The sequence below is a fragment of the Triticum urartu genome, chromosome 6A (genome assembly GCF_056163025.1).
Source record: "Triticum urartu cultivar PI428250 chromosome 6A, HENAU_Tu73, whole genome shotgun sequence".
Classification (NCBI taxonomy): domain Eukaryota; kingdom Viridiplantae; phylum Streptophyta; class Magnoliopsida; order Poales; family Poaceae; genus Triticum; species Triticum urartu.
The window spans coordinates 536369529-536440789 of record NC_141878.1 but is presented as its reverse complement, the minus strand read 5'-3'; the positions used below and the strand labels follow the sequence as shown (position 1 = coordinate 536440789).

At 47.1% G+C, this 71261-nt stretch overlaps 3 protein-coding genes across 5 annotated transcripts; 1 reads left to right on the top strand and 2 right to left on the bottom strand.

The window, feature by feature from the left end:
* Nucleotides 1-16241: 16241 nt before the first annotated feature.
* LOC125514748 (cyclin-dependent kinase inhibitor 1) lies at nt 16242-17885 on the top strand. The gene is made up of 4 exons (XM_048680101.2): nt 16242-16779; nt 16868-16926; nt 17027-17236; nt 17324-17885. Exons 1-4 carry the CDS (start codon nt 16384-16386, stop codon nt 17400-17402), a joined length of 744 nt encoding a protein of 247 aa, XP_048536058.1. The 5' UTR covers nt 16242-16383; the 3' UTR covers nt 17403-17885.
* Nucleotides 17886-31817: 13932 nt separating this feature from the next.
* On the bottom strand, nt 31818-33069 carry LOC125514747 (uncharacterized). The gene is made up of 2 exons (XM_048680100.2): nt 32424-33069; nt 31818-32282 (listed from the first exon to the last, which is right to left on the bottom strand). Exons 1-2 carry the CDS (start codon nt 32904-32906, stop codon nt 32274-32276), a joined length of 492 nt encoding a protein of 163 aa, XP_048536057.1. The 5' UTR covers nt 32907-33069; the 3' UTR covers nt 31818-32273.
* Nucleotides 33070-34323: 1254 nt separating this feature from the next.
* Nucleotides 34324-47116, bottom strand: RAD54 (DNA repair/recombination protein). 3 transcript variants are annotated; one of them, XM_087528665.1, is made up of 23 exons: nt 46619-47116; nt 45124-45501; nt 44750-44836; nt 44360-44600; nt 44110-44235; nt 43942-43998; nt 43772-43858; nt 43390-43485; nt 43154-43204; nt 42914-42988; nt 42732-42818; nt 41628-41719; nt 41426-41558; nt 40214-40333; nt 40022-40135; nt 39845-39928; nt 39645-39725; nt 39510-39568; nt 38803-38998; nt 38604-38702; nt 37892-38349; nt 37608-37668; nt 34324-34742 (listed from the first exon to the last, which is right to left on the bottom strand). In XM_087528665.1, the coding sequence occupies exons 1-21, from the start codon at nt 46930-46932 to the stop codon at nt 38005-38007; spliced, it is 2922 nt and encodes a 973-aa protein (XP_087384791.1). In that variant the 5' UTR covers nt 46933-47116; the 3' UTR covers nt 34324-34742; nt 37608-37668; nt 37892-38004. The 3 variants fall into 3 exon arrangements, with proteins under 3 accessions (XP_087384791.1, XP_048536055.2, XP_048536056.2); XM_048680098.2 differs by lacking the exon at nt 34324-34742 and having other exon boundaries at nt 37468-37668; XM_048680099.2 differs by lacking the exon at nt 34324-34742 and having other exon boundaries at nt 37468-37668; nt 43832-43858.
* Between the last annotated feature and the right edge of the window lie 24145 nt (nt 47117-71261).

Sequence of the window (71261 nt, the reverse complement as noted above, 5' to 3'; positions counted from 1 at the left end):
GCTCGCTCAATCGCTGCTCACTCCTTTGATAGCCTTTTTTTCTTGCGAGCACTCATCAAAAAAGTCTTGTTGTTTAAAAAATGGAAAAAGGAAAAACATTCGCAAAAAATAAAAAACATGAATTACAATATGGACATGAATTTTCATAAAAGTTCACAAAATTTGAAAAAAAAAGTTCATCGAATTTAAAAACAAGTTCATCGGTTTTGAGAAAAGTTCATCGACTTTGAAAAAAGTTCATCGAACTTATAAAAAAGTTCATCGAAGTTGTTAAAAAGTTCATTAAATTTGGAAAAAGTTCATCGAACTTGTAAAAAAGTTGATTGAATTCAAAAAAGTTCATTGGATTTAAAAAAAAGTTCATCAAATCTGAAAAAAAGGTTCAATGGTTTTGCAAAAAGTTCATCGATTCAAAAAAGTCCATTGAGTTTTAAAAAAAGAGTTCATCGAATTTGAAAAAAGGTCATCAGATTAAAAAAAGTCCATCAAATTTTAAAAACTTCATTGAATTTGAAAAAAAAATCATCAAATTAGAATAAAGATCAGGAATTTCAAACGAAAATTCTTTTATTATAGAAAAAGGTAAAATGGAAATGAATGAAAATAGAAAGAAAAAAGGAAAGAAGAAAAGAAGTAATCCCTGTAACTAAACGGGGCAACCGCATGTGGGCGATTGGTTAAGGCAGCGAAGGTTGCTCCATGCCATCGCAAGTTCAACTCGTGATACGTACACGCTTTCTTTTTTGCGTCTGCGTTAAAGGCGCCTTATTTTATTCCAATCAAATCAAGCCACATATACGGAAACATGGATGGACGCACAAACAAACAGGAAGCAGGCAAGTCTCGTCCTTGCTGGACGACCACGATGACAAGGTTGGCCCAGATTATGCGGGCCCAATCTCGACAAGAAAATAGGCAGGCCCTCGGAAGAGGCAACCGCATGTGGGCGATTGGTTAAGGCAGCGAAGGTTGCTCCACGCCATCGCAAGTTCAACTCGTGATACGTACACGCTTTCTTTTTTGCGTCTGCGTTAAAGGCGCCTTATTTTATTCCAATCAAATCAAGCCACATATGCGGAAGCATGGATGGACGCACAAACAAACAGGAAGCAGGCAAGTCTCGTCCTTGCTGGACGACCACGATGACAAGGTTGGCCCAGATTATGCGGGCCCAATCTCGACAAGAAAATAGGCAGGCCCTGGGAAGAGGCGCGGCTGTACGGGTTGCCAAGCTTCAAAATTTTACCCCCAAGAGCTATTTTTAATTAGTGCTGCAAATAAGGATGAACGTTGGGATTAGCACATGGCAAGATGCTAATGGTGCTAAAGCGCAAGGTCATGTAATTATTAACGGCTTGCACTGCTCTGGATAAGAAAGGATGCAACTTTTTTCACTCTTCGTACTACACGCAACTTTTTCCTGTCATGAGGTGAAAGAGGAAAGGAAATATTTTGTTGCTCATCGTCGCTCTATCATGCATGAAATCATGAGATGCGCTTTTGCCATCGTTTCATAACTAATCGTCCACTTTGAAGAATCTTTTTCTGCTTTCCCTCACTTTTCCTCATCATTATAGGCCAAGTTCTAGCTACCGACCTACTAGCAGACACCACTGGACATTGGTCATGCTCGCTCCCTTTTTTCAAACTGTGTGCCAGCGAGTGTACAGTAGTGCTCCCCGTTTAATATAGAACTTTAGTCTTAATTCTTTTAACTATATCTGATACGTAGAAAAAAATCTCAATAATCTTGGAAGAGTTTTCTCTATATATGATGTTTTCGCCTCTTGGATTTTCGCATTTCATGAAGAAAATAAAGTGTGCATCGAATTGTTAGTTTGCATCATAGCAATTTGTCCCGTACCACACCCTTGCAACGCATAGTCAAGACATTTTTTTTATCAAAATGTGAATGCTAGAAAAGTATACGTGCTCTGCATTAACCAACCTATGGAGTACATTAGCTTGTAAGTAGCACGTCCAATAAGCCAACTATGGATTTGAGGCCTCATTCGGTTTGAAGGATTTTTACAGGAAAGCATAGGAATAAAGCTTTCAGAGAAAAATTTTCTATAGATGCATTCGGTTTGTAGGAAATGCGTATGAGAATTTCATAGGAATACTATTCATTTTCTATGTTTTTGAGGAATCTACACATTCACTCAAAGCTCTTTTTTGCATTGGAATGAGGCAAGACAATTCCTTTGGATGGCAAGTGTCATCCCATCAACTTCCTGTACTATCTTAAATCTGACGTTTTGGTTTCCTTCAAACCGAATGAGGCCTGAGTGAGCAAACTCGGTTGGTGACCTATGGAGTACATTAGCTTGTTTCATCTGTAGGATTTTAGAATTGTTAGCGGGATGCTGGCGGGATGACATTTGGTCTTTGGGCCTCGGTGAATAACTTGTAGATTGTATTATCAGTTTTCCAATATGAGAATTGGGGGAGGAGGGGAAGCATCTTAATTCAATAAATTAGCAATGTGCAACTCTTGCAATAATTATTTAATTTACCGAGTTTCATGTCATTTATGGTGGTTTAATTATGTACAACTCTTCCGTGAGCCGAATCTCCCAAGTACCCCACCTCAAAGAGAGGGAGAGGGTGAGAGATGTGAGACGAGGGAAGTTCATAGTTAATGATTCTAGTTGTATAGAGAGTTGTGCACATAGATGTTGATCAGACGGCTTGAAAACATCCATAGGCCAGATAGAACGGTCTATAAAGCCTAAGAGGGCTTCAATCATGTAAAATTATATTTTATAAAAGAAGGTAAACCGGGGACACTGATCGACAAAAATCACGTGTGCCCGCTCTTATTTCTTATCTTCGACATGTCGTAATGCGACCGATCACTGCTATGTTGCAATGATGAGCTCTCACATCCACTTTGGTCTGAATCTTCGTAATCCACATTGCTAAGATGAGCACGTAAGCACATGGTCTTGTTATGCCTCCTGTCGGGGATATACTCCATGGTATGACCCGGCCGGAAGTATGACCTGGCCGGACTTGGAGAGTCACTAGTAACCCGCCCGAACTTGGTGACTCACGAAGTGACCCGCCCGGGTCTCTCCACTCACTGATGACCCACCCAGGGCTGTACCTGAAAAATTGGAGGCTCGGTGCAAAATCAAAAAATAGGCCCTTGGCGTAAAAAAATGGCAAGTGTAGAAAACAAGGCTTTGTTATATATATCATCCTTCTTTCTGTGTTTTCGAATTGATAATCTCATCGCCATGAACCTCAACAGCACAAGTATATGCACTACAATTTTCAGAATGAATATTCAATTCTTTTGCTAATAAGTTGTCAAAAGTGTCTTTTCAAGGTCGAGTGAGTTTTTCAATCTCTTTCATTTTCTTACATTTTTCATACCCGGCTCAAAATTCCTAATTCTAGAACTACAAGACATCTCAGAAAATAAAACTAAGAGGCAAATTTCATGCACTAAAAACTGAACATAGAAACAACAAGGATTGAAACAAGACATCTCAGAAAATAAAACTAAGAGGCAAATTTCATGCACTAAAAACTGAACATAGAAACAACAAGGATTGAAACAACCTCTGATTCCATAAAAAAAATCCTTTGATAGATATGGGAAGAAGACCATGTGGTGGTACTGTATGTGGCATTGGTACTGATAGTCCAGTTAATCCTCTTGATGAACCAATGACCTAGCGCTGGTGGCCTCCCTCTGACTTTGATCGGTGCACCCAGGACACGGGCCACCAACAAGAAAAAAGGGGATTGAAATAATCAGATGAGAGAACAGAGAAAAAGGCACCGAATAAACATATGGATTGAGGGTGGAGCAGTTCATACTGATTGCGTCAGGGATTTGTTTTGGGGAAAATGTGAGAAAGAGGATTACTCCATTGGAGAAGATCGGGAGCTGAGATAAAATACTTGGACTATGGGAAGAGAAAGGGATTTTTGTGCTGCAAGAGAAAGAGGATTGAGAGGAGGAAGACGTGAATGAGATGGGGTCTTGGGAGTAAATTTCTTGCAGATTCCGAAGCAGCAGTATTTGCTAGATGCATTGATTAACCATAGCTAAAGTATTCATTAGTACTAGTAGAAATTTGGGGGCCCTGCCAAGTTGGGGGCCCTGTGCAGTTGAACACCCTGCACAGGTGTCCGGTACGGGCCTGGACCCGCCTGGTGACTCATTGGAAAACCGGCAGGTGGGTCAGAGGAGCGACAAAACCCGGTGGCCCAATGTGCGGTTCATGGAAGGCCGACTGGTATTATGGTGGGCCGGTTTAAGAGGAAAGCATAAGGAATATTCCCTTACAAAGGAAGCAAGACTAGGTCTCCACTTGTAATAGAGTAATCCTAACCCTAATAGGACTAGTCATGTAAGCCGCCCCTTCAACATATATAAGGAGGGGCAGGGCTCCCCAAGGAGGACAAGTTCCACAAGTTAGACAAGTTAGGTTTAGACAGACAAGTTTATAACTCTCGAGATAGAGCACCCCTGTAATCGTGATCATCATCATCATCAATATCAATGAAGCAGGATGTAGTCTTTTACCTCCACCGAGAGGGGCCGAACCTGGGTAAAATCTCGCGTCTCTCGTCCCGCTCAACCCCTCTCAAGCTATCACATGGATGCGTTGGCCTCACGACTAAGTCCTGACACTAAGGACATCTGCCGTGACAATTCCACGAAAGTTGGCGCCCACCATGGGGCTTGCGCACGGTGGTGTTGAGTTCTTGGAGGGATTTTTCCTAGGGATCGAGAAGCTCACAATTTTCCGGATGAAGAAGAACCGCTACAAGACGATCACGCGGGATTTACTTTTGATCTGGGAGTATAAGATTTGAGTTAAAGGAAAATTAGGGTTGCATGGTGCGCACCGCTGCGGCCGGATGATCCGGCGAGACCGGATTGAAAACACCCTAAAGGAGATTTAGCCCTGTCAGAGGGTCGCGCATGTGGACAACAGCAGTTGCTATCAAAGTTAAAAACGAGATCGAAGTCCAATCAGCAGCAAAGCAGTCCGTGACTCGAAACCGGATTTACTTAGGCCACCAGTTCAGATTCGAGTCGAGCCCATATCAATCAGCCGAGTATTATTGGTACTCCGTCCCGTGAAGGAGTCCACAAGATAAGATTTTTTAAGCTCCAATTGCTACAGACACACGAGAAAGTTACAGAGGCCAAGTCAGGATTCAAGGGATGGAAAAGTTACTACTAACACGTGGATCCCAAGAAGAAAAAAATCGGTCCAGAAACCCCCGCGGCCTGGAGGCGATTTAAGTCGCGGGTTCAGTTTCTACGGACGTGTTGCTCCTGTCTCCTGTCTCTCCACCTCTCACAAACCGACAAAACATCACTATAATATAGTTTTATACTCAACTCTTATACCTCTTTGAAATATTACTTAACTTTGGAATATGTAGTTATGTTGCTAAGTATTAGTTATAACATTATTTGTTATATAATTATATATACTTCACTATTTTTTTGCTTTTGCCAAATATTAATTGTATAATAAAAAAGTTCCTTTCTCATCGAATTAATTTTTTGTAATAACATAAATTATCTTGTGCATGCTTACGTAGTTTGTGTGCGTGCGTGTGTGTAAAATAACTAAATATGATGGTAGAGAGGTCTAAAGCGTACAATCAAAAAATAAATTAATGGTGATTTCCAGAGTATTATCCGGTCAGTATATATGCAGAAACTTCCAGAGTATAAATTGAACCGAGGATGAATATGTCGTGCAAGTTGGGCTTTGTAATAAGTTGAAAATGCATCTTCTCTACTTGGTATAATATAGTAATCACAAACGAACGTAAACTATCACGATTTTACTTTTGCATACATATGATTTGATTATATATATACATATGATTTGATTATGTGATATGCAGCATAATAATCTAGAATGCACTTGATTTTATCTTGTAGTACATGAGCTTCTTCTAGTTTATGAAATAAGAAGTTTTGCATGAAACTAAGCATAGAAATCTATGCTAGCTTCGATTATTGTGCAACTAGTAGCCTAACTAAACTCTTTTGCCACCAATATGTTTTAGTTTACAAGATGACACCCCGCACGTTGTTGCGGGAATATTTGCAATATATTTCAAAGATATTGATTTTATGGACATAAAAATATTCAGATAAATAACATGAGAACTAAAACTAAAAATACATATGGTTTATTGTGTTTGATTATTGTATTTTGCAAAATATTTATTAAATATATCATGTGTGTTTGCATGTTGAGATGAACCTTTTTCTATGACTCATTGAATGTTGAGGTGGGCCTTTTCTAATGCATGTTGCTTGATGAGGTGTCACGCTTGCATGTGGAGAGAAATAGGTTAGTGGGGGTTACCTATTTAGATATAGAAGATTTGTGTGTGTTATACGCTATTGGTCCAAGGCCTACGAGGCAGAGTTGATGCCATCATAGAGTAACAATCTAAATCTTGTCTCACCGGTATGTCTACTATCTTGTCTAAACAAGGCGCTAGCAACGTAACCGGGCTCAAGTTTTACACAAACGGGTAATCATATACCTTTGTGCCTAGAGTAAATTATATAAAGCTACCGTAATCAAGGTTAGAGTTCCATATTGGCACATGTTTTTGACTTTTTTCCATGTCAAAGGCAGTACATTGCAAATTACACTAATGACCCTATAAAGTATAAAGCATTGGCGAGCTATGTGTATGCCTGCAGGGGCCCAACCCCAGCCTTTGGTCTTTTGTGAGGTTTTTTTTGCTTGGGGAGGGGGGACGTTGAGGTGGATGGTGAAATCCATGGTGGATAGCAGGGTCCCATGTTGAAAGCGGGGAGGCTAGGATTCCGGATCGGGGATGAGGAGAGGGAACAGGTTGTGGGGAGAAGATATAATTGAAAGGTGAGACTCATGTCCACCTCAATGCATTTATCCACTTGTATTACGAAGTTAGAAGCCAGTACCGACCGATGACTTTCGCCAATCGGAAAAATTTGTGAAAACACTCGTAAGATGGTCATCGGTACGGTTTGCAATGTATGTCACGTGGCTTTTTTAAAAGAAAGAAAGAAGAAAGATACAAAGCCAATGGAAATGTAAAACCCTACCCTAAAAAATGTAAAACCCTTACAACAATTATGGTGGCTTCATGTAATTTATTATCCCCTACCCCAAATACAATACCTTGATCCTCTATGTCGACGGCCGATCGGGAGGTGAAATCTCATCCGGCCGTCACGCATTCAGCAGGAAACTCGCGGAACGGAACCGAACCCACCGCGTCTATCTCGGCGGCAGAGCGAAAATCACGTACGGGACGTACGCACGGTTCCGTTGGATCGACCCCAACGGCTCGTGAGCCACTTATTACGGCCGATTCGGAACCCCCGGCCACCACGCGCATGCACCGGCCACGCCTCGTGCGCATGAAGGCCATGAATGCTGGACCGATCCAGCCGCCGCCCGTCGGTGCGAGCAGGAGGAGGAGCCCATCGCACGCCCGCCAGCGTAAATAGCCGCCGTGGCCTGTCACGGGGACGTACGCGGGGCCGGCCGCGCAGGCGCGCACACACACACGCGTGCGCGCCCAACGGCCAACGGGATCGCCCGCGTGACCGCTTCATCCCGTACCCGTACCCCCCCTCCATCCTCGCGATTCATGGGCGGCAGAGCAGTGGCGTGCTGTAAACTGACAGCACGCACGCGTGGCCGCAGCTTCTGATTCTTTCCCTGCCCCTGCACAGCAGCAGCGGCCGACGGAATCAGGAGCGACTGGCATCTCACGTCTTAACAGCATCGAGCAGTTCCAGTTTAACAGTCGATCGGTCAAGGTTCCTGTAAAAAGAAGGCGCGGGCCGATCGGTCGGCAGCAGAAAGCAACACAGCGCCTGCCTGTTGGTAGAATGGTAGTGGGTGCTTGGAGAAACTTGGTTCTGTTCGACTGTTCCTGCGGCTGGCAGTGCCCGCCTCTACTGCTACTGGAGTGAGAAGTGGACAAGTCGCTCGAGCCATCAATCAGTTCCAAGATAAGATAAGATAAACATGACTAAGTGGAAACCTAGTGCCCAAGCTAGTTGCATTGACCTCAATCAGTGAGTCAGTACAAGCATCCTGCAGCCAACCAAAGCGAACATGTATCCTATCTATCCACATTGCACGCATCAGGATCAGGGTACCATCTCCTAGTACTCCCACTCCCAGTCGAAGCATCGGATTCCCCCGAAAAAGGAGAGAAAAGACGAGCGCATTTCCCAGTCCAAGGATATGCGTACCTACAGGCTATGGCTAGAAAAGAATAAGAAAAGAACAAGATAAAATAACGGCCTAGAATTAATACCAGCAGCAGGGTACGTCCGGCGTCCGGTTGGAGCAGAGCAGAGGCAGGTAGCCCATGCCGATGCGGTGCGTCAATTAACTGTGCGCCGCCACCGTTCCTTCCGCCATGCCCCCGGCCGGCCGATCACATCACACCGTTGGCCGGTCGGCCTCCGTCGCGTCGCACGGCGGCGGGGGACCATGCGAATGCGATGCACGCGTGGGTTAATAATGTGGAGGAGGAGTACACTACACGGCATGCGGGCACGGGAAGTGCCAAAAGAGAAGGATCTTGCTGCCCACTGCCCAGAGGAATACAGTAAGTTTTCCTTCCTTTCTTTCTTGCAGGTGTTCGTTCTGCTCTTGCAGTACCAGTACTGTCTCCTGCCTGGTCATCTTGTTTTGGCCGCTGTCCATCCTCTGCTCCATTGCTGCTGCCCACCACTGTAATTTTTGGCAGCAGCTTGGGGGAAGAAGGACAGTCAGTGTCTTTAATCAACTGTCAAATCAGGCATGGGTGGGCTATTTATGTCGCCGCTGCCAGTTAATCAGCTCCAGTTCTTGCGGCACCAGCTTCCGTCCCAACTTTCCAAGTGCACAGCCCATTTGACAGAGGGCACATACAGACTTGCATTAGTCAATGGCATAACAGTGTCACAGTGTGATTTCTACACGGAGAATTTCATTAATTGCCTGGCATATTTTCTCGGGTGCAGTGTGCCCCTCCCATCAATCAACTGGATCAACATGGATAGACTATCAAATTCTGCAGTAGGCCAAGTAGCCGCTGTCAAATGGAGCAGTCTTAGGCTGTCTCCATGTTCTACAGCGTCAGTGTCGTCGATGTTTAATCAGCTCTACTCCCCTCTACCCATCATTGGCCCTCATCTTTGTTCAACCTGCTACGCCGAGGAAAGCATATACTTGCCCGGAATCTCCCAACTACCGGAGAGCGGCTCGCAGAAGAATATTCGGCGCTACGGCAGGAGGAGTTCAGCAACCAGAGGAGACAGCGCTACTCGACTAGTTTAACCAACTCGATCTGCAGTGGATCGAAACCTTTGTCCGGCCCGGCGGGACGCATGTGACATCACGAGATCGCACGAAAACTTCCATTGGTCAGAGAGAAGCCCCCTGTGGATCTCATCTGGTTTTCGCTTCACTTTCACCGGTTGGTTTTGGTTGCAGGTAACAAGTTGATCAATGTTCGGTGCATGAGAGGCTATATAAACATGGCCGATCTGTACCTGTCGGCCAGCGTTATCGTTGCTATATATTATCTCCTGTCTGTTTCTAACATGGCAAAGGGCGTTTGATTTCGATCCCTACGGCTACAAGCAGAGAGGACAAAGTGACGTCCGATTAGAGAAACGATAAAAATGGGAGAGGATCCAATGTTGCGTGCGTCACCGCTCACCACAGAGGGCTAAAGCAAAGCATTATATATGTAATCCACCTCGACCTTGGAGGACTTATATATATATATATCGTCGCGGGAGGTAGAGTTGGTCGTTGTTGGCCATGCCGTCAAAAGAGAAGAAATCCTAAGGGAGTTTTTTCCCCTATAGTTGACAAATGTATTAGTGTGAACTGTCGTCAGATACTCCTTCCGTCCGAAAAAACTTGTCACTTAAATGGATGTATCTAGCATCAATGGACAAGCTTCGGACAAGCTTTTTCGGACGGAAGGAGTATATCTAGACTCTGCAGCAATGTAATATCACGAACCGATCAAAGATCAAGGGTTATATATACTTCCAAATTTACAAGAAATAAGAATAAAAGACATCCATGCCATGGCACATAACATTGTCACGCTGAAGCGATCCAGGACCCGCAATAGCAATTTGTCTGGTTCCTAAATTTTCACCTCTCAAAGATATTTCGAGCAACCTCGAGGCCTTTCAACAAGAAAGTGGTGTACATGCATCACTACTGTCAAGCACAACTAATGCAAGTCGGGCCTAAAGATTTCACCTTGGAACCGAAGGTGCGGTGCTTGAAGAGTGACGCCAATGAAATTACATTGTTTGTTGGTCCTCACACTTGCCCAAGGTTGCCATTCCTCCGAACAATGAAAACTACAGGGAGGAAAGAACAAAGCGACCCATATGCCTGCAAAAATAAATATGCCTTACCATGGGATTCTCGACGGTTGTAGAATTTTTACATTACTTAAGGAATGATAATTACAACTTCGACCAGTGACCCCCAATAACAAAGTAGTTGAAAGCTTTCCTCCCGGCCCTCGCGTCGTCCCCTTGGGCGACTCGGGGGCGACTAGGGTTCCGTCGCCGCCGCCACTCCACCCCCTCCCCCCCCCCCCCCTCGCCGCTACCAGAGACGGCCGCCGGGAAGCCCGCGCGGACGCCGGTGAAGGTGGCGACGGGGATCTTGGCGCTCCTCCCCCTCTTGGAGGCCCGTGGTTTCTGGGGCGGCGGCCCTTGCCGGAGAGGCGACGTCGTCGAGCGGTGGGCGGCGTTCGCAGGGGGTGCTGGCCAGCGTGCCCGGCCGCGCGGGCGGTGGGTGGCTGGTAGAATCCGGCCGCAGCAAGAAGCTTTCTTCGTCAGATCTGGAGGTGTGAAATCCCTATTCCCTGCTGCCTCTCTCTCGCCTCTGGTGTGGGCTAGCTTTCTGGCTCCGGCGTTGGTGCGTGTTGGTGGTTAGCTAGGGAACCGGGGAAACCTTGGCCGGTCCGGCCGGCCCGGCGGCGGCAACGCCCAAAGGCGCTGCTTTCCTCCATGGGGGCGCAGCCGAGGTCCCCTGCTCTCCACCCCGATCCCCCTGCCCGGGTGAAAACCTTTATCCTCAGCGGATTTGGCGGCGGCAGCGCCTTGCGTGTCGTGACCTTGCTGGAGGCGTCGTCAAGGGTGCGGGGCTCGGGCGGGAGGTTATGTAGGTGACGGATGGAGCTACCTCCTCTGCGTCGTACGAGTCCTTGAAGCTTGTCTCCAACTAGTTGGGCATGGACTGTGGCGGAGCAGCCGGCGAGATATATCCCAAATCGATGTGGTCATCCTATGTCCACCTTGCGATGCGAGGGCGACATTCTTCCAGCTCTAGGGTGAGCTTCTCGAAATCCCGATGGTGCGGCGCCTACGAGCCATGGCGAGGGGGAAGGGTCCCTCTTCGGTGATTGAGAGGGAAGATGTTGGTTCCTTTTTTCTCTAGGTGTTCCTGGAGCACGGTCCATCCTCGAAGGTCGGCTATGTCCTGTTGTGCTGCTCCGTTTCTGCTACATATGATCCTAGTGTGGAGTGCTCGGCCTTTGCTAGCTGCAATTCATTTGCGGCTTGTGGAGGTTGTAGTGAGTAGGCTTTCCAGTGTTCCTCGTTGTATCGTTCTGACCGTTGTAAGTTGGGTTGTCTGTTGTAACTCCTGGCCGGTTGATGGCTTTGTTAATTCAAAGCCGGGCTCTTTCGCGAACCGTCATTCTAAAAAAATTACAACTTCTCTCAAATGCAACTTACCAACATATATGAAAAGTAATGTCGTCAAGCAAGGTTAATTGAGATAAATAAGCTAGAACTACCCTAAGCACTAATAATCAAGAAGATAGAACTAGTTGAAATGTGAACACATGACGACGATGTGGGTTTTGCCCAAAGTTCGAATCCTTGGCAGGGCAGGGGGCGTCGAATCTCTGTTGGGGAATCTTGGGACACCAAGTTAAAAAGATCAAAGATGTCAAGTAGAGGGGGGTGGTGAATTGGTGACTACAAATTTAATCTCTTTCTTGGCAAATTTCAGGGATATGTGGACAAGTAAGTTCTGTAAATGCACAACTACGTGAACCAGCATGTTGTTGTTATCAAAAGAACTCTCAACTAGCAGATTGTATGTAGTGAAAGTGCATCGTCTCCTAATTAATGGTTTTTATGACAATAGAGTTATTGAGATCTAATGTTATTTATCAAGTTTATCTCATGACATTGGACTCTCCGTGATTGTCTACGGACACGGGTGACCCTTAATTTAAAAGGAGAAAAGGCGTTGGCTTTTTTGAAGACTCATAAGTTTTTCTGTTTATTTTAGTCGTAGGAAAACCGCACTATAAAGAGGGGCCGCAGTGTTGAGAGTGTTGGGGTTCTCAATCCAAACATGTCAAAAGCCTCACAACTATGCCATCATAAAATAAGGGTAAAACCACATATCATACTAATGTTGCTAGGTCCACCAGGTGCCCGAGGTCCTGGATCTCTGGGTGCCAGGAGTCGCCAGAGAGGTTATGGTGTTCCTTTAGAGTGACCGGGTATATGGGTCCTGGACCCTGAGTGCCCTAAGTGGTGTTTTGCCCCTGGACACCCTAGGTGCCCGGAATCTCTACTTTGGGTTCTTGGACCACTTTGCGTGCGGATCCCATGTGTAGTCCGGGTGCGTAGGCTATTAACCTCGGGTGCCTAGAGTCCCAGCGGGGCGATGACTCTTTTGATCACTTGGGCGGGGGTATAAATAACTCCCCTTCTTCTATCTATCAAGCTAACCAAATTGAGCTACTCTGCCATTTTTCGAACTCTAAAAGCTTAGTTACTTCCTATTCCTCCAACCACACACTCCAATTCTTTGAGAATTGGAAGAGCTTTATCCGATTTGCATTTTCACCAAATCGATTTGTGATTCCCGAACTCATTCTTCACCAACAGTTGCTATTCTTGGAGCTTGGGCTTGTAAGTGGTAGAGATTCCCTGGAACCTTTCTTGCCAACTGCCAGTACTAAAATTCATGTGTAGCCTCTGTAGGGTGGATAGCACGACTAGATGTTTCGGATGGGATCGCACATGGGGCTTTTACCCATGTTTGGGCCCTCGTGGTCGTGGTAAAACCCTAGTCCTGCTTTTGCTTTGACGGATTGTGGAAAACACCTCATGTGAGTGGGTTACGATATGTGGTGATTGTTGCTCTTGAGATGATGAGTAAGACTCAGATGGCCTCAAACTACCCCCTAGCCTCACCTTATAAAGAGGGACAAGGTCTAGGGTTACATATTCTCAACTGACCTAGCACCCCGATCGGTTGAGGGCTTCTTGACTTGCACGCCAAGACGAGGAACCTTCTAGAAGGGAGACTCCTTGCAAGGCCAAGGGCCCTCATCACATCTCGTCTTGTTGGGCCCTACTGCCAGCCCATTGACGGGCTTCCTGGCCGATGGGCCACCCCTGGTATTGTACACCATCACATGACCCTTCCCTTCTTGGCCTTGTGTGCCGAAACAAGGGGCTAGATTTGCTTTGTGATGTTGAAAATAGGGTGTAGAGGAGTAATCCTATTGGGAAAAGGTGAAAAAAATAGGACAAAGAGTCTAAGAGGGTCTCCATTTTTTTGAATTAACTCTACTTTTTCGCATTTTCTAGTTTTTGTTAAGCTCGTGTGATCCCTTCCCGAGGAATTCGTCATCCTTGCCCTAACTCGATGTAGGATGGATCCTACGGTGATTCTCGATGGGTAGATGCCCAAGAAACAAATTAGGATCCTGGGAAGAAATGGGATTACCCGAGGAGTTCATCATCCTTCCACTCGCTCAACGAAGGATGGCTTATATGGCGATTCTTAGGGGTAGATACCCAGGAACCAACGAAATAAGTGCGGTAAAGAAGAACCATATGAGTGGACTACCTGATATCAAAACCCCAAGGGCTAAAGGGCTCCAGGAGTGCTTTTGGATGGAGAGGTGTCAATTTGGAGGAGAATAAGTCGCAGGGGGAGCATGAAAGATACTATAGGAGTTTCCTCCCATGACGCGACCAAAACGAACTGGTTCTGCCAAAAAGTGGAGCCTATGGGCAAAATCCGGAGCTTCAACAAACCCAAAGTTTCATGCCACCTCTGAGATCAAACCTAGGGCATTCATAAGGCTTTTTGGACATGCCTGATGCCAAGAGAGGGGCCGGAGCTCCTGGTTCTCTTCAACCCAAAGCCCATCAACGTACCCGGCCGAGGAGACTTGGCCAACTGGTATCCATCAGTAACGACGAGAGTGTGGGGTCTGACGCGGAGGGAAATTGGGTGGCGACTCAGCCGACTACCCAGCGGGGCGACGCGAGAAAGTACCTGATAGAAACTAAGTTACTTTGGCAACTCCGTGAAAACCATGTTTCAACGTTTCAGAAAATTCTACAACCAAACATGCTTGTTGCAAAAGTTCATTTTCTATAAACATGTAAAACTGTAAGTTCTAAACTCATATTCACATGGGAGATAAAAATATATATTCATGATCAGTTATCTCTACTATTAGAGGGGAATTGGCCGTTGTATGTTCCCCTCCCCCGCCCCTCGCTTGTTTGGATTTTTTCTCATGTGGCTACCCCTCCCTATGTCCTGCGTTAAACTCAATCAAATCAAATCTTGCCAAATATCAACTAAATCAAAATTTTTATTGTGTTCCATCTCCAATACCCAAATAAAAAAAGTCTCTACTATTAGAGGGTAATCTGGCATGTTTGAAGAACATCCTCTCCCCAACATACTATACCTTTTTTTTCGCAACAACATACTATACCACTTGGGGAATTTCAAGTAGTTTAGAAACTTATTTTTCACATGATCTTTACCGGTTCCCATGTTATTTGGTATTCGCCGGACATTTTTCTCTGCCCGCGCATGGGTGTCAAAAAAGCACCTGAGTAGAGTACTGGTTAGCAGTTGCTATGTTCAGTCAGGGACAAGCTTGTCTTGTTACCGATGGGCAGCTAGTTTACCTAAGGAAACGCACGGCATGAGCTAGCATCTCATTAATTCACGTTGGATCTTTGCGCGGTAACACAAAGCATCCAAAACCAGAGGGGACAGCCGCAGCGCTGTCGTCGTCGCTCATGGATCACGCATACGACCAGGCACTGCGCGCAACCAGGCATCCATCCGCCAGTCGTCAGTATGCCAAAAATATCACCGTGGCCGACCCCCCGCGACGATCAACCACCGGCGGCACCGCGGCCCGTGCGCGCCTGGCCCGCGCGCGGTGGGCGACTCCACCCACCGAACTCACGCCACGCGCCTGCCAAGGGGCGGTAGATCCGGGGGCTCCCTGCCAAAGCCGCCGGTGCGGCGACCGACCTGCGATGTCGTCCCGCGTACGGTACTCCGCGAACCTGCCGCGCTGGTCGATGCAGTTTTTTCGTTACACGGCTGGCCACATTTGAACACATTTGCCATTTCACTTAACTGAATTAACCACTTCGCAGAAAGCAAGCCTGACAATACCTGCCGCTACCGGCGATCCTCGTACGCAGCCTTCGGCTTCAACCGCCGCTCGCATCATCACGTGTGGAGTGGAGTGGAGTGGATTGCAGGCAGACCCAGCCGACGGGCGTCCCGAGGCCGAGGGACGAAAGCAGATCAGGGGGTGCGCAACACACGTCACCGCGCGGCCGACGACGACGGCAGACGGAATCTGAACCTGCCGCCGACCCCCACGCTTTTCCGGGGAAGCCTTTCGACAGTTACCATCCGATCCGCCCGCAGTTGCAGGGCAGAACCCACAACCCACCCAGCACCCAGGGAGGGGAGGCCCACCAGCCAGCCCATCTGTAAAAATCTGTTTCTTTCTCTCTTCCGGCAAGCCCGCCCGCGGGCCCGGCCCTCGTCCGTCCAAGCGCAAGTCACGCATGCAACGGCCCTCTCCAAATCCGAACGTCGAGTTAACCCCCTGCCATCAGTTTCAAATCCATCTTAACCCCCGCCCAGGCGCGACGGGAGCCGTCGGATCCGGCCCGGCCCACGTGTCGCGCCCGGGGAGGACCGGGGGCAATCTCGTCCGTCCGTGGCCGCCCGCCGGAAAGGCCATTCCCGTGATGATCACGTTCCGTTGGGGGTCTGCAGAACGGCGTTACGGCTCGAGGGGCGAGGGCCAGATCCGGCTGACGGCGCCGTCGGGCGGTCCTAGCCGTCGGATCGGGACCCGATCCCCCGGCTTCCCCTTGGCGTGTTATATGCGTACGCACCCACGCGCACGGGGCGCACTCCGGACGGGGGAGAGAATCCAAAGAGCAGCCCAGCGGCATCATACCCCTCCCTCCCACCCACCGGCGCCGCGCTGCAGACGCAAACGGCCAAAGGCGAGCGGCGTGGGGCGGAGCGCGGGGCGATGGGGAAGTACATGCGCAAGTGCAGGGCGGAGGACGGCGCGGTGGGCGGCGTGGAGGTCACGCAGGCCGTCGGCGTCCGCACCCGGTCCCGCGCGGCCGCGGCCAACGTCGTCGTCTCCAAGAGGAGGCGCCCGCTGCCGCCCGGCTCGCCGTCGGCCTCGTCGTCCCTCGCTCGCGCCCAGGGCGGGAGCTGCTACCTGAAGCTGCGGAGCCGCATGCTGTTCATGGCCCCGCCGGCGCCCGCATCGGGGGCTGCCGCCGGGCACGGGCCGGCGCCGCCGCTCCCGGCCGGCCTGTCGCGCTGCTCCAGCACGGCGTCGTCCGTGGACGCGTCGGCCGCGGCGCAGGACAGGAGCCTGCTCTCGTGCGGCTCCGACGCCGCTGCCAACAACAAGGTGAGGGAATTGGGTCCAAACCCTAGAATTCGGATACGATTCGAGATCTCCTTTTTGACCGAAACCCGTGTCTTTCTCCGCTCTGCAGGCAGGCGCCCCGGAGGGCTCGGCGAGCAACAACGCGGAGAGCGGCGGCAACCGCGAGAGGTGCGAGATCGAATTCCGTCTTCTTTCCAGCGAATTCTTGTGAATTATGCCTCCTGCCGTGCTCCTGACCCCGTCCCGCTCGCCGTTTTTGAAAATTCAGGCGAGAGACGACGCCGTCCAGCCATTTCCCCGGCGACCTGAGCGACCTGGAGTCGGATCTGGCGGGGCAGAACAGCGGCCGGTCGTCGCTGCCGCAAACGCCGACCGCCCAGGCCCAGCCCGCCGCGAGGTCGAGGGTCCCGCCGGCGGCCGAGATCGAGGAGTTCTTCGCGGCCGCCGAGGAGGCCGAGGCCAGGCGGTTCGCTTGCAAGTAAGTGCTTTTAGCAGCAGCGGAAACTCTAATTCTCCACTTCGTCGCCGGAGTTCTAACGTGAGAGCTTTCTCTCGCCGTGGCCAGGTACAACTTCGACGTGGCCCGCGGCGTGCCGCTCGACTCCGGCCGGTACGAGTGGACCCCGGCGGTGAGCAGCAGCTAGGCAGGCGACGAAAGCGGGCGTGCAAAGGGGGGAGAGAAGCCGTAGCTAGAAAGTTACTCACTGTAGAGCTGGGGCGCCGGCCGGCCGGCCGGCCGTGTAGAAAGGCCAAGGGAAAAAGATGCTCCGGAAAGAAGAAAAGAAGCATTATAGCCTAACCAACCAACCAACCACCGATTCATCAACAACAACTTTTTCTTTCACTCACTCGCTCGCTCACATATTCCCACCATTATCACCTCACCTCCTTAATCCTGATTTTTCCCAGCAGCAGTAGCAGTTTTACTTCCCCTACTGGTACTTATCTTCTTGGTTGACAGGACGGATCCCTCGATCGATCAGTCCCTTACTGTAATTGCCACCTAGTAGTAGTTGTAGTTGATTACCTTACCTGTATTTGCCTGGATTTTTTACTGTACATCGTCGTCAGCAGCATGTAGCAGCTTCTTGCTGCTGCGCCGCAGATCTATAATTTGATTTGAGTGAGTGAACCGTCTCCCTTTGCCGTTTCCGTCCATGCATGCATGATTCCATCTTATCCATTGCACTGGTCCTGCGAGAAGAAATGCACACGTTATGCGGTTATGCAGATTGTTGCGTAGCTACTAGGTAGTTCTGCAAGTGAGCAGACATGCAGGCTATGGAAAAATCTCCAGTGCTCAGCGCCCATGCATGGCATGGCATGGATGGATGCTTCGGTGCAGAGTGCAGTGCAGACAGACGGTACAGGCAGGCAGTCTGCAGTGGAGGCTTCCATGGCAGGCGGCAGGCGGCATGGCGTGCCGTGGAAAGAAGGCTTGGCTGGGAGATGGGGGACCCCGGTGCCGGGGCCGAGGCACAGCGCGCGGATCGCCCACGCCCAGGGAAGAAGGGGAGGGAAGTTACCGCTGTCTCCCCACCTCTGCCGTCGTCGCGGTTAAAAAGGGGGTTAGATGGAGCAAGTGGCGATTAACCTGCGCGTGAATGATTAGTGATCAGAGCGGTTAAACTAAACAAAGCGCCGCTGGGTCTGGATCCATGGCACATGGGTGCATCATGCCGTGCACGGTGGGAGGGGGGTAGGGGGAGGGGGCATTAAGGAATGTTAGTTGCATCGGGATCTGGGTCAGTCAGTAGGTTGGTAAAAACTAGGAGTAGGATGGGAGCAGGGAGGGATTCGGTGCCAGGCGCTCGGCTCGCCGGGAACTGGGACGAACTTTTTTTTTTTTTTGAAACAGAACTGAGACGAACTACACCACACGCACGCACGCACACTGCTGTTTGCTGGCTTTAATTTTGCACTGAAACTCGTGGTGTGTGGGGGCGGGCCCCGGCTCTCGTGTGACCTCGTCTCATTGGTAACTTCTGCACCCTGCGTGTGGGGGCTCGTACGTGTAGCCCGATATGGAAAATATCAGCTCGTTGTAGGCTCTAGCTCGGGTTCAGTTTTGGGAACTTTTCTTGCGGTGCTAGAACTGTATTTTGCTAGCCTGACGCTTTGCCGGTGCTAACGGCAATCTGAACTGTATTTTCTTACGTTCGTCCGCACTGTGAGCGTGTGTGTGTGTGTGAAGGATTATGTATACTAATCCAGAAGAACAGTGGTGTGCTAACGAAGAAAGAGCAGGTCACTTTCCGTGCTGTTGGAGCTGAAATAACACTGGCAGTGCGCCCGTGATTGGACGAATAAAAAGTCGACACAACGTGCAGGAGAGAGAGGGAGGGTGGTATGATGGGGAGCATGCATGATCGGGCACGTTGCGAGCATCATAAAATAAGCTGGATCCATCGCTTTACAGTTCTACAATACGAAGCCCAGATCCGTGGAAGGTGGTGGGGGTGGGATCATGAAGGTGGTGGAGATGAGATCGATCGGCCGATCCACCGGGGTTGGCAGCGCGTTTGTTTGTTTGTCGTCGATCGCCGGTAATTTGTGTCAGCGACGGTACGGTGAAAAGGGGTCCGTTCCGTTCGACAAGAGGCGCATAGAAAACGCGGTGATTTGCCTGGGGACTCTGGAGGAGGAGGAGGAGAAGGTGGGGATCCCCAAGCAGTAAACATTCCGCGCACGCTGGGTTAATAATGGCCATAAGTGTATTTTATACTACTCACTTTGAGCTAGGGGTGGCACTGAAACTGTGGGTGGCTCTGCTTTGGATGGAGTCCACAAGTGGCAGAATCCCTCCATTTCCTGCGGATAAACGCACACAAGACACAACTGTCTACTCCTGCCTGCCATGGCAGGCAGAGCATGCAAAGTGACAGCAGCAGCATACCTGAATGAATCTGCTACTCCACTAGCAGCAACCTAGGATCAATCCAGAGTGACAGTGAACCTGCTGCAGATCCTTCAGATTCAGAAAAGGCAGGGCGGACGTCGTGTGTTGGCGCTGATTCAGACCGTTCGCATTCATATGTACAGCAGTACGTACGATTTTGCACTAAACTCGTGAAGTACTTTGCTCCGTATTAACTGCGTTGCAAGTCCCAATTGTCCGTCGCGGTCCTAGAACAGCGCAAATATGGACGCAGCGATCTGTAGTGGTACGGCGGACGCAAACGGGCCAGCCGAGTACACACCGACCGATCCATCGGCCAGGGAAATTAAAGGGGCGGCGGACGGACGGGCGATTCACCAACCGTGCGCCCACTGTAGCCAGTACCGCCGCCGAGGACGCGCTCGTTCGTGCTCGCCGCCATGGGCCATGGCATGGCCAGGCGGCCAACGGGCGCGCTGCGGAGGACGGAATTTAGCGGTACTTGCCGCCGGCCGTATCGTCTCCCTTGTCGCGCCTCCTGCCGTGCTGCACGGCGCGGGGGCATGTGGAGGATTGGACGTGTAACGGGGGGTTCAGGGAGGAAGGTGGGGGTGGTAGTAGTAGTCGTTGTGGGAAATCCGTATGTGAATTGATTTGGACCCGATACGCGCATTCATGCCTATTGATTACGGATCGAAATCTGGGGGATTCACGATCTGTCTAGCGTGTAATGAACCTACGTAGTACGTCCCGTCGGAAACAAGGACCTGTCTTTTTTTTCTTTTCCTGTGAAAAATGGAAGTTTGTTAATGGCCCTGCTAGAGCATCTACAGCCGACCGGCCCAAATTTGTCTTAAACGTCTGGACGAGCTGACCAGTCACAAAAAATCGACCCAGCCGGATCCGAGCGCATCGAACCATCCTCAAACGCCCAGGCTGACCGGCGCCACTCATATCCAGCCCAAATATGGGGCGGACATAGGGCGGTCCGGGCACATCCGGGCGCGTCCTCCTAACAAGTTCGGCCCACCAACAATCCACACGGTTGTCCTATAAAAAACCCATCGGGCTCTGAATCCCTAGCTCACTCACACTTTCCTCTCTCACTCCGTCCTCTCCTCTCCCCGCACCGATTCCGATCGAATCCGGTGCAATATCGAGCTCCGGCAGCCGCTCCGATTCTGAGCTGGATCCCGACTTTGAGCTGGCCCTCTACATCGCCTTGGACCTGTCCAAGGTGGAGACCGGGGACAGCTCCGGATCTGTAGCATCGCCGCAGATGCAGCTCCCCCGCCGGCGCTGGCCCCTCCCGACCCGTGCGTAGCTCCGACATGCCTGCGTAATTCGTGCCTACCCTACGTCGTCCGCTGCCCACTAACACTGCTGCTCCCCCACATGAGCAGTGGTAGGTGCTTGTGCCCGCCCCGCCGGCCCGGACGCGTACGCCGGAATCAGAGGCGCGCGCCACCTGCCACGAGAGGCAATGGGAAAGGGAAAGGAAGGAGGCGGAGCAGTCTGTGCGCCGCCGCCACAAGATGCAAGCGGAGCCCGACGAGGACGCGCAGCTCCTCGATTGGGTCTACCGCCGGTCGCTTACGATCATGGAGACGGACGCGTGGCGGCTCCGCCAGAAGAACGCCAAGGTGCTCCAGATTTCCATTGAGTAGTCCTAGAGCGAGGCGGGGGAGGCTCGACTCGCAAAATTCAAGCAAAAATAGGACAGTGCCGTCCGTGTTGGGGTACGTAGTATTTCAAAAAAAATCCTACGATCACGCAAGATTTACTAGGAGATGCATAGCAACGAGAGGGGAGAGTGTGTCCACGTACCCTCATAGACCGAAAGCGGAAGGTTAAGTAACGCGGTTGATGTAGTCGAACGTCTTCGCGATCCAACCAATCAAGTACCGAACGCATGGTACCTCCGCGATCTGCACACGTTCAGCTCGGTGACGTCCCTTGTACTCTTGATCCAGTTAAGGCCGAGGGAGAGTTTCGTTAGCACGACAGCGTGATGACGGTGATGATGAAGTTACCGACGCGGGGCTTCGCCTAAGCACTACAACGATATGACCGAGGTGGAAATCTGTGAAGGGGGCACCACACAAGGCTAAGACAACTGTCAACTTGTGTGTTCTAGGGTGCCCCTGCCCGCGTATATAAATGAGCAAGGGGGAGGCCGGCCGGCCCTCATGGGGCGCGCCCCAAGTAGGGTTCCTACTAGGAATAGGAATCTTATTCCTAGTAGGTTTCCAACAAGGGAAGAGAGGGGAAGGAAGGAGAGGGAGAGAGGGAGAAGGAAAGAGAGGGGGGCGCCGCCCCTCCTACTCCAATTCGGACTCCTCAAGGGAGGGGGGTGGCCAGCCCTAGGGCCCTCTCCTCTCTCTCACACACACAAGGCCCATGTTGACCCATTAGTTCCCCCGGGGGTTCCGATAACCCCCCGTCACTCCGATATTTATCCGATGACCCCCGGAACTCATCCGGTGTTCGAATAACATCGTCCAATATATCAATCTTCATGTCTCAACCATTTCGAGACTCCTCGTCATGTCCGTGATCACATCCGGGACTCCAGACTATCTTCGGTACATCAAAACACATAAACTCATAATACCGGTAGTCATCGAACGTTAAGCGTGCGGACCCTACGGGTTCGGGAACTATGTAGACATGACCGAGACTCATCTCCGGTCAATAACCAATAGCGGAACCTGGATGCTCATATTGGCTCCCACATATTCTACGAAGATCTTTATAGGTCAAACAGCATAACAACATACGTTGTTCCCTTTGTCATCGGTATGTTACTTGCCCGAGATTCGATTGTCGGTATCATCATACCTAGTTCAATCTCGTTACCGGCAAGTCTTTTTACTCGTTCCGTAATGCAACATCCCGCAACTAACTCATCAGTCACATTGCTTGCAAGGCTTATAGTGATGTGCATTACCGAGAGGACCCAGAGATACCTCTCCGATATACGAAGTGACAAATCATAATCTTGATCTATGCCAACTCAACAAACACCATCGAAGACACCTGTAGAGCATCTTTATAATCACCCAGTTACGTTGTGACATTTGATAGCACACTAAGTGTTCCTCCGATATTCGGGAGTTGCATAATCTCATAGTCAGAGGAACATGTATAAGTCATGAAGAAAGCAATAGCAATAAAACTAAACGATCATAGTGTTAAGCTAACGGATGGGTCTTGTCCATCACATCATTCTCTAATGACGTGATCCCGTTCATCAAATGACAACACATGTCTATGGCTAGAAAACTTAACCATCTTTGATTAACGAGCTAGTCTAGTAGAGGCATACTAGGGACACTCTGTTTGTCTATGTATTCACACATGTACCAAGTTTTCGGTTAATACAATTCTAGTATGAATAATAAACATTTATCATGATATAAGGAAATATAAATAACAACTTTATTATTGCATTTAGGGCATGTTTCCTTCAGTCCGGTGGTTGAAAGGACTCATCATCCTCTCCGACACCTTCGACGATGACAACGACCACGGCTCCTCGTCCGACAACTCGGACGATCCCCCACCAGCCGCCAACTCCTACAGCTGTGCCGGCGACCAGAAGGGCAAAGGGCTGGCGAGGAAGTGGTGAAGCTCCGCCCTCTCCGTCTTTAATTTCAAGTTTTTAGTAATCTAGTTTAGACTTGTCCGGCGTTTATGTGAATAATGTGAACTTTGGCGATCTTTTGGACATCCGTTGGTAATCTTTTGGTGGTCGGAATATGCATTTAAGTGACCGATTCTATGTCTGTTTGATGATCTATGTTGTTTACTTCTATGTTGCATGCTTTAGTATGAATATAGGATACGAATATGAGATACACAAATGTTAGTCAAGCATTTAAAAAATGTTAAATCTGTATAAAAATGTTGACCACGTATTAAATGATGACAAAATTTGATCATGTATATAAAAATGTTAATAAAGCATTTGAAAAAATATTGAACAAGTATGTGAAAAATGTTAATCAAGCTAATACAATCAAGCATTTTTTTGAAACTGAAAAATGTGTAGCAAAATGTAGACTGTATAGTAAAAAAAATGTTGGTTTGGAAATATACTAAACAAGCATTTAAAAATTTGTATAGAAATATTATTTACTATATATATATATATATATTAAAAAAGGTTAAACTTGTATGTAAAATGCTAAACATCTATTAGAAAATTGTATTAGCTATATACCCAAAATGTTTATAGAAGAAATATTGACCATGTCTTCAAAACATATGAAACTTATATTTAAAAAATGTTAAACATGTATTAGTAATTTTTTTGAGAAACTTAAACAAGTATTGGTAAAATGTTTTAGATATATACAAAAATGTGTAGAAAAACTATGAAAACCCAAGGAAAACAAAAAAAGAAAGTACATGGAAAATGAGAAAAACAACAAACTAAAGAAGGAAACGAAGAAAAACCAAAGAAAAACTAGGGAAAACTGGTAAGCCATTGAAAACCCGAGAGAAACAAAGAAAACCAATAAAACCCATGAAAGAAAAAACAAAATTGAAGTAAAATGAAAAGAAAAGAAAAACAAAATGAAACCCGAGGAAGAAATAAGTAAAACTGAAGAAAAAGAAACTAAATTAAAAAAGTGGAGAAAGAAACGAAGAAAAACAAATGTAAAAGGAAAGAAAAAACAAAAACAAAAAAACCTGATGAAACTAATAGAAAACCGGCTCTTCTCCCCCGTCAAATAGGTCGTGCCCTAGTATTTCCCACGAAGGTGCTAGCAAGCTTGGCCCTTCATCCAATAGGCCAATTCGGTCGCGGATAATTTAGCAAAACATTATATTACTTCTGGCATGTCTTAAGCATGGGAAACTGTCATCCCTGACTTTATTCTTCACCATTATGTAAACGATCTAGCTATCATATGATGAATAAAGTTTGTGATATTTTTTTTAAAAAAAAAAGCTTGGCCCTTCATCCAATAGACCCGGGCTCGAATCCTGGTGCGCTCCACTTTTTCTTCTGTATCTTTTAAAGGTGCGCTAAAGGGTTGGCCCAGTTGCTTACGCAAAGAGCTATTTCCCTTCAGCAAGAGGAGCTTCCATCTCGCCTATGGCGAGACATAGCTGCCGTGGGTCTACTGCTCGCTTCAGGCATTGTTAGGCCCAAACTGCCCCGGGCACATAGGACGACCCTTCTCGCCACCAGAATAATAAGAAACAAAGCGGCCTTCGGCTTGAAACGCCAACACTTATTGCAACAGTGGCAAGCGCCTCAAAAACGGGATTTCCTATCTGGCGCTTATTGCCGAAGCAGCTATGTGTCGCTTATTGGGAGGCAAACAACTGTTTCACCAACATGGCGAGCTCGTAAGGCTGACGTCACTCGAAATTCTTTATTTAATTTATATTTTTGACGCATATATTACAATACTTACATTCACTTAAGGAATTTTAAAACCAAAATTTTGTAAAAAAAAATGTTAACATAGTTAAAAAACAGTCTGTGTAGATTCTTTTAAAAATGATAACTTTGAAACATGTTGACAAGGAAAAATTGTTCCGGTGTTTCAAAAAAAACAATTTAAAAATGTGTATTCAATGTAAACGTGAATTGTGTAATGTAAACAAAATATGCTCTGTACCATTGAAAGAATGTTCACTAAATTTACAGGAAATGTCCCCGCATTTCAATAAAATGTTTGAGACATTTAAGAAAATGTTGTAGTCAATTTAAAAATATATTCAATAGATTAAAAAATATTTTATTTCCATTTAAAAATGTTCTTACCATTCTGTGCAATTTTCAAAAAGGATTTTTATTTAAAAAAATTGTCATGATTAAACAATGTACAAAGTGTATTCTAAAAAGTGTTCAAAACATGTATTTTAAAAAATATCATCATGTATTTCAAAGTGTACCAGAAAAATGTTTCACGTCTGCCAGAGAAATGTACATTGTGTACTGAGAAAAAAATAGACGTGTGTTACAAAAAGAGAACCGACAAAGAAAGAAAAAAAGGAAAAAAACAAAGGAAACCAGGATAGAAACAACAGAAAACCAAATTATCACAAATAAAGAATGAAAAACAGAAGAAATAAATGAAGAAAAAATACCCAAAGAAAAAGGCGGAGAAAACAAATGAAACCAAAGATAAAATAAAAAAGAAAGAAAATGAAGAAAACCATAGTAGAGCGAACCTACAACGTGCAACGGACAAACCACTCTAATGGACTACCCCTCTAGTCGTTGCCTATAGGCAACTCATATTAGAAATAGGTACGTGCGACATATAGCCCTTGCGTTTATTATGTCAGGTTGTCAATCTTTTGCACACGGGCCGGATCACCTCGATTGCGAGCAACCGGTTTTGGTAAGTTTCTAGAACCTTCCCTGAACCGTTTTTTTTGTGTGTTTTCTTTCCTTTTTATTTTTTGTCTTGTTTCTTTTCTATTATTTATAAATTCAAAATTGATCAGTTTTTTAAGTAAATGTTTCGAAATTAAATTTTTTGTTTCTGTTCTAATTTTTTTGGAATAAAAAATGTGTTCATTTTCCCCAAAAATGTTCCACATCCCAAAAATTAGTTTGCGTCTATTTTCAAAAAATACATGTTTATAAAAATGGTCATGTTCTCAAAAACTGTTCACAAAATTTAAAAATGCTTGGATTTTCAGATTGTGTTCGGAATTTCAACAAATCTTCCTGGGTTCAAAATTTCTTTACATATCCAAAAAATGTTTGATTTTTCAAATTTTATTCGGAGTTTCAACAAATGCTCTTGTTTTCAGAAAACATTCACATTTTCAAAATTCATTCAAATTTTTAAAGGTGTTCCCATTTGTAATAAAATCTTCAAAGATTAAAAAAAATCATGTTTTCAAAAAATATTCAAGACTTTTGAAAAAGTGTTTGCATTTTCATTTTGTTTTTAAAGATTTATTCAGAATTTTGAAAAAGGTTCATGGTGAAAAAAATATTCAAGACTTTTCAAAAAGTGTTTGCATTCGCATTGATTTTTTAATAATTTGTTCATAGTGTTGAACAAGATTCACGCTATAAAAAATATTTCCTTTTCTTTCTTGCAAAGAAAATCATGTTTTTGAAATTTCAAAAAAAAAGGCTTAGATTTGTAGCTGCTTATATTTCTTCATGTCCCGTGTTAGTTATTAGGCACCAAACATTATCAGCTCAACTGGCTTGCCACACCCGAAAACAAGCTGGCTATCATGTGTTCTATTCCTTGCGCACTTGTTTTTTTAGAATTATTCACTGTTGAACTGCAAGTGGGTCGGCCCAGTTGGGGTGGCTCCTTGTGTGAAGGAGCCGCTACCTATCGCCGTGAGTTTTGAAGCAAATCTTACCAGACATCATCTCTGAGGAGCAACCCATTTTTGTTCCATGATGCCTAGTTACTGATAATATAATACATGCTTATGAATGTTTGCACTTTATGAACAAGGAATAAGGCTAAAAAACATAGGACCCGTGTTTTGAAGCTAGATATGATGAAGGCCTACGATAGAGTATAGTGGGCATATTGGCCGTCTTGGAGAAGCTTGATTCTGCACTGGTAATGGGCATGGTAAGCTCGGTCACACTTTCAGTATGGTGAAAGACTTGAAAATTTTAAACCTTCAAGAGATATCCATCAAGGAGATCCTATTTCACTCTACCTCTTCTAGTTGGAGCAGAGGGCCTCACGTGCCTCCTCACGGTTAATAATTAGTCATCTCAGCTCAATGGGATTCAAGTGGCTCAGTCAGCACCCCCGACGAACCATTTTCTTTTTGCGGATGACAGCCCGCTGTTTTCTAAAGCGAGCAAAGTAGGGACGGGGGAAATATCACACCTTTTGGAAACTTGTTGTGATGGTTCAGGTCAGAGAACAAATAGGGATAAATCATTGGTTTTCTTTATCAAAGGTTGTCCTCAAAGTATTAGAGAGGAAGTCAAGCAAACTTTGAATGTCCGGAATGAGAGTCTTACTGAAAATTACTTGGGCATGCCTTCTGAAGTGGGAAGATAAAAAAATGGCATCTTCAAATTTTTGAAGGCAGGAATTGGAATAAAACATGGATTGTTGGAAAACTTACTTTTAGTGAAGGGAAAGAGGTGCTCATCAAATACGTGGTACAAGCTATACCTGTATATTCTATGGGATGTTTTAAGTTACCTAGGGGGTCATGTTAACATTTGGATTCCATGATCAGTAAGTTTTAGTAGGGAAGCAAACATGGAAAAAGGAAAGTGGCATGGGTTGCTTGGGATGTTATGACCAGACCCAAAGCCATGGGAGGACTAGGGTTCAGAGTCCTGGAGTTTTTCAATCTCTCTCCTCTCATTCGACAATCTTTGAGAATTATCCAGGATCATAGTTCTTTGAGTGCACGTATTTTGAAAGCATTTTATTTCGCAAATTCCTCTTTACTGGAAGCACTATTGGGGTCCCATCCATCACAGATTTGGAGGTCGATTGTAGAAGGACGAGGTGTGTTGGTTCAAGGCTTAATTAGGAGAATTGGCGATGGGTGGACGACTGAAATTCGTGGTCATACTTGGCACCCGAGAGAGGGGACAATGAGACCCATCATCGCTGCTCCCACTAGTAATCTGTTTTGGGTTAGTGACCTTATTGAAATTCGTGCAACCTTTTTGGCTATGGATGTGTCGATTATATTGAGCACTCCCCTCTGTACTAGGAACATACCGAATTTTTGGTCTTGGGCATTCGAGAAAAAGGAGTTTTTTTCTATGTGATCAACATACCACATGATGGCAAAACACCAGACTGGATCGTGAGGGCTTATTTGTTTCTACGTGATTCATGATTGGATGAAACTATGGGGAATTCAGGTCCCATAAAAAATGTTCATCTTCCTGGTGGACATTATCCCATCACTCCATTCCAAGTGTTGACATACTTGACCAGAGGAATATGATAGATGACCCTAATTGTGTTCTCTATGGGTGACCGGATTCCTGGTGGCATATATTCTGATGGAGTGTTGAATGGCTAGGTGTGCTTGGGCTCTTGCTAATCTCGAGCTAGTAGAACAGATGATCATGACTAGATAGGTTCATGCAAAATAATGGCTATTTCTCTATGCATGGCTCTTTATCGCATGCCGAATTTATTAAGATGGTTGTTACTTTATGGTCCATTTGGTTTGCACGAAGGACGATCACAAATTTCAGTCACCACTGGCAAACCACATGTTCGCAAAGCCCTTTATTGCAGAGCTCAATACACTTGAAAGAAGCATGTTACCGACAACACATTTTGTGGCACCCACCACACAGAATCAAGCATGGGTTTCTCTGCTCCTGGGAGTGGCCAAACTAAATGTAGACAGTGCAGAGGTGTGACGAGCCAGCAGGGGAGCACCGGGAGTCGTTTGTAGGGATGTCAATGGTCATCATTTGGGGTCTTTGACAATTACTTTTGTCGGAATGATCGAACCTACTATCTTAGATGCTCTTGCGTGCCGCGAAGCCCTGGCTTTGGCGAAGGATCTCCTCCTCACCAATATTATCATCTCGTCTGACTGTCAAGTAGAGGTGAAAGATATAGAAGGCAACACAGGGGGCCAGCATGCGGGGATCATTAAGGAGTTACACACAAGTGCGTTGAATCATGCAAGTTCATCTTTGAAGGCCGAAGCAGTAATATTGAAGCTGATAGAATTTATTACCTTTTGTTATGCTTACTCAGCCACATGATATTGTAGCTAGGGTCTTACTAGAACTCAGTTGACTGAGACTTAACGAAGTCTCATTCGAGTGACGTCAGCTTAGTTGTGGTGCTGCAAGCGGCATGGATGGATGCTGCAAACGGCGATGATAAATGTTGCAACGGTACTGCAAGCAACGACAACATATGCTACAACCGCTCCGATTGAAAATGCTACAACCGTCAAAGGAGGATATTGCAGCCGGTGAGATGACGTGCTACAATCCATGAGGTACGACATGCTACAACCAGCAAGAAAGATGTTGCAGCCGGCAGGAAAAAATGTTGCAAACGATGATACAAAATGCTACAAGGTCGACTGGGACTTCGTTAAATCTCAATCGACTAATTTTTAGCAAGCCCGTTGTAATTATCCCTTGGGACATCTGCACACCAATAAAGCTTTTTGTTCCCTCTAAAGAAAAACTGCCGCAGCGAGCGGCACATAGGACCTCCCCTGGAAAAACCCCAAGACCCGGCCGTCACGTCCCCTTTTTGCATCGGTTGGGCCGGCGCGCCGCCTGCGCCCGCGCACCGTCGGGGACGAGTGCCAGCCGGCCAGCATCTCTCCGCCGGAGCTCGACCACGCGTACGTCTCGTACGAGATCCGATCTTATCCGCGGCGCGCGCGGCCGGCCGACCTCACCTCACGTCGGTCGTGACTCGTGACGATGCGCGCATGAACGCGGTCGTCGCTACGTCCGCGTCGCCGCTTTAATTCCCCGTGTTGTCATCCGGCGGCAGCAGCTCTGACGTCGACGGGATCGCCACGGCCGGCCGGCAGCTGCCTGCCTCGTTAGGTCAGGCCGTCGGGACTCGGGACGATCGACGAGGGGGCGCGCATCGTCTGGCTGAATGATTGCGGCGATGGTGATGGTGCGTTGCATCTGCCGATAGCGTCGACGGGCCGAAATCCTCCGGCGCCCCACCACGGGCCACAGTGTCCACGGGCCGAAAACCGCGGAGCCGGGCTGGCCACGCTGCACACTGCACCGCACGGCACGAGGACGGCGACGGGTACGTCGACTGATTAGTCTTCCGGCGAGCGCGCCATGATTTGATTGACAGTGCCAGCATATTCAGATGTTTGTCCGGAGATCGATCGACGAAAAAATGCGACGAGCAGGCGAGAAGATGGCCAGCCGAGGTACGATCATTTGCCGTTGCCGAGCTCCGTTTGCGACCAATCTGAAAGTATGTGCCAAAGTGAACAACTGAACATGACCGTCCCTCCTCCTCGTCATCTCACGCATGCAACCATCTCTCTCTTGTCGGCTCTAAATTAAGTTTGTATCTATGTGTTTTTGTAGCCGTCAGGCGTTGGCAAGTTTCAACAAAGCTCCATGGGGACTTGGGAAGTTGGGATCATTTTTCTTTACTGAGTGGATTGGGACTTGATCTTGACATGTTGGTTGGGACGTTGGGCATAGGTCATGCCGACCTGGCCACTCAAGATGGGAACAGTTTGTATTTTGTGGGGATCTAACCAAGACGCCATCGCTGTCCTTAATGCAATCAATTCCCGTGTTACAAAGTGCGTGGTCAAATCAAAGGGAAAACAAAACGGCCTCTTGTCTTCAAACCCATCGGTCACTGTTTCTGCTACACCACTTACCACTAGTCTTCCAGAACTCCTGATGGCTTGTTCAGAGAAAAGAGAAAAAACAACTCCTGATGCGTTCAGAAAAACCAAAATGATTCAGGAGGAGTTGGGAACTTGGGGGATACAAATCGTTCAAAGATCATGCGTGACCATAAAGCCCGTTCAATTCAAGTGCTGCACAACACAAAGTCGACCTTTTTCAGGTTTTTTCTCGGGCATTATTACTAGTACTATATATATTAATTCTGCTATCCTCTTATACAAATCCACTACGACCGCCGGCTGCCCGCCTACGGGGGGAGACAGTGCGCCCACGAAACGCGCTAAAGCAACGCTACCATAGCCGTCCCACCATTGATTTTCTCCCGCAAAGCGCAAAGCCGAGCACCATTTGCTCACGTACGGGCCAATACAATAAGATCAGTGGTACTACTAACACCGATCTAGCCGGCCAGGACGATGATGATGCATCCGGTGCAGAGGACATGTTTTTTGGAACTAGAAGCGTCCGGCTTTAAATTAATAAAGCCCTTATGCATCAGGTTCAAACGGGATACAACTGAAAACAAAAACATAAACGTTCGGTCCACGACCGGCATCCAAAACGCTGCAAAGGTTCAAAACGTGCAGAGGACATGTTCCCTCGATGGCTCGATCGATCTTCGTCTCGCTCGCACGCGCCGGCTCTGCGGCGCCTGTCTGCCTTTATATATAAACCCACATGCGGCCGGGCACATCGCGTGGAGGAAGAGGAGGAGGAAGCATGCATGTGGTGCGCAGCGGAGCAAGGTGACAAGGGAGCGCACTGTTGCATGATCCCTACAACAAAGGCCAGCAAGGGCTCAGCTCGTGTCGCCACAGATCTGGCCGCCTGGCGAGGGCTAATCATTGCACCATAAATTTCCCATCTACACACAAGCGTTATGTACAGGCCGGCCATGGGCGGGCAGGCAGAGCCGGATGGTGGTGGAGGAAAAAACAAAGCTTGGAAGAACAAGAAGAAGTGAGGTGATGGGGATCTAGCTAGTGGTAGTGGACAGCTGCTAGCTAGAGATCGAGAGCGGGTCACTTATGAAAGGAGGGGAAAAAGAAGTGAAATTACAGAATTGTTTGCTCTTCAACACATGCACACACATGGACATGGACACTGGCCATGTAGAGTAGCTAGCTAGCACGCAGGCAATCGGGCCACCCAAAACGACTGACGAGCACGATGAGAGAAGACCGGTGAACATGGCGCGAGCGATGGCGAGGAAGAAGGAGGTTTCCGATCATGTCGCCGTCGTCCCCATCGGCCGGTCACCTCTCATAGCTCCTGCAATGGGTCAAACCATCTGTAATGAGACATCCTATCACTTCATCCAACAGCTCTTAATTAATTAATTGCGTACTAGTGGTACTATGCTGTACTACGTGGCTAGCGTGGACTGGAAAGATGACCAGCGAGTGGACGGACCTGCTTGGGCGCGGCCATGTCGGTGGCTATATTGGCGTCGGCGTCGACGGCGACGACCTTGTCGCTCTTCTTGGCGGCCGCGGCATTACTGGCGACGCCGCCGCCGACGCAGAGCGACTTCCGGAGGCCGAGCATCTCCCTCCACCGGCTGGACCCCTTGGGCGTCGTGGACGCCCTCTCCTCGTCGGCGGCGCCACCACGGAGCTCGTCGCGGAGCGTGGAGGGCGGGCGGCCGCCCTCGACCTTGAAGGGGAGGATCCGGCCCTTGGAGAAGAGCTGGTCGGCGGCCATCATGGGGTGGCTGCCCACGGAGAACTCGAAGTTCTGGTCCTCCTCCTGGCACCGCAGGCCCATGGCCCGGTTCTGCACCGGCGGCGGCGGCTCCATGGAGAAGTCGCTGGAGAAGGAGATGCGCGGGCCCGGCTGCCCGCCGCCGAACGCCACCGCGCCGCCGTCCGGGTTGTACATGTTAACGCATGCCATAGCTGGATCGTCGTGGGCTGGCTTCGCTGCTGTGTGGCGAGAGAGGCTTGTAAAAGGTGGTGATGGTGGTGGTGGCGTCTGGTCTTGGCGTGTGAGCTGAAGAAACGGGGCACTGTTACGGGTGACTGACTGGGTGTGGAGGTGATGGTGGATTTGGATGGGTTATATAGAAAGGAGAGGAGAGGAGAGGAAGGGGAGCTGCTTTGTGGTGGAGCTTTGGGTAGATGGATGTGCGCTGCAATTGTTTGGCACCGCCTGTAGTGAACGGTGATGATCGAGATGCATGGCGAGCTGCTTTCTCCACCGGTGAACAATAGATCAGCGCCATAGGTGAAAACGAAATACAGTAGTGGTAGTTTTTCCTAGATTTTTTTTGGGGAAGTACGTATACCGAGTGCAACAATGTCGGCATTTCAGTAAAAATAATGTCGGCATGGCCAATACGTAGCGGGCATGCGGGCTTACTCGAACCATATGAAACGTAAGGGTTGGTCATGGCTTTTCGTGGTTATGCTTTGAAGGCCAGCCACTTACCTGTCACTACATTGAACTTGACTCTCGAGTCACGGCAGCATCTGAAACTTGAAATCCTGGCGACATCTTGAAAGACCGCCACAGCATGACTGACTGCATGCCACTGTACAACTGTTCAAACTTTTTCACTGAGAGCACGGGATCGTTCCGGACCGAACTGTTGTTTTGTGTTTGTTTTTCCATGCCAGCTCCAGGCCCAGGATAAGAAGGCCGTTTGTTGATATGCTATGCGATCTTGGGACGATAGATCGCAAGTCCCAATGCTGATCGGAGGGCATGGACGCGTGCGTGCGGCGCTCATGGCGGGAGAAGAATCTCTGGAGTCAGGAGCGTCGGTGTGCCAGCGCCCAGCAGCGATTCTTCCTTGTTTGGAAGCGTGCTACTAGTTGCTTGGACGTGTGGGGACTGGCGAATGCCGGTCCTCGGCCTCGCCGCGGTCAAACAATGGCTGCCCAGCTTGTGATTGGCATTATCATAATCCCGGCACGGTGGTTGGATAGAGTGAACTCTGGCATGCCGCAACCGCACTTGATTCCCGGCCCTTTTACCACCGGGGAAGCAAGCGCACGTGCAGTGCATGACCCAGATGCGGCAAGGTCTGGCTGCCGCACCGACCAACGCCACTTGGGCTCACCTCACAGCTTGACACGTAGTAAACCTTTTCGAATTATTTCCAGATCAGATTCATCGGAACTACTACTAGACGTCTGCCGTGACGTGAAAGATGGTGTTTTTACTGCAACCAAATGACTGAGCGGGCATAATCTTAGTTACAAACTTTAAAGGTAGTATACGTCTGAGGGGAAATCGACGTTTTGTCTGCGATTATCATATAACAGTAGTGTCATCAAGCAACATGGAATAATTGAGACCAGGGGCATGATCATTTCTTCGAATGAGCCAAGGGGCATGATTATAGTGGGGTTTGCGAGGAGTATGGTGCAAGGATACCAACCTCTCGTGCGCCCCCCAAGTGTAGAGTAGAACAAACAAATTAGACCCATCCATAATTGCAGGGGGAATTAGCGAGGCGCAGACAACAGTCCTTTTCCTCATTGAACACATGATGATCCACCACACGGCATAGGGCCATACTGGCCTGCCAACTGTTGGAGATCATGCGAGACAAGAGAATCGTAAGGCTTTGTTCATGAGCCGCATATACCAAGGAACAAGAAAATCCGTACGGTCTTGAGTCCGACGGCCTACGGTGTGGTGCGGAGGCGGGGGCGTAGGTTCGGTGGTAGCTTTCTTCCCCGTGGATTCAGGACCAGCGGCCCCTGCGAAGACCGCGTATAGGACCTGAAGAACAAGACCAGATGAGCCCAGAAAGTGATCTCCATAACAAATGAACAGATATGTGCTGTTCAGGAGGAAAGCAACGTCAATGGTAAGATCTCCAGGTGCCAGGGTAAGCCCTGTTCAAGGCATAACGGAGTACGAATGCCCAAGCAAAGAATCAGATAAGCTAGCAATCTTACAGAGTCTACTTGGCTACATATCATCAGAGTTAAAATCCAGTTAAAATGTTAGAAATCAAAGTCTAACACACCCAAAGGGGGCTGCAATTATAATTTCTCCGAAATTTGAACTGCCAATCCTAGCTGTGACATTTCTATGAATTGAAACTTCTCATTATCTACAAAAAGGATGAACTGGAACATCTATAGCCTGGCAGATATTGTTAAGTGCACATGCACATGCCGCATTAACAAAAGAAAATGCTAGCGGGCTTAAACATGTCCGGGATTGGGATCGGTTGGGCACCAGCAGGAGGGAGGGAGAAGGTAGGTAACAAGATCATTTGACCGATACTTGACCGGTTTGTTATTTAGCCGGAGTGAGGTGGCGACATGGACCTCTCAGAATAGGAGGACCATGTGATCCCAAAGGATCCTCTCCCTCCCCGCAGTGGTTCCATCTCCATGACCAATCATAATACGGGTCCTCCGTCCTGTGCCTCCTACAGGTCACCTCACAGCGGACCGGTCAAGGAGTGTTCTTGTTCCTTAGTAATGCCTGTCCTATTTCTATTAAGTCACAACTATAGTGTCCTAGCGGAAACAGGACCATTTTAAATACCCGTCTAGTCTCAGGTCACCTCACAGTACCATGTTAATGGATTATGGATGGAGAGTAACATGCTTGAATGGTAAAATTACCAGCAACAAGATACTCCACATTCAGATCATGAAAAGCTGACGTTTTGGACAGGTCTCCGACACATAACATGGAGCATTAACTTCTATTTACAAATATATCAATAAATTGAAACAAAGGTTGATATTATGCCAGTACTTTTCAAGGCAAATCTGCATATATGATCTCCAAGTATCAAGGCTAGATATTCAAAAAGATATCTGTAGTCAAAGTTTCAAAAGTTTTAGTAGGCTCATGTCTAAAGGGACATTTTATTATGAACTGGACGTAATAGCCACCTCCAGCAGGGTGCTGGCTTCTTATATATATATATATATATAATTAACTCTCGCATATAAGAAGGATAGCAGATTAAGCCTCGGTTAGGTTACTTGTGTTGTCGGATGATGTGCCTTTTCCAGTGCACCCAGCCTTGAATACAGAATAAAGTTTTGAAGCACCCATCTAATCATGTTATCCTCACTCCCCCCTTAGCAGCCAAGGAAAGATATAAAACATGACATGCCAGGGAAGAGAAACTTTTCTAACACATTTCAGAATGACCCTTAAGTATGTCATCAAATTTAACACTTGTCCCCACTACTATCAGATAGATGGGTTGAATTAGGATCTTCATATTGGTATGATGCAGTAATATCAAGGACAACAGAACTAGGGTTTTATGCTGGAAATACTGGACCAACTAATCTAAATCAACAGTTTGAGGTGAGGTCTAATTTCCACAGCAATATCATTACATAAAAAAGGATCCGTATGAGTTCTCTAAGAACACGGAATCAAAAGTTCAAAATATGTGGATTTTTTTGCAGATTATGCATTATAAATAGAATTACGTTTTAGCTACTGATGAGAGTTCACAACCATTATAGGAAAAGCAGATCATTCATGGGGAGAGAAGCATGTGCATTCTATTTTGTTAAGTTGCTTGAAAACCTAACCACATAATGGTCAAAGTTTTAGTATAAGCCAAGCTCTTAAGATCAAGAGAACCCATGTGAGCACATGAACAGCACCAATTATTTTCTTCTAGCAATGTGTTAACTTTTGTGACTGCACATGTGAGTGGTGGGAATGAAGACCAGCCTCATTGTGACTCAACTCACTACCTTTAGTCCTACAGATCTCAAGAAAAAAGGAAAGAACAGAAGATATTTCCTTATAGTTATAACTGAAGGTGAAGACCACCCACCCTTTTTCTCTGGCTACATATCTCATTGCATGTAGCAATTCTAATGTCAAAATACAACAAATCATATTAAGGATGTTCTGGGGAAAACATCCAGCTTATATTGCAGCGAAGTTCTATTTTGAGTAGATTGAAGAAATGTGAGCCCCTGTATAAGCAGGAATTTCCATTTTTCAGTTTACACTTGATCAATATGATACTAAAATAGCCGCTAGGCTGGATCTACGAGTACTTTGATTTGACTATGCTAAGGGGGTGACCACAACAGTGCAAATGCCAAGCCTTTAATACACTAACTTGAGAGTGTGGCTGTCACCCACATGGTAAGGCCTAAATAACAGAAAGCTGGAGGCGAAAGCAAACAACCCAGTGCCCGATTTATTTGTCAGAATAACACACTCAAATTGCCCAGCTGGTCTCCTCTGCATACTGCAGATCTCACAAATTCATGAACTTTTATTACGGTAACGGCTACAACCTAAACATCTCTCAGATCCCGCGCGGGGGGTAGCGGAGGTGCTAAGCTCAGAAGCATTTAGTACAATAATAAACCCAAAACTATTTGAGAACTGCATGTATATCCAGGAGCTAACATTGATAGAAGTGCTGGCCTAAAAACAAATGTGAGCCATATTATGGCCAGTTGTGGAAGCTGTACACAGACTAAGACAACAGTCAAAATAGCCAAAATATTATTTACCACAGCATCACATGAAGTGAAAAGTAGATCTATAGACAAGCTCAAGGATGCCATGAATTTACAGTAAACCAGCCTCACATTGTGCGATTGTAATGTATGAAAAACGAAAACAGAAGTGAACCTTTGATGCTAGTGTGTTACAATAATTAGATTTGTAGTGCAGCCCTTCGTCTTGGAATGATCTGCAGGTTATCAGCAACCATGTCAGTTTTTCTTACTCTGATGGAAAGACCAAGTGATGAATAATGCTCTGTCCACTTGAAAAGGCGGTTAGCTTCTAAAAGTTACAACCGTTTCAATTTTTGAATAAATATACTTGATATGCGTTTTACAAAGGGATGCAAGGTTGTTTTCTTTTTTTTTGGGGGGGGGGGGGGGGGGGGGTTCATATGATTTCTTACTCACCGTAACCATATGCAGTATATACACTGCACGAAGGAGATGGCAGTATTTACACAGCATAATACAGATCAACAGATGTCATTTCAATAGAGAATTTAGCTCTAAGTTTGATGGATTCAAACAAAATCATCATCAGATATATCAGAAGCAACATGAAGTCTCTTAGTCTGAGGTTGATGATCTGACGAGGGGTTGGTTTTTTTCAACGGTTGCAAGCAAACTGGAGATGTCCTCTTGGATTCAGTTGGAGATCTCAAAGAGGAATTCTTCAAATTGAATCCCATCATCTTCAAATTCTTGCCAAGTAAAGATTGCCTTCCAGGTTTCCTCGGAGAATTTATTTTCACCGCTTCTTTTTCTCCATTAGCTGTCACTCCATTTGGTTGATGAGCTGTTGATCGCACCATAGATTCAACTGGAACAAGTTTCCCATCAACCTGATTGGTGAAAACAAAAGAAACCTGCAAGATACACATGTCATTTGTTAACAAATGGCAGCAGTTCCACAGAACCACGTTAATAAACTAAACTTTCTTTTCCTTGTAATCGGATAAAAAACTGGTAACTGTAAGAATGAGTGTATCAAGTGGAAGTGGTAGAATCTTACAACAACTGGAAAAACTAAAAAAGTAACAAAGGTGTGAGATTTGTGAGTTCTAACACAAAGAAGACCTATATAACTAGATGCATAAGAGACATGAACTGAGGCTATCACCTCATCACCAGCAGAACACTGGAGGATGGTATCAGGTACAGTTGATGGATCAGAATGATGGCCCCAACTTCGTAAATCTTCTTCAGAAGGTTGTTCGATCTGAAAAGGGTGTGAACGGAGCAGAGCAGCAAAGTACTTGAGATTTGAAGCAACTACAGAGCTACTACATTCTAACAGAAATGGGTGTCGCATAAACTACCTGTTGATTTGAACAATTCATTTTCTGCACACATCCAGAGATCTCTCTAAAGCCACCAATATCAGTATACAACTTTTCTTTTGATGTCGAAACTGTATCATGCTTAGCGGCATCTAAATCCAAACCGTTACCATCTAACGGCATACAGTGATCCTTATTACAGCGATCGCACTTCAAATTTTCATGTATTTCAGACCTGCGAGACCAAATGGAAGGAAAAGGATGATGTATAATATCAACTACATATAGACGGAACTAATGAATTTGGATATTGGCTTTTACATATTTTGAATAGTATTCAATGGTAATAACTAATAAAAGAGTATTTAGGCCTAACTTTGAAACGAATCTGGTTTCTATGAATAGCATATTATGCAACAGTTTTTGACATTTTGTTTGCAAGCCAATGGTAGTTTGACTACTTATTACACACTCAACCTAAATCAAATGATCATGAACTCCTTTTATGAACAATTTATGTAGTAAGGCCTTATGTTTTGCATGATACTCCCTCTGTAAAGAAACATAAGAGCGTTCAGATCACTAAAGTAGTGATCTAAACGCTCTTATATTTCTTTATGGAGGGAGTAATATGCAAGAAACTTTGACCTTGATCCCAACAAAATGGTGACTGCAAACACAACTTAATTACACTTATGTACATGACTGGCAACTGATCCAAGCTATAATGGAGAAGCAGAGTTCACCTGACTTGGTCATGCAAAGTAAAAAGATCACGCAGATCTTCTGTTGAAAGAGAATTGCCCTGCAAAAGTGAAATGAAGACGTGAGAAATTAACATATTTGGCACATTCAAGGATCGAAAAGAAAACTCCAGGTACTTGATCCTGCATTTTGTCGTCTGCTTGTTCCTGCTGAATAACCCTTTGGAGGCCTTCTTTTGCCATTTGACGCTGATATACCTATAGATGAATGTGGCATATCATATTGTCAGCAGAAGAAGTAATCAGCAACTCGGTATTCCTTCACTTGATAATGAAAAAGTAAGTAAAAAGGAATGAAAAGAAATGGATCTGTCAACCTTCTCCTCAATGGTTCCAGTGCTCAAGAACCTGTATATGTACACTCTCTTCTTTTGTCCATCTCTCCAGACTCTAGCAGCAGCCTTTGCAAATATCAAAAGATGAAAAGGTTCAACTCATGCAAGGTGTGTGGAGTCAAACAGAACCATCAAGAGTGATAAATCACAGATATTTACCTGCTTATCATTGGCAGGGTTCCAATCTGGGTCAAAGAGAACCAATCGATTTCCACCCACCAAATTAAGCCCACAACCGCCTGCCTTGCTACTAAGTAGAAAGGCAAACTCATCCTGCCAAATACAGTAATTTAGAATATAATAATAGGTTATAAGTTCTTCGGTTCAGGGTACAAGGTTGATGTTACGTACTCTAGATAGATCGTTGAATTGGTTCACCAACTTTTGCCTTTTATTAATGGATGTTGATCCATCAAGTCTAACATATGGATATCTTCTTTCCCGACATAATTGTGCAAATAAATCTAATGTCTGCACTTTTAAACAATGATAATAGTTAATGACTCCAGCTCTGCAGAGTGCAGGTATCCAAAGAGCAAATTAATTATAACAAGTACCTTTTATGAACAGAAACTAGTTTACACGCACATTCTAAAGACTGTACTCTCTCGTTTGATGACAGACATACAGAGAATATGTAGTACACAAAACAAGTAGGAAGAGGTGCAAAAATAAGGTCACCTGCACTTGTGCAGAAACTAGTACTCCCTCCATACAAATTAATTGACGCAGCTTTAGCACAAGTTTAGTATATAAAGGTGTACTAAACTGCATCAATTAATTTGGATAGGGAGCAGTTTAAATATATGATTTTGACAGTTCAAAAAGGAAACCAAACATATATCCAATATATAGGTTTAAGGTAATTCTATCACTTCACCCTTAATTCCAAGTACAATGTTCTTGACTTCGTGCTGTAGGGATTCTGGTTGTAAGATACTCCCTCCGTACACAAATATAAGAGGTTCCAACTTTTTTCTGAATCGGATGTATATAGACACATTTTAGTGTGTTTGTTCACTCATTTCAGTCCGTATGTAGTCCAAATTGAAATATCCAAAACATCTTATATTTGTGAACGGAGGGAGTACATACCTTTTGACTTTCGTAGTTCTTATAATTAGTATATCCGCAGGATATGGTCTGACCATAAACATGATAGTAAAGGCAATGAAGATTTGGCATTAATAATGGCTTACTGGTTACTAGTATCCCTTTCTTTACAAGTTACTAGCCAGTGTAAAGAATGCTAGCACTAGCAGGCCTAAGGCTACAAAGAATGTAGAACTTTCAAGACAACATAGACAGTAATAAGTGCGCTCATGTTGGACTTATTGTTGCAGGACCCCAGGAAAGTTTTCGAGATACGGATTTTGCTATCACCAACAATACCTTCATATTTTCTTATTATTGAAGCATACAGATGGGAGCTTAGCCAATTCATTAATGAGAGGAACGTAGTTTAAATCTTACAACATCCATCCCCAATGGACCCGCCAAGACCAACAAAACCTTACTACAATGATACTGTGTTATCAACATAATACATTAAAAACATCTTACCTGAGTGTAATTTGATACAAGGACAATACGGTCATCAGTTTTCAGTCGGAGGTGCCCCAGCAATCTAGCCAACACGTGCATTTTGCCAGATAGTTCTACCCACATTCCTCCTCCACCAGTCCATGATCCAGATCTTGCATAAAAGAAATGATACAGGTAAGTTGGATTTGCTTGAGAAGCTAGTGAGAAAAGTTAGGCATACCTTCCTTGAAACAGTTCTGGAGGGAAAAAGCGTAGACAGTCATCGAAACCGGAGCCTCCTGACTTGCTACTCTTTATGGTGTCATAGATTAGCTGCAATAGCAAGATAACCAAGCAACATATGTTTGTGATGCTAAATATAGTTACCAAAAAAGTGAAACTGATGCAGGCTGGCTATGAAGAACAGTAACACAGGCAACAACAGCCCAGAATTTCCCATAACCTATCAAATCATATTAGTAACTTCCCAGCTGCCAGGTAATCAAGAAATAAGAAGTCAGTGCAAGAACTCGGTTACCAAACCTATTCCACATTCTACAAGGAATATGGGGTCAGCTTATAACATTGTCAATCTATGCAGGATACATTATCATCAGCAAGCTTTAAAACTGTCAACGGACATTGTCTTGAAAAGTACATAATTCCAGTATACAATGCAGATGCAGGGTAGCACTTGACAGCAATATAGAAGTATACTAGTTAAGCCTATGGTGCTTGAAAGAGAGATCCATTACTAGTTACTACTACAAATATTAGAGCTGGTGACGGTGGTGGTGGGAATTCATTCACCCTCTTCAACCTCCCGGGTCATTGTTTATAAGGCGTCCCGCCTTGGACGCCAGCACCTTACAATTATGCACGCTTTAGGCGCTTACGAGTCACTTAGGCGTCAGGGCGGTTGGTGCTCGCCTTAGGTCGTCTTACCACCTTATAAACAATGCCGCAGATACATATCTTAACAACATAACTAATACTTTTTCGATGCGGGGAAGAAAAATCAAATACTTCAACACAAATCGTGACAGGAGTCAAGACAAAGCTCAATTCAGTGTGGCAGAGATGCTGAGGATGTAGGTGTAGGTCAAGCAGGGCCACAGCATCATGATGCCAGGTGAGGACATCGACCAAGTGCAGCGGCGGAGCCAAGGGCGTGTAGAAGGCAGAACCAGACGAGACAGCTCAATGTGTTGGGGTATAGCAAGGTACGGACATTAACTAATTGCGGTAAAAAAATACATTGTAATAAACTCTGATCCTACTGTCGAAACTACTTTCACTGAAAGAGATATATCGTGGGGCGAAACATTAAACTGAAATTATTTACCTTCGGATGGTTGCATAATTTCTTAAGAGCAGTAATATATGCCAAAACTTTAGAACTCTTTGCTTCTTCAGATATCAAGCGTTTAACCTGACAGGGTCAACCACAGACTACTGTAAATATAACTCCGAGTACCTTACATGTGCCTATTGAATATTGCTCAGAACGGTATAAAATTTCCTTACATTTTTGGAGTGTATGAAGTGGTTGTACAGTGTCATCTGTAAAGGAGTCAGCTTGCAGCACACTACTTCAACAATCTATACATAAGCAGGGTTAAGTAATGTAGATGAGGCACAATTATATAATGTAAAAAGGAGGAATCACTATAAAAGACAAAACGGATAGCAGGTACACAATTCTTTTTGTCTTTTCTGAATGTGCGATGAACATATCCAGCCAAATATACACTGGACAGAACATACCTTTGGTGGCAAGTGATTGGACAGCAGGGCATTCGTCCGTCTCAATATAAACTGAATATCATTGAGAAGCCATCAGAAGAATTCAGAAGGTAATTAACCTAGAGCCCGTTAAATTGTAGAAGAAAATGCATCCAAACAATTCTAGAGGAGATTAAAACATAAATGTGGACATTACAGTTGTTCAAAAATATGCAGTACAGGGTGCAGACAACCTTCTTCAGAGGAAAAGGACTTGCCTGATTTACTTTTGCACTAAGCTGTCCAGATCTCTCAGATCCCAACTTCTTTTCTTCTGCAGTTGCTGTGGGTTCTCTTCCACGAATTATTGGTGCCTTCAGTTAAGGGCAGGTAATGTTAGAGTTAACTACAGAGGAAAGGAAGATAGAATGCAATTAACAGGAATAGCACATGATTTTAGGTGCACAACACACAAAGAAACTTGAATAACAAATATCTGAGAACACCACTATCTGTTAATAAATAGTTGTAATTCATACTCCCTCCATCCTGAGTTACTTGTCGCGGAAATGGATAGATACATCCATTTCTGCGACAGGTAATTCGGGACGGATGGAGTATTTAGCAGTATAATTTGTGATTTTCATAAAACGTACATACTTCATAATATCGGCGAAAATATGCGGCATCCCCCAGAACTCCTGGGTTTGTAAAATTTACCATTGAAAAGAACTCTTCCAGATCATTCTGCAGAGGAAAATGAATATATCAAAATTCAAAACAATGGTTCCAGCTACAATATGGAAAAGAATGGGAAAGCAAAAACTTACCTGCATTGGGGTACCTGATAACAGGATACGCCGTGTACAAGGAAGGGACGCCAGTGCCTGGTGCATCAAGTGTTTTCATGAGTTCAAGAAGAGCAAAATCGGAGATGAACTCAAGTGCAAACGACTCATGTATGTATGAAACGCAACTGAATTGGCAAACTGATATACCTTATTTGTTAGTGTCTGGTCATTTTTCAGCCTGTGAGCCTCATCACATATGAGAAGGTCACAGCTTCCTGGTATTTCAAATTTTGACGAATGCATGCGGAAGGTCTCGTAAGATACGATAAGTACCTGATAACAATTCCAAACATATAAATTCACCAGACATTGTCACGAACATGCAATTCTGATTGCAATTAGTAAGCATGGTAAATAGAAAATAGCAGAAAGGAAAAGAGTTTGGATAAAAGAAAACCTGAAGATGGCTCAAGGGCTTTAAGAAACTTCCTATTCCAGAAAGAACATCAGCACGCGTGCTTTCACAGAGGGCAAGCAGGTGCACTTTGCCTTTTAACCATTTACTTATCTCAGATTCCCAGTTGCTAACTAGGCTTGTGGGGGTTACAATGACAGCCCTTTTAACCATTGGCTTACCCTCAAAGCCTTGAGCAAGAAGGGTATATAGCAAAGTTATCGACTGTAAAGTCTTCCCCAATCTGGAAAGTGCAAGGAAGCGTCAGAAGTAGCTTTATGTAACAGTGAGTCAGTGACTAAATAAAAGGATTGAAAGACAGAAACATTACGTATTTATATCAAAGTATAAAAATGGACAAGAGGGAGGGCGTGAACTGTTCCAGCTTATTACCCCATGTCATCAGCTAAAATGCATCCAGCAATTCCATCGTCACTTAGCAACCCAGAGACACAATCAAACATAAACTGAACTCCTTCCCTGCATTACAACACAATCATGTGATTTACTATCTTCATCTCAAAGATTCAGAAGAAATCAGCATTGTTAGTTATTGTTTGCACCTGCTTAGACTAAAAATAAAGCTACAGTGCAATATGTAGTATCTATATGTGAATGTCTACAACTTACAGAGAGTACATGTTCTGCACAAAGTTAATGCTGATTGTAATTATTGTGGGGGGAACCATAAAATAGAGGGTTCACTGCAAGCCATCGAGCATGTAAAAAATGAATATAGGAAAAACATTAACAGGATAATATATTACCTTTGATGAGGACGAAGGTAACGTACAAGCAGATGATCAACTTCAATTGCAGTAAAATTGTTATTCTCTTTGTCACATTCCTCGGGTTGCCACAAAATTAATGGCTCTATGCCAGATGGAAGAGGTTCCTCTTTCTCTGAGGAATCAACACTAGCAATGGTAGGCAGCTGCTGAAGATTGTTTGGAACTGCAAATGGCTGTGCTGAACCCCACGGGACAAATCTTTTACGAGCTGAAAGGCGCCGAGCAAGAAGCTCACTATTTTCACTATATCCATTTCCACACGGAGGTTTGAATGGTTTTCGAGCTATCGCTGCCGCATCAGAAACTGAAAGGATACGTGGAATAAGTGGCTGCCTTCTGACAACCAGGTTTCCCCTGACAGAAACCAGGAAAAAATGCATAAATATCTTCAAACAAAAGAGTGCATTTGTGATGTTATAGTCGATTAAACCAAAACAAATTTCAGTGTGTGCAAGGCAATCTAAGAGAAAATGACTTGTAACTGAGAAAAAGGCTTAAAGTGAACATTTGCAATACATCACATAGCGCAAGATTGTTCCAGCTGACCATACTTTCTCTGACCAATACAGTAAGATTTCCGGATTTTTTCATGTAGAAGGCTAGTCCTATTGTACAAGGTGCTCACTCTCATATCTCTATGCTTAAAATCATCACAGAGAGATGACTAGAGTATCCACACTACAGAGCTCTGTTGCACATAGCTACCTACTGTTTACTTGGTATGCACAATGAGTTATTGACTAAGTCCATTCTGTCCAAATATGAACAGAGTTACAAGACGGAGTACAGAAGGTTAAATCTCTCTGTCCATATTTGCCAGCTTCATGTGATCTCCTCCAAGTCATTCAGACATATGCATACTCAACAGCCACCGTACTTACACTGAATGGCAATATTCAGCTTGAAGCCGTTACGAAAACTTGAGTGACAGGTATAGCTAGTTAGTGAGAGGTGTCAGATCAAAGCATCAACATTCAGGCTTAGATACTCCAGAACAAAGTTCTCAGGAGATAACCCTGCAGATTACATGGCAAACAACCAATCGAGTGGGATGAAAAAGAGAGATCCGTCTACCACATTGTAAGTTACATAGGATTTAAATTCTATCCTGTTTTTCCAGAACAGACCACGGTGTGGGGAGAGGAATTTGACTTGGGTCTCTTATGCTAAATTCTGGAGGAACCGGATCAAACACACCCAAGCTGAGGCACATTGTTCAAATGTACTAGTATCTAACAGGGCGTGGACTAGTGTATCACTGGGGACTCTTATGCTGAATTGGCATCTGAAACCACAAGCATGCCCCACAACAATTCAGGAGCATCCATCGACTAGTATCGTCGCCATAAAAAATTTAGATGAACACTAACGCGAACCCTAGCCCCTATGAATCCACAAGATGCGTCGATACACCACCAGCGCACAGCACGGACACGCACACATGGGCCGAGATGGTCGGGCCGGAGAGTACCTGACGAGCGCGTCCACGTTCTGCGACTTCCTCTCCTCGTCGGGCTCCGCAGCGCCACGCCGCCCGCCCCGGACCGGCCGCCCGCCGTCGCCGCCGCCGTCATCGCTGTCGCCCCCTTCCTCAGCCTCGTCCTCGACGCCGCCCGCGTCGCTGCTGTCCGCCACGTACTCGTCGTCGTCGTCGTCGGCCGCCTCCGCCCCGCGCTCCGCCTCGGACTCCGACTCGTCGGGGTCGGAGGAGAGGGTGACGACCTCCTCCTCCTCCTCCTCCTCGGAATCGCTGCCGCGGCGGTCGCGCTTGCTCCTCGACGGCATCGCGACACCTCCGGCGAGTGGGACGGTTCGAAATGGGTGCCGAATCGTGTGGATTCTCCGCTCGGAGTTGGGAGTTTTGGGGGAATTTTAGGAATGGAGAAGCGGGGTTTGGAGGCGCTGCAAAAGTTTTGGGGCAGCGTGTCGGAGAATGTGCGGGAGAAGAGAGGGAGAGGGGTAGTTGGGCTGGATCGGAGGTTCTGTTTCTGAGGGGTTAAGCCCATGTTTAAGGCCCAAATAAGTTGGGGGTCCTCCTATTCCAAAAAACGTCTCTCATTGCAACAAAAGTATCTATTAAGCCCGCGGCCAAGGTTTTTCTCGGGCAAGAGTACGATAGAAGATTCCGCTTCGGGATCACGGACGGGTGCGCCCGTATCTGATCTAGAGGCGATGATGGAAGAGTTAGGGCTGAAAGAAGATGAACTTGAAGATGTGGTCATGGAAGATGAGGAGCTGCCAGAGGCGGCGACCCGGTGGATGATCATTGCTAGGGTTCACACTGAGAAACCCTATAGTCAATTCTGGTTTTATAGAACCATGCGGGTGGCTTGGGACCTGGCGAAGGAAGTCAAGATCAAGCCCCTGGAGGAGAACTTGTACACGATGCAGTTCGGTTGCCTTGGAGATTGGGAACGCGTAATGGAAGAAGGACCGTGGGCTTACAAAGGGAAAGCGGTGGTGCTGGCGCCGTATGATGGCTTCACAAAGCCGTCGACGATCGAGCTGAACAGAATTGAGATGTGGATCCAGATCCACGACTTCCCAAAAGGCTACTTTTCCAAGATCAAGGCTTTGTCTGCGACGGTCAGAGAGTTTATTTATGCCGAGCCAAGTTCCCATGATTTTGAGGGGAATTTTGTCAGAGTGAGGGTCAAGATTGACGTCAACAAACCACTCAAAAACGTTGTATCCCTGGTGATCAAGAAGGACACCGTTCAGCGGCTCATATTCAGGGTGAAAATACGAAAGACTCCCGGTTTGGTGTGCTGTGTGTGGCCTATTGGGTCATCTTTTCAAGGAGTGTTGCGATGGAGTCCATCCTCCAAAGGCCCTGGTGTTTAGAGATTTGAAAGCATCATGGTTCAGAGGACCCGGTAGAGGTCCTGGAGAAGGAAGAGGACAAGGAGGGAACAGCAGAAGAGGAAGAGGCAATGCGGGCAGAGGCAGGGGCCGTGGTTTTGAACAGAATACCCAGCAGAACCAAGATATGGACATGGATGAAGTTGATGGTAACAGAAAGAGGAGTGCTGTGGCGAATGATCTAGCGGCATCAGTCGTGAAACCAGCTTCAGTGGTAGACGGGGCGAATAAACCTCTGCTGCTACCTCCCCCAGAAGATCCATTGAGCCCATCGGCTAAGCAGGAGCCAAAATGGAAATAAGCTATCATCCTCAGTAGCGGACAAGATTAATGGGAAGAACACAGTCACAAAAAAAACGATGCGCATATGGCGGGCCTCCAAGGGGGTCGCGCCAAGTGCAATGAGTCTCCTATGTTGGAACTGTCGCGGTGCTGGCAACCCCGCGACAGTTCGCGAGCTCCGTGAGATGACGGAGCAGTTTGCCCCCTCTGTACTTTGTATTCTTGAAACTCAAATAGAGGGTACGAGAGTTGAGAATTTAGCTGGTTCATTAGGGTTCAATAAAAGTTTTGTTGTAAGCAGTTCGGGTCGTAGTGGTGGTTTGGGAGTGAGGGAGTCCTGGATTAGGGGGTGTCCGGATAGCCGGACTATACCTTCGGCCGGACTCCTGGACTATGAAGATACAAGATTGAAGACTTCGTCCCGTGTCCGGAAGGGACTTTCCTTGGCGTGGAAGGCAAGCTTGGCGATACGGATATATAGATCTCCTACCATTGTAACCGACTCTGTGTAACCCTAGCCCTCTCCGGTGTCTATATAAACTGGAGGGTTTTAGTCCGTAGGACAAACAACAATCATACCATAGGCTAGCTTATAGGGTTTAACCTCCTTGATCTCGTGGTAGATCTACTCTTGTACTACCCATATCATCAATATTAATCAAGCAGGACGTAGGGTTTTACCTTCATCGAGAGGGCCCGAATCTGGGTAAAAACATCGTGTCCCTTGTCTCATGTTACCATCCGCCTAGACACACAGTTCAGGACCCCCTACCCGAGATCTGCCGGTTTTGACACCGACATTGGTGCTTTCATTGAGAGTTCCTCTGTGTCGTCACTTTTAGGCCCGATGGCTCCCCCGATCATCAACGACGATGCGATCCAGGGTGAAACTTTTCTCCCCGGACAGATTTTCGTATTTGGCGGCTTTGCACTGCGGGCCAATTCACTTGGCCATCTGGAGCAGATCAAAAGCTACGCCCCTGGCCATCAGGTCAGATTTGGAAGTTTGAGCTACACGGCCGACCTCCACAGAGACTTGATCTTCGACGGATTCGAGCCGCAGCCGAGCGCGCCGCACTGTCACGATGGGCATGATCTAGCTCTGCCGCCGAACAGTGCCCTGGAGGCCGCACCCGCATCAGCTCCGACCCTTAATTCGGAGCCAAATGCGCCAATCGAGGAAGGGTGGTTGGACACCGCCTCGGGGGCTGCAATCTCTACGGCGATCGAGCCGAACACCAGCCCTATTCTCTGCGAAGCCCGTGACTCCAAGGAACCGGACTCCTCTCCAGACTCTGAGCCCTCCGCGCCCCTACCGATCGAACCCGATTGGGCGCCAATCATGGAGTTCACCGCCATGGACATCTTTCAGCACTCGCCCTTCGGCGATATTCTGAATTCACTAAAGTCTCTCTTTATCAGGAGAGCCTTGGCCGGACTATGGTCAGCAAGGTTGGGATGCGGATGATGAAGAAATTCAAAGCCCACCCACCACCCACTTCGTAGCCACTGTCGATGATTTAACCGACATGCTCGACTTCGACTCCGAAGACATCGATGGTATGAACGCCGATGCAGGAGATGATTAAGAACCAGCGCCTATAGGGCACTGGAAAGCCACCTCGTCGTATGATATATACATGGTGGACACCCCAAAAGAAGGCAATGGCGATGGAACAGCGGAGGATGACCCCTCCAAGAAGCAGCCTAAGCGCCGGCGTCAGCGGCGCCGCTCTAAATCCCGCCAAAGCAAAAACGGTGATTCCAGCACGGGAGATAATAACACCCCGGACAGTGCCGAAGACAACCACCTCCATCAAGATTCAGCACAGGAGGATGGAGAAGCCAGCCCTCATGAGAGAGCGGCAGACAGAGAGGTCGAGGACGAAAATTATATGCCTTCCTCCGAAGACGAGGCAAGCCTCGACGACGACGAATTTGTCGTGCCGGAGGATCCCGTCGAACAAGAGCGTTTGAAACATAGGCTTATGGCCACGGCGAGCAGCCTCAAGAAAAAAGAGCAACAGCTTAGAGCTGATCAAGATTTGCTAGCCAACATATGGACTGAAGTCCTTGCGGCCGAAGAGTATGAACTCGAACGCCCCTCCAAGAGCTACCCAAAGCGCAGATTGCTACCCCGATTAGAGGAGGAAGCACCTAAACCTACATCACCAGCGCATGATGTGGCCGCGACAGAGAGGCCTCTCGGCCCTCCACTCAAGCCGCACCCCGGCGCCGCTCAAAAAATACCAAGGCACGGGAAAATGCGCCAGACCTGCGAGATATATTGGAGGACAAGGCAAGGCAAACAAGATCGATCTACGGATCGCGTGGGCGCCCCACGGCATGAGACGCTAATCATCACTTTGGATACAGTAAATCCGGCCGGGCCGAACACAGTAGACAAAGCTCGTTTGAGCTGCGTCGTGATATAGCCCAATACAGAGGCGCCGCACACCCACTATGCTTCACAGATGAAGTAATGGATCATCAAATCCCCGAGGGTTTCAAACCCGTGAACATCGAATCATACGATGGCACAACAGATCCTGCGGTATGGATCGAGGACTATCTCCTTCATATCCACATGGCCCGCGGTGATGACCTACACGCCATCAAATACCTCCCACTCAAGCTTAAAGGACTAGCTCGACATTGGCTTAACAGCTTGCCAGCAGAATCAATTGGTTGTTGGGAGGACCTGGAAGCCGCATTCCTCGACAATTTCCAGGGCACTTATGTGCGACCACCAGACGCCGATGACCTAAGCCACATAATTCAGCAGCCAGAGGAATCGGCCAGACAATTCTGGACACGGTTCCTAACCAAGAAAAATCAAATCGTCGACTGTCCGGACGCAGAGGCCCTAGCAGCCTTCAAGCATAACATCCGTGACGAGTGGCTTGCACGGCACCTAGGACAGGAAAAGCCGAAATCTATGGCAGCCCTCACGACACTTATGACTCGCTTTTGCGCGGGAGAAGACAGCTAGCTAGCTCGCAGCAATAACATGACCAAGAGCCCTGGTAATTCAGATACCAAGGACAGCAGTGGCAGGTCGCGTCGCAATAAGCAAAAGCGCCGCATTAACAGCGACAATGCTGAGGATACGACAGTTAATGCCGGATTCAGAGTCTCTGAACCCGGTCAGTGGAAAAAGCCATTCAAAAGAAATACTCCGGGCCCGTCCAGTTTGGACCGAATACTCGACCGCTCATGCCAGATACATGGCACCCCTGAAAAACCAGCCAATCACACCAACAGGGATTGTTGGGTGTTCAAGCAGGCAGGCAAGTTAAATGCCGAAAGCAGAGACAAGGGGCTGCATAGCGATGACGAGGAGGAGCCCCGGCCGCCGAACAATAGTGGACAGAAAGGTTTTTCCCCCACAAGTGCGGACGGTGAACATGATATACGCAACCCACGTCCCCAAGAGGGAGCGGAAGCGTGCGCTAAGGGACGTATACGCGATGGAGTCAGTCGCCCCAAAGTTCAACCCATGGTCTTCCTGCCCGATCACTTTTGATCGAAGGGACCACCCCACTAGCATCCGTCATGGCGGATTCGCCGCATTGGTTCTAAACCCAATTATTGACGGATTTCACCTCACTAGAGTCCTTATGGACGGCGGCGGCAGCCTGAACCTGCTTTACCAGGATACAGTGTGGAAAATGGGCATCGATCCCTCGAGGATTAAACCCACTAAAACGACATTTAAAGGCGTCATACCAGGTGTAGAGGCCAACTGTACAGGCTCAGTTACACTTGAAGTGGTCTTCGGATCTCCGAATAATTTCCGAAGCGAGGAGTTAATCTTCGACATAGTCTCGTTCCGCAGTGGCTATCACGCACTGCTCGGGCGAACGCATTTGCCAAGTTCAATGCGCTGCCGCACTACGCATATCTTAAGCTCAAGATGCGAGGCCCTCGAGGAGTCATTACAGTCAATGGAAACACTGAACGCTCTCTCCGAACGGAAGAGCATACGGCGGCTCTCGCAGCGGAAGTACAAAGCAGCCTCTCAAGGCAATTCTCTAGTCCGGCCATTAAACGTCCAGACACTGCCAAGCGCGCCCGGAGCAACCCACAACAAGACCGCCTGACACGTTCTGAGCAAGCGTAGCAATGCGGCCCCAACCCCAGCCCTCGCGAATTTGCGAAACCAGTGTTGCGCGTACATAACTACGCTCTGGAAATACCATGGGCACAGGGGGAGGGGCACCATCACGGCACGCCCGAAACGCGGCTTAAACCGCACTGGGGCTGCTGATTTCTTAATTTTCTCTTATTTTCAGGACTCCATTCTTCGGAAGGCTTGTCCGGCAGTACAATTGCCGCACAAACGATACAACCAGGAAAGCAGAAAGCTACGCCGCACTATGGAACTCTAAGGTGGTCTCTATAACGAGCAGTATACCTGTTTCACATACCATTCTGTAGCTCGCCCCTGGAAAGGACATGTTAAATAGTCCCATCTTTTGCTTATTGCACTATTTGTATCGTTCTGCTTTGATCGCAGCTTTTTTAAATAAACAATGCATAGCTTCCGTCTATTATTGCATTACTCTTTTTTACGAACATATGTTCATTAATGACATGTTGCACCCGTACACTTTGGTACGGCCAATACGCCAGGGGCTTAAGTACCCCACAATACGGTGTGAGAAGTCCGAACACTTTCACAAGTGCGGCACCCCGAACTTATAGCATTATATGCATCGGCTCCGAATCATGTCTTGGGTCAATAGTTGGGTTTGCCCGGCTCCTATGTTTTGGTACCTTACGTTCCGTTATATCGGCTAAGGTAGCACTAGAAGAACTACTGCGATTGTGCCCCAGTTGAGCTGGGCTAAGCACCTCAGTAGAGAAAGCTAAAACTGACCGTTATGATGAGGCGAGAGCTGGTCGCTATTCGAGAGGTTTTCGAGTCCCTAAAGACTTATGCCGCTTAGAGCGAGGAGTCGGCTTTGTCCGGCCTAGGCGTGGATAGCGCCCCGAACTCGGTCTTCCGAACACTAGGGGCTTCGCCGAAATTTAAAATTATAGAATTCTATGGCTAAGTGAGAGTGTTCAAGCATTATAGTCTGATTGCCTTGTTCGTTGTGTTGAGCGCCTCCCTCGAAGGACCCAAGAATGGGAAAAAGAGCGCTCATGTTTATCCCGAACACCCCAGCACTCATGGCATGGGGGCAGAAGCCGACGACTCGCCATCTCTCAAATTTGATAAACGGCCGCACAGAAGGTAATATTTTAAATTCAAAAAGCATTGCTTAGCGCACATGAACAAGTTTTCAGCGCACAGGACAAAACGAGCGAGTTTACTCAAAAATTACATCCCTGGAACATTCATCCGCCATAAGGCGGGCACCCTTCAAAACGCCCTCATAATACATCTCGGGCTTGCGATGCTCCTTGCCCGGCGGTGGCCCGTCCTTCACAAGCTTCTCAGCATTCAGCTTGCCCCAGTGCACCTTCGCACGGGCAAGCGCCCTACGGGCACCCTCGATGCATACGGAGCACCTGATGACTTTGAGCCTTGGACAGGCCTCCACCAGCCACCTCACCAGCCCGAAGTAGCTCCCAGGCATGGCCTCTCCAGGCCACAGCCGGACTATGAGGCCCTTCATGGCCTGTTCGGCCACCTTATGGAGCTCGACCAGCTGTTTCAGCTGGTCGCTTAAGGGCACCGGGTGTTCGGCCTCAGCATACTAAGACCAGAACACCTTCTCCGTCGAGCTTCTCTCCTCGACTCGGTAGAAGGCGGCGGCATCCGACACGCTACGGGGCAAGTCTGCGAATGCTCCTGGAGAGCTCCAGATTCAGGTAAGTAACAAGTAATTCACTTTTACGTGCTTGCTTTGCATAAATAATGCCTTACTCGCCGCTATCTTTTTTATTGCCTCAACCTCCTAGAGGGCCTTCTGGGCTTCGGCCTTGGCAGACTTGGCATCTTCAATGGCCGCCACGAGCTCAGACTCTCGCGTCTTCGAGTCAAGCTCCAAACTCTCATGTTTTTTCATGAGAGCCTGGAGCTCTTGCCGCACCTCGCCAACCTGCGTCTCATGCTTCTCCCGCTCGGTGCGCTCCGTGGCCGCCCTCTTCTCGGCCTCGGACAACACTTGCTTAAGGGTCGCCATCTCAGTTGTGGCCCCTACAATATCCACGTTAATCCTATCACTTTTTGCAATTGCACCTTTCACATATTTAAATAAGGTATTTCTTACCTTCCTTCTCCTCGAGCTGCTGCTTGGCTAGGCCGAGCTCTTGCTCGGACCGCTCGAGGTTCTGCTTCAGCGTGCCCACCTCCGCAGTCAGTGCGGCGGATGCTAGCAGCGAAGCCTACATACACATATTGACTTACTTTTGTTAGACTCCTGCGAACGTTATTAGATCCTCTATTCGGCTTTTCTTTCCGAACGCCAAACAGAGCATCAGGGGCTACTGTCTATGCGGTAATATTTTTACATATCTTTTACTTACCTCAAAGCCTGTTAGAAGGCTGGCACAGGCTTCAGTCAGTCCGCTCTTGGCGGACTGAACCTTCTGGATCACCGCACTCATAAAAGTGCGGTGCTCCTCATCGATGGAGGCGCCGTTAAGCACCTCCAGCAAATTGTCCAGTGTCTTCGGTTGGACAGAGGTCACCGGCTCGGTAGGCTTGCCCCTCTTGGAAGGAGGCCGCCTGCCGGAGTCCGGAACCGTTGAAGGTTCCGGCGCGGTGTCCGGCTCAAGGCCGGACTTGGAGCCCTTGGGGGTTCTATCCCCTTTACGCCTGGAGTCCGGGAGGTCGCCTTGCGGCGCCTCCAGGACCACCTCCTCCTGGCTTGGAACCTGTTGGGACAGCACCTCGGCGTCGTCCGTAAGGTGGGGGGAGGTAGCGGGCGGAAGTGAATTCACGTCCGACGAATCCAGGGAGCCGCTCGACGACTCGTCGAGCCCGGCCTTGGGCGGACTGCATAGTCATATTCGGCGTAAGGAGGAGCTGTGCAAGAAAGGAACACTATGAATTGCTTTGGTGTCCGAATACTTACGATCTCGCCAGGGGCTTGGCCCTGTGCGGCCACTCCTCTTCGCCGTCGTTGGCGTCGGCGGAGTAGTCCGGAGGAAGTTCCCCTTCTTGGACCCTTCGGCCTCCCCAGTTGGGGCGGCCTTCCTTTTCTTCCCTCCCCCCGCTGGAGGGGGAGAGGTCTCTTCTTCCTCCTCCTCGTCTTCATGGGAGGAGTGCGTCTTGGAGTCGTCAGATGATGAATCCGACACCTCCTGGCATCGGGAACTCTTTCGAGTCCTCTTGGCCTTCTTCTCCGACACCACATAGGGTGCCGGAACCAGCAGCTTCGCCAAGCGAGCGTCCGCTGGGCCTTCGGGCAAAGGAGCCGGACAGTTGATCTGTCCGGACGTCTCCTACCAATCCTGTCAAAGGTAAGGGAGCTTAGATCCCGCATGGAGTCAAACTATGAAAAACTGATACCCTATAAAAGGTAAAAATAGCTTACCGCACTAGCGTGACGCTGCATGCTGAATCCGCGATCCTCGGTAGCGGATGCGGGGGCCTCGGCGCCCTTGAAAAGCACCTTCCAGGCATCTTCGTACGTCGTGTCGAAGAGCCTTCTCAGAGTTCGGTGCTGCGCCGGGTCGAACTCCCACAAGTTGAAAGCCCGTTGTTGACACGGGAGGATCCGGCGAATGAGCATAACCTGGACTACGTTGACAAGTTTGAGCTTCTTGTCCACCAGGGTCTGGACGCATGTTTGGAGTCCGGTCAGCTCTCCTTTTTTACCCCACGACAGGGCCGTCTCTTTCCAGGAGGTGAGCCGCGTAGGGGGTCCGGATCAGAACTCGGGGGCTGCGACCCATTCAGGGTCGCCCGGCTTGGTGATGTAAAACCATCCCGATTGCCACCCCTTTAGGGTCTCCACGAAGGAGCCCTCAAGTCATAGGACGTTGGGCATATTGCCCACCATGGCGCCTCCGCACTCCGCCTGGGTGCCGCGCACCACCTTCGGCTTGACATTGAAAGTCTTGAGCCATAGGCCGAAATGGGGGCGGATGCAGAGGAAAGCCTCGCACACGACGATAAACGCCGAGATGTTGAGGACAAAGTTCGGGGCCAGATCATGGAAATCCAGGCCATAGTAGAACATGAGCCCCCGGACAAATGGGTGGAGAGGGAAGCCTAGTCCGCAGAGGAAATGGGGGAGGAACACCACCCTCTCATGGGGCCTAGGGGTGGGGATGAGCTGCCCCTCTTTGGGAAGCCGGTGCGCAATGTCGTTAGACAAGTATCCGGCCTTCCTCATTTTTTATGTGTCCCTCCGTGACGGAGGAGACCATCCACTTGCCTCCCGCTCCGGACATGGCTGGAGAAGGTTGAGGTGGGGTGTGCGGACCTGGGCGCTGGAGCTTGAGTGCGCGGAAATGGATAGGCAAAGGAGGAAGAAGGTGTGGATGAAAAGGTGGATCCTTATCCCCTTATATGGGCGGACGCGACTATGCGTCCCCACCAGCCTGGTAAAACTCGCTTATCTCCCAAGCGCCGTAATCAATGGCGCGGTTGGGTTACCCACGCCCGTATTGATGAGAATCCCGGAATAAGGGGACACGATCTCTGCTTTGACAAGACGTGCCAAGGAAACCGCCTCGCTAAACGCGCTGAGGTGGGACAGTAAAACGATTCGAATAAAGACTTGGCCGTGGTGTGATGTCACGCTACGGAATACATCAGCAGATTAGATTTGTGTAAATATTATTCTCTCTATGGCAATATGTGGAAACTTATTTTGCAGAGCCGGACACTACCTTTGTGTTCAAAATCTTCTATGAAGTACTTGGAGGAGGAACCCGCCTTGCAATGCCAAAGACAATCTGCGCGCCGGACTCGTCGTCATTGAAGCCTGGTTCAGGGGCTACTGAGGGAGTCCTGGATTAGGGGGTGTCCGGATAGCCGGACTATACCTTCGGCCGGACTCCTGGACTATGAAGATACAAGATTGAAGACTTCGTCCCGTGTCCGGAAGGGACTTTCCTTGGCGTGGAAGACAAGCTTGGCGATACGGATATGTAGATCTCCTACCATTGTAACCGACTCTGTGTAACCCTAGCCCTCTCCGGTATCTATATAAGTCGGAGGGTTTTAGTCCGTAGGACGAACAACAATCATACCATAGGCTAGCTTCTAGGGTTTAGCCTCCTTGATCTCGTGGTAGATCTACTCTTGTACTACCCATATCATCAATATTAATCAAGCAGGACGTAGGGTTTTACCTCCATCGAGAGGGCCCGAACCTGGGTAAAAACATCGTGTCCCTTGTCTCCTATTACCATCCGCCTAGACGCACAGTTCGGGACCCCCTACCCGAGATCTGCCGGTTTTGACACCGACAGGGAGTTTTTTGGAATGAAGAAATAAATCTTGAGATTACTGGTTATTCACAGTATCACATCGATGCAATGATTAATGATCTTGTCCATGTCGGGACGAGGGTTACTTTTGTGTACGAAGAAGCTCGGGTGAATGAAAGGTATAAGACATGGGATATGATGAGGGGCATTGTAGGCGAAAACGATGTACCCTGGTTAGTACTTGGTGATTTTAACGAGGTGGTGAACGCGCACGAGCATGATGGTATTGGGCAGAGGAGTCAGGCCCAAATGGACGCCTTTAGAGACGCACTTGACACATGCGGACTCTCGGACATTGGATATACAGGCAACCCCTGGACTTTTGATAAAATAGTAGTCGGAGGGACATACACAAGAGTGAGGCTTGACCGGGGCGTTGCTAATCCAGCATGGAATTTGGCCTTCCCTTCAGCTACCTTGGAGCACAAAACAGCTGCGACTAGTGATCATATCCCGCTGTTCGTCCGCTACGTGCATGAGAATGCATGCAGACGGGCCCCGCGCCGATTTAAGTATGAAGTAGCCTGGGAGAGGGACTCGGGACTGGCGCCGGTAGTGGAGGGTGCATGGCGGGGTGCAGCAGGAGATTCCGTACAGGCAATAAAGGACAAGCTGGCGTCGCTGTCGGACGACCTGACCAACTGGTATCGTATCCACTTTGGGAACATCAGACAAAAGATCCAGCGACTGAAGAGACTGCTACAGGAGTTGCGGTCGGACCCTGTCCGTCTAGGGCCTACACATGCAAAAATAAAAATTGTTGACAGATTAACAGAGTTATATCACCGTGAGGAGATTCTTTGGCGCCAACGAGCCAGGGTGGAATGGCTAACACATGGGGACAAAAATACGTATTTTTCCATCTCAGGGCGAGTAGGAGGAGGCGAAGAAACCAAATTAAAGCACTACAAAAGCAAGATGGTGAGATGACAGAAAACGTTCAGGAGATGGAACAAATGGCCAATGAGTTCTACCAGCAGCTTTATTTGTCTGAGGGCGTGCAGAATATGGAACAGGTTCTGGGTACAGTTCCAACCAAGGTAACACATGAGATGAATGAGCTTCTTAATGCCCCCTATAGCCAGAAAGAAGTGAAAACAGCCCTGTTTCAAATGTTTCCTACAAAGGCTCCTAGTCCGGATGGCTAACCGGCTCACTTTTTTCAGCACCATTGGGAGGTATGCGCTGAGGAAGTCACCCAGGCTATTCTCAAAATAGTGGAAGGTACCGAATCTGCAAGGTGCATTAATGAAACTATGTTGGTGCTTATCCCGAAGGTAAAAAAACCCAACACTCCTATCTCAGTTTCGTCCAATCAGCTTATGCAATGTCTTATACAAAATTGCATCAAAGGTAATTTCCAATAGATTAAAAGTGGTTCTTCCGGATATCATTTCCGAAGAACAGTCGGCCTTTGTGCCAGGAAGGCTGATAACTGACAATATTATAACGGCCTATGAGTGTTTGCACTTTATGAAGAGAAATAAAGCAAAGAAAAATCAATCTTGTGCTCTAAAGCTGGATATGATGAAGGCATATGATAGAGTCGAATGGCCTGATCTAAAGGCCATCATGCTCAAGTTGGGGTTCACAACCAGGTGGGTTGATATTGTTATGGGACTGGTTACATCAGTTGAATTCTCTGTCCTGTTCAATGGAAAGAAGCTTCACCAGTTCACTCCTTCACGAGGGATCAGACAAGGAGACCCGATTTCTCCATATTTGTTCTTGCTAGCAGCAGAGGGCCTTTCGTGCCTTTTAAAATCCAAAAATGAGTCATCCAATTTGTGTGGTATACAGGTAGCACCTTCGGCGCCACCGGTGAACCATCTCCTATTCGCTGATGACAGCCTGCTATTTTTCAAGGCAAATGATATGGGGGCTACTGAGGTGCACCAGGTTCTGGATACATATTGTCAGGCTACTGGGCAACGGATTAATTACTCCAAGTCATCAATTTTCTTTAGCAAGGGAGTTCCTGAATCGGTGAGGCAGGGTATAAAGGATATATTGAATGTACCCAATGAAACTCTTAATGAGAAGTACTTGGGGATGCCGTCTGATGTTGGGAGCTCGAAGAACGGTGCCTTTAAATATCTCAAGGACCGGCTTTGGAGCAAGGTCCAGGGGTGGATAGAGAGTACCATGTCATCTGCTGGTAAGGAAGTGCTAGTTAAATCAGTGGCCCAAGTAGTGCATGTTTTCTCTATGTCATGTTTTAAGCTACCAAGAGGATTGTGCGAACATCTAAACATGCTTATCCGAAAATTCTGGTGGGGAAGCAAGGAAGGTAAATGAAAGCCTCACTGGGTCTCTTGGAAGGCTATGACACAACCTAAAGATATGGGAGGGCTAGGGTTCAAGGATTTTGAGCTTTTTAACCTCGCCATGCTGGCAAGGCAGGCGTGGAGGTTGCTGCAGGACCCAAACACACTTTGTGCCCGTTTACTCAAAAGCATCTGTTATCCAACTACAGACATTTTGGAGGCTGAGTTAGGGGGCGACCTAGCCAGATATGGCGAGCAGTTTTGGAAGGGAGGGATGTTCTCAAGTAGGGGCTAATCAAACGCATTGGTAATGGAGCGTCGACCAAAAATTGGGAACACAATTGGCTCCCAAGGGACGAGATGCTCAGTCCATATGGATGCTTAACACAAAACCCTCCATCAATGGTTTCGGAGCTCATATCAAATGCTACGGCATCTTGGGACAGACAACTTGTGCAAGCAACTTTTATGCCGATGGATGCTGAGATGATATTGGGAATCCCTCTATGCACTCGGAATGTGGCAGATTATTGGGCTTGGCACTATGAAAAACATGGCATCTTTTCAGCCAAGTCAGCTTATAAGATGACTGTCGGTGTCAAAACCGGCGGATCTCGGGTAGGGGGTCCCGAACTGTGCGTCTAGGCCGGATGGTAACAGGAGGCAGGGGACACGAAGTTTTACCCAGGTTCGGGCCCTCTCGATGGAGGTAAAACCCTACGTCCTGCTTGATTAATATTGATGATATGGGTATTACAAGAGTTGATCTACCACGAGATCAAGGAGGCTAAACCCTAGAAGCTAGCCTATGGTATGATTGTTGATGTGTATGTTGTCCTACGGACTAAAACCCTCCGGTTTATATAGACACCGGATAGGGTTAGGGTTACATAGAGTCGGTTACAATGGTAGGAGATCTGAACATCCGTATCGCCAAGCTTGCCTTCCATGCCAAGGAAAGTCCCTTCCGGACACAGGACGGAGTCTTTAATCTTGTATCTTCCTAGTCCAGGAGTTCGGCTATCCGAACACCCCCTAATCCAGGACTCCCTCAGTAGCCCCTGAACCAGGCTTCAATGATGACGAGTCCGGCACGCAAATTGTCTTCGGCATTGCAAGGCGGGTTCCTCCTCCAAATACTTCATAGAAGATCTTGAACACAAAGATAGTGTCTGGCTCTGCGAAATAAGTTTCCACATATTGCCATAGAGAGGATAATAATATTGACACAAATCTAATCTACTGACGTATTCCGTGGTGCGACACGCCACGGCCAAGCCTTTATCCATTTAATTATCCCACCTCAGCATGTTGTGGGAGGCGGTTTCCTTGGCACGTCTTGTTGAAGCAGAGATCAAGCCCCCTCATTTCGGGATCCTCATCAATACGGGCGTGGGTAACCCAACCGCGCCTTTGATTACGACGCTTGGAGATAAGCAAGTTTTATCAGGCTGGTGGGGACACATAATCGTGTATGCCCATATAAGGGGATAAGGATCCACCTTTTCACCCACGCCTTCTTCCTCCTCTGCCTATCCATTCTTGCACACTCGAGCTCCAACGCCCAAGTCTGCACTACCACCTCGACCTTCTGCAGTCATGTCCGAAGCGAGAGGCAAGTGGATGGTCTCCTCCGTCACGGAGGGACACATAAAAAAGCTGAGGAAGGCCGGATATCTGGCCAGCGACATCGCGCACCGACTCCCCGAAAAGGGGCAGCTCATCCCCACTCCTAGGCCTCATGAGAGGGTGGTATTTCTCCCCCATTTCCTCCACGGACTGGGCTTCCCTCTGCATCCATTTGTCCGGGGGCTCATGTTCTACTACGGCCTGGATTTCCACGATCTGGCCCCGAACTTCGTCCTCAACATCTCGGCGTTTATCGCCGTGTGCGAGGCTTTCCTCTGCATCCGCCCCCATTTCGGCTTATGGCTAAAGACCTTCAACGTCAAGCCGAAGGTGGTGCGCGGCAGCCAGGCGGAGTGCGGCGGCGCCATAGTTGGCAAGATGGCCAACGTCCTGTGGCTCGAGGGCTCCTTTGTGGAGACCCTGAAGGGGTGGCAGTCGGGGTGGTTCTACATCACCGAGCCGTGCGACCCTGAATGGGTCGCAGCCCCCGAGTTTCGGTCTGGACCGCCTACGCGGCTCACCTCCTGGAAGGAGACCGGCCTGTCGTGGGGTAAAAAAGGAGAGCTGACCGGACTCCAAACATGCATCCAAACCCTGGTGGACAAGAAGCTCAAGCTTGTCAACGTAGTCCAGGTTATGCTCATCCGCCTGATCCTCCCGTGTCAACGACGAGCCTTCAACCTTTGGGAGTTAGACCCGGCGCAGCATCAAACTCTTAATAGGCTCTTCGACACGACGTACGAAGATGCCTGGAGGATGCTTTTCAAGGGCGCCGAGGCTCCCGCATCCGCTGCCGAGGATCACGGATTCAGTGCTCAGCACCGCGCTCTGGCGGTAAGCTGTTTTCGTCTTTTTACAAGGTATTAGTTTTTCACAGATTGACTCTATGCGGGATCTAAGCTCCCTTATCTTTGACAGGATTGGGAGGTGATGTCCGGACAGATCAACTGTCCGGCTCCTTTGCCCGAAGGCCCAGCGAACGCTCGCTTGGCGAAGCTGCTGGTTCCGGCGCCCTATGTGGTGCCGGAGAAGAAGGCCACGAAAAGGGCCACGGGGACTCGAAAGAGTGCCCGGCGCCAGGAGGTGTCGGACTCGTCATCTGTAGCGACCAGACCTCAAACAGTCTGGTCTCTGTGCTCCGGTGTCATCCCTGGATCAGTAATGCTGACACCACACAGTACTCGGAGGATTTATAGCAGAGTAGCAATCACACACTTATTACATCGAGTGTCTCAAAAGAGAACTTATTACAATAAATATGGCTTAAGGCCATCTAATAACGTTAACAGCGGAAGGCTTGGAAGATAAGTGAGTCCATTAACTCCAACGGCATCACTGAGTATAGAACCACGACCTAAAACTCCTTAATCGTCGTCTGAAAAGTCTGCAACATTAATGTTGCAGCCCGAAAACGGGTCAGCACATGGAATATGCTGGCAAGGTAACACATAGAGAGTAATGGAATGCAACAGCTATACTATATGCATATTTGGCTGGTGGAAAGCTCTATGGTTACAGTTTTTGCGTAAAGCCAATTTTTCCCTACTTCAAAGTAATAAATTTAATTACTATCATGGTGGTTGTTAAACATTGAGAATGGTTGACAGCATTCTCAATCCCAATTAAGCATCATTAAACCCAACAAAATTAACTTTAGAGTAACATGTTGAGATTCACATGATAATCCAAGTACTAGATACTCAAGATGTCCATAACCGGGGACACGGCTAACCATGATTAGTTTATTACACTCTGCAGAGGTTTGCGCACTTTTCCCCACAAGACTCGATCGCCTCCGTTTGGTTTCTCGCACTACAGGGTGTTTGAGAAGACGGATGACCGAGACATAGTCTTTCAGAAGCGCTAGCACCTTACGATCGGGTAGACCGTACCACCTACATCCCCTACATCTGCTAGTCTACCACTGTAAGAGTTCGCACAACTTAGTCAACTATGCCAGAGCCCATAATGGCTTGTGGCTGCACACGTAAGTTTCTAGTATGAAAAATCTCATGATCCCTTTGAGCCCTGGGTGGCGGTCCAAAAGAAAAACAGGCAAGTCCTGGAAACCCCAGGTGCCTCAATCCACCCAGATGTGTGTTTAAGTTGCCACCTTAGATAAACCATTAATTATCAATCTCACATCTGTCATGGATTTCACTCACCCAATCCACGTCTACTAGCATAGCATGGCATAATAAGCAAACGTAGAAGTAACTCCCAAAGGTTTGATAATAAACAGGTAATAGGTACTACCTCATCTACTTCCCATCCCACAATTTAATTAGATCCTAATCATGCAATGTGTGAGGATTGATCTAATGCAATAATACTGGGTTGTAGAAAAAGGTATGATCAAAGTGTTACTTGCCTTGCTGATGATCCGCGAAACCTAGAGATTCAACGTAACAGGCGGCGCACTCCGGGTATTCTATCGCAGACAAACAAACAAGCATACAATAAGTACTCATCTAATGCACAGGTAAAACTCAAATAGAAGATCTAACAAGAAAGTTCAACTTAAGAACCCTGGTTTGCAAAAAGAATCAAATCGAACGAAGCAAAAGAAATTAAATGGCGAAAGAAACAACTTCGTTCTAGTAATCTAGATCTAAGTCAAATTTTACAATAGCAAAAACATGTTTAAGTTGATTATTCGGAAAGAGGGTTTCAAGACGAAACTCTAGGCGCTTGAATCACCTGATTCCGATAAACGAGCGAAAAGTTATACTAAAACGAAAATCGGATCAGAAATCGCGATCAGAAAATAACCGCGAAAAATCCGACGAAAAAGAAAAACGACGAACAGATTTTTTTTAAAACGGCACGGAAAACAAGGCGGCGGCGAACCTCGGGCGGCGCGCTGCTCCGGTGAGTCGGCAGCGGTTGGCGGCTAGGGTTAGGGTTTCGGGGCTGGCGGCTGGGCTCTCTCTCTCGGGCCGGGGCGGCGGCTTATAAAGCCTCGGCCGGCGGTGTCCTGGCCGAGTACGGCCCAAAGTCGGTTCCGCGTTTTTTTTAAATAATTCCGCTCGGAAGAAAAATAAAAAGAAATACTAAACGGACTCCAAAAATCACGAAATAAATTTTCCCGGGTTTCTAAAATCAAGCCCGAAAAAGTGAACATTTATTTGAGCCCAAACTACAACTTTGAAAAACGCGTATTTTCCCTAAATTCAAATAAAATACCGAAAAACTCCGAAATAAATCTTATTTGAATTTTTTATTAAATCGTCAATATTTCTATATTTTGGGAAAGTCATTTTATTCCCGCTCTCATATTTTTTTGTAATAGAAATAATTGATGATAAAATAAATAAAATCAAATGATCCTGTTTACATAATTTGAGAAAACTCAAATATGTAAATAACGAAATCCCCAACTCTCTCCGTGGGTCCTTGAGTTGCTTAGGATTTTCTAGGATCAAAACCAAAAGCAAAATAAAATATGATATGCATGATGATCTAATGTATAACATTCCAAATTGAAAATTTGGGATGTTACATCATCCGGCGGTCCCGAAGCGCCTTCCTCTCGTGAAGACGAGGAGGAGGAAGAAGAGACCTCTGCCCCTCCAGCAGGAGGAGAGAAGAAAAGGAAGGCCACCCTCTCTGAGGAGGCCGGAGGGTCCAAGAAGGGGAAAACCCTTCCTCCACACTGCTCCACCGACGTCGTCGACGACGAAGAGGAGTGGCAGCCCAGGGCCAAGCCCCTGGCGAAATCGTAAGTATTCGGATACCGGAGCGACTCATAGTATTTGTTTATTGCACAGCTTTCCCTCTCGCTCTTAGGTGGCTTCATCCTCCGTGTGGTGGCTCCACTGAACTTTGCAAAACTTGATAACCTTGCTGCGAGTAACTCGGCTGGCAAACTCAAGAATCTTGACTGGTTTTTCCTCATAGGTCAAATTGTTATCCAACTGAATTGCTTCCAATGGCACTGTGTCTCTCAAAGGTATGTCAGCCATCTCCGCGTGACACTTTTTCAACTGAGAAACGTGGAACACATCATGAACTCCTGTCAATCCTTCTGGCAATTCCAACTTGTAGGCCACTTCTCCCATACGCTCCAAAACTCGATATGGCCCTACAAATCGTGGTGCTAACTTCCCCTTAACTCCAAAGCGCTTAATCCCTCGAAGTGGGGATACTCAAAGATAAGCTCTATCTCCGACTTCGTAAACTGTCTCCTTGCGTTTAGAATCTGTGTAGCTCTTCTGCCTGGACTGGGCTACCTTGAGCCTATCGCGAATCAACTTCACCTTCTGTTCAGACTCCTTAATCAAATCTGGTCCAAACAACTGGCGGTCTCCAACTTTGTCCCAAGACAACGGTGTCCTGCACCTCCTTCCGTACAAAGCTTCGAAAGGGGCCATCTTCAAACTGGTCTGATAGCTATTATTGTAAGAGAACTCTGCATATGGAAAATTATCGTCCCAACTAGATCCATAATCTACCGCACAAGCTCTCAGCATATCCTCCAAAATCTGATTGACTCTCTCGGTCTGTCCATCTGTCTGCGGATGAAAAGCTGTACTAAATTCTAGCCTAGTACCCAAAGTCTCATGCAACTGCTTCCAGAACTATGAGGTAAACTGGGTTCCTCTATCTGATACAATACTCCTCGGAACTCCATGCAGACATACGATCCTGGTCATGTATATCTTCGCCAACTTAGCACTGGTGTAAGTGGTCTTTACTGGGATGAAATGAGCTACCTTCGTCAATCGATCAACTACGACCCAAATCGAGTCATAGCCTGAACGAGTCCTTGGTAATCCCGTGATAAAATCCATGCCTAGCTTATCCCACTTCCATTCGGGTATCGGCAATGGCTGCAACAATCCTGCTGGCTTCTGATGCTCTGCCTTTACTCTCTGACATACGTCACAAACTGCTACATACTCCGCAATATCCTTCTTCATTCCGGTCCACCAGAAAATATCCTTCAAATCCAAATACATCTTGGTATTTCCTGGGTGAATCGAATACGGTGAATCATGTGCCTCTTGCAGGATCAACTTTCTAATCTCCGGGTCATTGGGTACATAAACACGGTCTTCAAACCATAGGGTGTCATGCTCATCCTCACGAAATCCTTTAGCTTTTCCTTGGCTCATTTTCTCTTTTATAGAAGCAATCTCCTTGTCAGTTTTCTGAGCTTCCCTGATTCTATCCATCAAAGTTGACTGAATTTCCAACGCTGCTACATAGCCTCTCGGAACTATCTCCAAACATAGTTCACGAAGATTTTCTGCTAACTCCTTGGGTATTTCTCCCGTCATTAACGTATTGACATGACTCTTGCGGCTTAATGCATCAGCTACTACATTAGCCTTCCCAGGATGATAATGCAATTTCATATCATAATCTTTGATAAGCTCCAACCATCTCCTTTGTCTGAGATTCAACTCCTTCTGTGTGAAAATGTACTTCAAACTCTTATGATCCGTGTACACCTCACAATGATTTCCAATGAGGAAATGTCTCCATGTCTTCAATGCATGCACTATGGCTGCTAACTCCAAATCATGCGTGGCATAATTCAACTCGTGTGGCTTCAGTTGTCTTGAGGCATACGAAACAACTCTCCCTTCCTGCATAAGCACTGCTCCAAGTCCTCGACGTGAAGCGTCGCAATACACCTCATAATCCTTGGCTTGATCTGGCAAAATCAACACTGGTGAGGTAACCAAGCGTTTCTTCAACTCCTGGAAACTAGTCTCACACTCCTCAGTCCATTTGAACTTAGTATCCTTCTTCAACAACTCCGTCATAGGCTTTGCAATCTTTGAGAAATTCTCAATAAATCTACGGTAGTATCCTGCGAGTCCAAGAAAACTCCGGATCTCTCCAATTGTTGTTGGTGCTTCCCACTTGGTCACGGTTTCAACTTTAGCGGGATCTACTGCTATACCTTCTCCGGATATAACATGTCCGAGGAATCCTACTTCCTTCAACCAAAACTCACATTTGCTGAACTTGTCATATAATTGATGTTCTCTAAGCTTTCCAAGTACCAAACGCAAATGCTCCTTATGCTCCTCTTCATTCTTCGAATAAACCAGGATATCATCAATGAACACTACGACGAACTTATCCAAAAACTCCATAAATACTTTGTTCATCATGTTCATAAAATAGGCAGGTGGGTTAGTCAGTCCAAATGACATAACGGTATACTCATATAGTCCATATATTATGGTGAATGCTGTCTTAGGTATGTCCTGCTCTCGAATCTTCAACTGATGGTACCCTGATCGCAAATCGATCTTGGAAAACACTTTAGCTCCTTGCAACCGATCAAACAGATCGTTGATCATTGGTAGCGGGTACTTGTTCTTGATTGTTACTTCATTCAATCCTCGATAATCAACAACCATTCTTAACGATCCATCCTTCTTCTCCACTAGAAGTACTGGTGATCCCCAAGGCGAAGAACTTGGGCGAATATATCCCTTATCCAGTAACTCCTTAATCTGCTTCTTAATTTCCACCAAATCCTTTGCTGGCATCCTATATGGTCTCTTTGATATTGGCCCAGTGCCTGGCAAAAACTCAATCAAAAACTCAATGTCTCTATCCGGTGGCATGCCTGGCAACTCTTCGGGAAATACATCAGGAAATCCTTTACCACTGGTACTTCCTCCTGCACAACTCCTGTTAGGCAATTTACTTGTGTCCTCTTTGGTACATGCCGGGATACATACTTGATCCTTCTCCTTTCTGGTGTGGTAAGCAAAATTGACTTACTAGCGCACTCAATATTCCCTTCATACTTTGATAACCAATCCATGCCTAATATCACATCCAATCCTTGAGATTCCAATACTGTTAGGTCTGAGGGAAAAACATAGTTACCAATCCTTAATGGTAACCGATCACACCATAGGCTAGCCACATACTCTGCTCCTGGTGAGGTTACTAACATGGGTGACCTAAGGGCTTGGGTTGGTAGGTTCCACAAATCCCCTTGAGATGTATGAATGCGATGCACCAGTATCAAAAAGAACGAGTGCAGTAAATGACTTAACCAAAAACTTACCTATTACTGCATCGGGCTGAGCTTCAACCTCCTCCACGCTAACGTGGTTCACTAGTCCCCTGTTGAAAGGGTTCGGCTTCTTCCCAGAACTTCCATTGCCATTTTGGCCTTTAGGACATTCATTTGCATAATGTCCTGGCTTCGAACACTTATAACAAGTGACATGGCTCAAGTCCTTCTTGGCTGGGGTTGATGGGGTGTTGCGGTTCTGTCCATTGCTTCCTCCATTCCCATTACCATTCTTGGTGCCATTGTGATTGTGCGAGCTACCTACTCCATGAGTATGCTGAAAATGTCCTCCCGGTCTAGGGGTAAAACGTGGCTTCTGCTGAGCTCCTGAATTATACTTTCCTTGTCCATACTTTCTCTTGCGGTTCGCAATTTGCTGCTGCTTCCCTTCAATCATAAGAGCACGGTCTACCAACTCCTGGTAGTTGTTGAAGGTGGCTACCATCAACTGCATACTCAACTCATCATTCAGTCCTTCCAGGAATTTCTCCGGCTTAGCTGCATCCGTAGCAACGTCATCTGGGGCATAACGTGCTAGCTTACTAAACTCCTCCACATACTGGCCAACTGTCCGTCCTCCTTGGCGCAAGTTACGAAACTCACGCTTCTTCATGGCCATTGCTCCTGCTGAAACATGGGCAGTACGGAAAGCCTGCTGAAACTGGTCCCATGTGACAGTGTCGACTGGGAAGGTGGCTGTGAAATTCTCCCACCAGGATGCTACAGGTCCTTCTAACTGATGTGCAGCAAACTTCACCTTCTCTGCATCTGTGCATCCTGCTGTGGTCAACTCCCTAGCTATCTTGCGGAGCCAATCATCTGCTACTATTGGCTCAGTGCTACTGGAAAACACCGGCGGATTTAGCCTAAGAAAAACGGGCTAAGTGGTCAACAGGTGGTGGTGGTGGTGGGTTGTTGTTATTGTTCCCCTGATTCTGATTCTGAACTAGCAGCTGCATCAAGGTGTTCTGCTGCTGGATCAACTGGGTGAGCTCCGGCGGAAAGGCAAATCCGGGGTCACGTCTAGGAGGCATCTGAGGGTTTAGAAAAGATGAGATATAAGAATAGAGGGGGTCTAAAGAGAAAACACTACCCATATGCACATGAGGCAAAAGCACACAATTCACTTCAATCAATCAAACAAAGGCATACAATCGATCTAACTATCGCAAAGTGCTCGGGCTACTATATTTACATGGTGGACTACTACTACTGATGAGGTGGTCTACTAGAAATATTCTACGGTTGTAGACTCCATGATATCTGCTCCTGCTTCATCAACATAGTCATCATCGCTACTATCTTGTTCCGAGTCGGTGCCGTCAATGATGATGTAGTCTTCCGGGCTAATCTCCTTAGGTTCTTCGTCTTCATCTACGGGCATAGGGCCTCCCATAAATATTCCAATCTTCTTGATCAGATCGTCATTCTTCTCCACCAATACTTCAATTTCTTCTTCATAATCTTCACGTGTAGCCTTGAGTTCTTCCTCCAGTTCCTTGATTCTAGTCTTAGCCTTCTTCAGATCTATCATGTCGGCGCGCATCTAATTCTCCTGTCGTCGAATGTGCTGGTTTAACTCCTGGATAAAAACTGCAATTGATCTATCTTTCCTGGTGCTGATCATCTCCCAGTGTTCATCTCGGCGCCCACAAATCTGGTAGATAGTATCCTTGAGATACTTGCGGTAGACTTCTCCAATGCGTCCCATGGCGATGTGAGCTGCTATACTCTTTCCTAGACTCCAAGTTGGTGCATAAAAAGAAAACTCTATGGGCTCAGTGACTGGCATGAACGTCCTTCCTGAAACTTGAACTTGAATCATCCAGCGCTCTTCTTCAGGTAAAGTGGCGTTGTAGATTCCCGTGAAGCTTGGTACTCCTATGTTCAGGTATTTAGTGACTTCCTTCAAGTGGCGTCCAAATGGTGTATCTTCATCTGGTTGTGTGAACTTGTTCCTTGCATCCGCCATCCTAAGGAGTAGAAAAGATGAGAGGTCAGAAGAGAAGAGAGTGAGTAGTGATCTAGGTCTTTGGCTTAGTGGTCGTGTCCTACAGTCAGCGTGTGCTCTAATACCATCTCTGTAGCCACCAGACCTCAAACAGTCTGATCTCTGTGCTCCGGTGTCATCCCTGGATCAGTAATGCTGACACCACACAGTACTCGGAGGATTTATAGCAGAGTAGCAATCACACACTTATTACATCGAGTGTCTCAAAAGAGAACTTATTACAATAAATATGGCTTAAGGCCATCTAATAACGTTAACAGCGGAAGGCTTGGAAGATAAGTGAGTCCATTAACTCCAACGGCATCACTGAGTATAGAACCACGACCTAAAACTCCTTAATCGTCGTCTGAAAAGTCTGCAACATTAATGTTGCAGCCCGAAAACGGGTCAGCACATGGAATATGCTGGCAAGGTAACACATAGAGAGTAATGGAATGCAACAGCTATACTATATGCATATTTGGCTGGTGGAAAGCTCTATGGTTACAGTTTTTGCGTAAAGCCAATTTTTCCCTACTTCAAAGTAATAAATTTAATTACTATCATGGTGGTTGTTAAACATTGAGAATGGTTGACAGCATTCTCAATCCCAATTAAGCATCATTAAACCCAA

Bases quoted from the DNA above. Each gene is read 5' to 3' on its own strand.
- LOC125514748 (XM_048680101.2), top strand. From the start codon at position 16,384: ATGGGGAAGTACATGCGCAAGTGCAGGGCGGAGGACGGCGCGGTGGGC. The intron at 16,927-17,026 runs GTGCGAGATCGA...TTGAAAATTCAG, and splicing joins AGCGGCGGCAACCGCGAGAG to GCGAGAGACGACGCCGTCCA. The intron at 17,237-17,323 runs GTAAGTGCTTTT...CGCCGTGGCCAG, and splicing joins GCCAGGCGGTTCGCTTGCAA to GTACAACTTCGACGTGGCCC.
- LOC125514747 (XM_048680100.2), bottom strand. From the start codon at position 32,906: ATGGCATGCGTTAACATGTACAACCCGGACGGCGGCGCGGTGGCGTTC.
- RAD54 (XM_087528665.1), bottom strand. From the start codon at position 46,932: ATGCCGTCGAGGAGCAAGCGCGACCGCCGCGGCAGCGATTCCGAGGAG. The intron at 44,601-44,749 runs GTAATAAGCTGG...TGCACTTTCCAG, and splicing joins ATTTTAGCTGATGACATGGG to ATTGGGGAAGACTTTACAGT. The intron at 43,486-43,771 runs GTATGTACGTTT...CCTTAACTGAAG, and splicing joins ATTTTCGCCGATATTATGAA to GCACCAATAATTCGTGGAAG.